At 33.4% G+C, this 72089-nt stretch overlaps 3 protein-coding genes and 1 pseudogene across 5 annotated transcripts in view; 2 read left to right on the top strand and 2 right to left on the bottom strand.

The window, feature by feature from the left end:
• Nucleotides 1-8163, bottom strand: part of LOC134283228 (transient receptor potential cation channel subfamily M member 2-like) — a 15384-nt gene extending 7221 nt beyond the window's left edge. Inside the window, exons 1-14 of one of the 3 annotated variants that reach the window (XM_062765676.1) lie at nt 8115-8133; nt 7570-7586; nt 6603-6673; nt 6247-6406; nt 5114-5307; nt 4205-4246; nt 3830-3956; nt 3499-3646; nt 3255-3366; nt 2646-2757; nt 1819-2099; nt 1477-1584; nt 1095-1160; nt 1-195 (exon numbers count right to left, since the gene is read on the bottom strand). The exon at nt 1-195 is cut by the window's left edge and continues 97 nt beyond it. In XM_062765676.1, coding sequence (XP_062621660.1) covers nt 1-195; nt 1095-1160; nt 1477-1584; nt 1819-2099; nt 2646-2757; nt 3255-3366; nt 3499-3646; nt 3830-3956; nt 4205-4246; nt 5114-5307; nt 6247-6406; nt 6603-6638 — 1581 coding nt within the window. In that variant the 5' untranslated portion in view covers nt 6639-6673; nt 7570-7586; nt 8115-8133. Of the gene's footprint in view, nt 196-1094; nt 1161-1476; nt 1585-1818; nt 2100-2645; nt 2758-3254; nt 3367-3498; nt 3647-3829; nt 3957-4204; nt 4247-5113; nt 5308-6246; nt 6407-6602; nt 6674-6790; nt 6854-7569; nt 7587-8114 lie in introns of those variants that run through there. The other 2 variants (XM_062765677.1, XM_062765678.1) reach the window with 2 other exon arrangements.
• A 16525-nt stretch (nt 8164-24688) lies between these two features.
• LOC134283215 (E3 ubiquitin-protein ligase TRIM45-like) lies at nt 24689-25588 on the top strand. Its single transcript, XM_062765663.1, has one exon. It carries the CDS (start codon nt 24689-24691, stop codon nt 25586-25588), a length of 900 nt encoding a protein of 299 aa, XP_062621647.1.
• Nucleotides 25589-42149: 16561 nt separating this feature from the next.
• LOC134283213 (uncharacterized) lies at nt 42150-47500 on the top strand. The gene is made up of 3 exons (XM_062765662.1): nt 42150-42294; nt 45333-45426; nt 46434-47500. The coding sequence occupies exons 1-3, from the start codon at nt 42286-42288 to the stop codon at nt 47111-47113; spliced, it is 783 nt and encodes a 260-aa protein (XP_062621646.1). The 5' UTR covers nt 42150-42285; the 3' UTR covers nt 47114-47500.
• Nucleotides 47501-49039: 1539 nt separating this feature from the next.
• Nucleotides 49040-58651, bottom strand: LOC134283214 (uncharacterized; annotated as a pseudogene).
• Nucleotides 58652-72089: the final 13438 nt, after the last annotated feature.

Genomic DNA, 72089 nt, shown 5'->3' with positions numbered 1-72089 from the left:
TAGTTCCCTGATTTCCTTATTTCTTTCAATTACTTCTTTTCTTATTTTTTCGATAATTTTGGTTTCCGTGTCAAAAACTATGACTCCTGTCAGTACTTTTTCTGCCTGACGATTTTCATTTTCTTTTTCCTGTATCTTTCTTGTCAATCGTCTATGAGTAAAACATAGTTCCTCGGCTTTCCTTTCCTCAATTTGCTAAAATTAAATTAAAGGAACCTCTAGAGGTTGATGAGGAAATGCTTAAATGTTAAATAAATTCTATGCTATAAATGTTATAAGGTCAAAAAGGGATATCAAATGGTTGCTTAAAGGCCGAGGTTTTCAACCGTACGGTTTTCCTAAGGTAAGTTTGGTGTGGGGTGGAGCTTAATCGAAGCGGCTGAGAAGCCCCGATGGAACAACGCTGGCTTGTGTATACTACCTATATACACAGGGTGTTACCTGAGCCCCTGAGTGTATTACCTGTCGTTTTCCTTTCCTTTTTTTTCAATTTGCTAAAAAAGCCTAAAGTTAATTCGATGGTCGGTACCTCTCCAGACAAGGTACACAAGATGTACACAACAGCAGCAAACTAAATGTCAACAAAAATTCTATGCTTAATTTCAATGTTACAGTGGTCAAAAAGGTAAATCAAGGAGGTGATTTCCTGTTTAATATGTATCAATTATAAAATCTATATTAAATTAACACTGCAAAATGATCCATGTTTTCATAAAAGCACATTTTTTGAATATATCTATATTTCGAGGGGAAAAATAAATAAATCACATGAAATAAGTATTTTTTGGAAAATAACCTGCAAGATCCATCATTTTTATTTAATTTTTCTTTAAATTATATGCTTAGATAGATACACTCATTTTGGGTGTATATAACTCTTCGGTTTGGAAAGTTAGTTTTCGTTTATACTTAATGAATGCAATCTATTGAATTAAATATTATATGGATACAACGAACAATATTCAAAATCCATAAAACTATTCAAACTAGGGGCAGAGCAACAAATGATTTCCAAAACATCAGAGGTGGGATAAGGTGCTATGGAAGAGATAATCTGACTCAATGATAAATTATTGAACTAAAGCTTCCGTCACCTTCAGGAGCCATTGGATGTGTAGACAGTCATCATTTTCAAAATGGCAGTCTTTACACGAAACCGTCTGAAAGGAGATTAATAAAAGTTATACAAATATCAACAATATTCTTTATATATGTAAAAACACTTAACTAATTACAATGTGGGTTGTGCAGTTTATGAAAATATATATTGACGACCTTTTAGGATGATTAAGTTAAACGAAAGAGCATATCAAATATTGACAATGATTAATCATTCCTTGAAAGAAAATATGTGCTCTTGTAATAAATGTATGGAATATGCTGGGTGTTTTGGTAACATAAAGATTTTGATTATTCCGTAAAAATATTTATACAGTGTGTTCATTTTTAAGTGTTGCTTTAAACCGTGTGTCCTACCTGTTCATACAGTTCTGATAAATTCCAGAGTCTAAACCGAACTCCCTGATCCAGGAGAACTCGTACGTAGTCACATCTATTGGCAATCAGGGCCTCAAAAAGCAGCATCTTTAATCAAGAATTTTTTTTGTAAATTCATTGAAGAGATAACTCCACCACTATATAATATATAAGAAGGTTTTTAACAGGTGAGTAAATCAAAATAAGTGACTGTTCTATTTTTAAACCATGAAAATATTTTGAACGGTGAATTTTATCAACATGTACTACATGTACTACTAAAGTCAAGAAACATACACAGAGCAAAAGATAATGTTTGAACGTTGAGTAAAATAAACTCACATGTCCGTATTCCTTTAACTTTCCTAACTCTTGCAAAAACTGGTACTCGAAATAAAAGTACAAGGGAAGGGATGTTGGAGATGAGAACTTAGTGTCTAAAACATAAGCCCTGGACTCTCTGTGTTGGGAGAACAGTTTCTCGATTTCCTCCCGTTCGGGCATCACTGCGTTACTTTTACGGAGCTGACCACCGAATACTGTCGTACCAATGTGTACAGACCCATTACTTCGTGGAAGATTCGATGACCTCTCTTTGTCCCTCTCTGGTTTCATGCTTGCATCTGTATCAGAATAAAATGCTTGCCTTTAATTGATGTTACTTTATTTGTCGTCATTATCGATTCTTTACTGTCATTACATAATGTTTAGATTGATTGTATTTTTCTTTAGATGTTCTGGCATCAGTTTTTGTATGATATTCATGGACGTCTACACATATAGGTGAGTCATGTGGCATTCTTCGGCGTCATGCATCGCTTACAAAATCGTTAAAATTTGACATCGTTACTTTTCAGCGTTTTTGCTTACTATTTGTCATAAAACAAAATTTTCAGACCAGTAGGAGTTACAGATAATGTTAACTTTTTGTATGAAAATTACAATATTTGGCAAAGGTGTACTGTCGCATATATGACTGCAGGGAATTTAAAAGATGCGCACTCGAATTAGATTTGGCCTCGCTGAACAGTATAAAAATAATCTGTTACGAAAGGAAATGGAACTTCTTGTTTGAAAAAAAAGAAGATTTCTGTCAATTTTTCATGTAATACCCCGGAAGTTCTACTTTGAACTAAACACCCGCCAGAAACACACATAATATACAGAACCTGTATTTTTGTTTCTGAGAATTTTCTCTGTTGCCCAACAGCTTACGACTGCTTCACCCACGATGTTAGACAGCATCAAAGGATCGTCAGCGTTAACATCAAAAACATCAACCTGCACAAAAAAGTTAATAGATTGTAACGTGTTTATCTGAACAACAGGTTTCTTTATAAGTGGTATCTGATTTCCCTTGTACTCTGAGTAAAATGATTGGACAATAAATTGTTTTGCTTAACTCTTTCTGAGAACAATGATATTGAATATATAATTAGAATACAATTAAAATACCAAAGGCTTTTCCAGATGCTACTTTTCAATATCCAAATGTGACAACGATATTCTGTATATATAATAAAGAAAACAATTCTCTCTAATAAGATATAATACCTCCTGACTCTCAAATTAATTCCCCAAATACTACTACCGCCGGTGCACTTATTCTATTCCTACCCTAGCCTTACAACAATTCCACCTCAGCTGCCAGCTGCACTGCCTTCTATACCCTTTGGACAATTTATTTCCAAGTGGTGTCAAGTTATTCTACTTCATGGATGTGTTCTATGATATTTTTTTAACCTAATATAATCTTAAAAGAATATCTAAAACCCCACCAAATCAGACGCCTTCACAATGTCTTCTAAATGTCTGGATAGTGACTGGAAAGTCTCCTCATCAAATTGGATCCCAAACAGAACACTGGCTTTCTTCCTAAGAAGTTCCTTGCTACAAGAAAGAAACAAATGAAGACAATTAACTCGGGGATATTTTTAGTGACATCTTCAAATAATGTTGAATTTAATGGGTTTTTTTTTTAAGAAAATAGCATCTCCAGGCTTTCATAAGAACAATACAAACTTTTCCATGTAATCCAAGATGAGATCTGCTGCTTTTCCAGATCCCTTAATTATGATGACTGGTATCTTCCTGTCCAGAGCCCCGGCTATGTGTTCTATCGTATGTATGTCGCCTTCAAGAGCCAGGATTACAATCGGGATAGGCAGTTCTAAATAAAAAAAATGTCAAAGGATATGCTGTAGGAATATTTACTTCAATTCACTGATTAGGACGTTTACCTTACGTCACCAAAGAACCATTAAAACAATTTTGTCAAGTCAATACACGTTTTATACTTGTACAGTTATATGAATGATTTTAATGCATTCAAATAAGAACTAAAGTAGTTTACTCAGGTCAATTGTTTGACTGAGAAAAGGAACTTCTTGCTTTGAAACATATTCCTCAAAATCGAGTAAGTAAGATGTTCTATCTGTAGTTTCAATGTTACATTCTGCTTCTATGGGTTCTGTGATGATCTATCAATAAAAGTATTAAAAGCTCATAAATCCACTCAGGCGATAAAAATCAGAAGGAGAGTTTGTTATTTTATAATTTGTTTATTTTTACATTTTCTTTGGTAAGCAGTTTAAGCACTAGTAAAGTAAACAGAAATATGTTTAACATTTAAAAAATTTTGATGCATCTATTTTTACTATTACTTATTTCATTTTCTAATGCCTTAATTGTTTGTGATTAAAATAAAACTATTGAACGTATCTTTTACCTCCTCTAAATCTTCTAATTTAACATCTCCAATCTGGTACATCTAAAATTTTCAATATCAATATATGAAAATTTTAGATTATCATTTAATTACAAATAATAATTGGCTTACACAATTACACAAATTGGCGGATGCGCGACATAAAAGTGTATATATTGTTTATTTGTGAACTATATTGTTCATTTATACGTACAATATTCTACAATTTGAGGATATGCATACATCATACAATTATTTACAATTATTTGTAGACATATGACATTTTAATTACTGACTTTATTTTCAGTATTTTGGACTCTGGTTATTAAGGCAAAGCTTAACTTTCTTTATTATAAAATATGTTTGATATTGTTCCTTGGAAAAAAATCGTCCAATTCTTTTTAAAAATTACCTTTTCATTTTTGGCAGCTGATTAGAATGCAAAATTCATCTAAAGTTTATCTCTCCTGTGTTGCAAATATTACAAAATCTTTAATCTATGAGTACAGACAAATTACTCCCGTTTTCTTTCAACTGGCAATATCATGCGCACATAATCATAACCTACTAATAATTAATACCTCTGTTCTTTTCTTTGCTACAAGTTTATCGACGACGTTTAAAATCATATTTAAAAAAAAAAAACTGATACAGTTTAAGTTTTGATGAGTTCTGAATCCTTACATATTTCTCCTGAATTCTCTGTTTTATGCTTCTCAGAAGTGATCTTTATTAATAAATGAAAATCTAAACATGATAAGTTATTCTTAGATCACAAGTATATCTGGACTGTTCATTTTAGATTTGAAATGCTAAAGTCTCTTAGGAAGTTAAAAAGTTGTTTCAAAATTTGAAGACTATGAAAAAATGTTTTTTCGTCTACACGACGATTCAGCTAGATAGGAAAGGTTGATCAGAAATAAACCTAGCCTTGTTTTTCTTTGGATGTGTTTTACGAGATGCAGTTTTCCCTGCCATACTTATCAGCTTCACACGTCTCTCGGGGTCCTGTATATGAACATCGTGACTTTTGGCGCGAAACTCCATATCGCCATACTTCCGGTACGCACTGCGTACAATGGAGGACACTCCGTAGTCATAGCCACGATAAAGGATCCACGTGTCTTTAAAAAAAGTCAAACATTGCATGTTTTTACTGACAAAAAGTCAAAAATAACATGTATCTTTTTTTAACTTTATTTAATTAGTAATGTTTTAATTAGGAAGTCGCAAACCGTCACCGTTGACATACCCTGTAAAAATGATATTAATTTTATTTGTGTTATACCCGAGGAGAAAGTATCAAAAGATGTTTAAATATATATATAGTATATACCCCCTCCACTTATGTTTACATTTAAATAGTATATACCCCCTCCACTTATGTTTACATATATATAGTATATACCCCCTCCACTTTTGTTTACATATATATAGTATATACCCCCTCCACGTATGTTTACATATATATAGTAAATATCCCCTCCACTTTTAGAAGATGTTTACATATATATATATATATATAGAGAGAGAGAGAGAGAGAGAGAGAGAGAGAGAGAGAGAGAGAGAGAGAGAGAGAGTATACATTGCATGTTTTCACAGGACAAAAAGTCAAATATTGCACTTTTAGCTATATATAGTAAATACCACTTTTAGACATATATATAGTCAAACATTGCATATATATGGTATTAACTGTTTACATATATAAGTATAAACATTGCATGGTTTTACTGACATATATATAGTATAACATTGCATGTATCTTTTTTAACTTATATATATATATAGTATATGTTTTATATATAAATAGGAAGTTTACATATATATAGTATATACCCCTCCAGTTATATTTACATACTCTATATATCCCCTAAAATATGATATCAATTTTGTTTGTTTTATACCAGTAGAGAAAGTACCAAAAGATGTTTACATATATATAATATAGACCCCCTCAACTTATGTTTACATATATATATAGTACATACCTCCTCCACATATATTTACGTATATATAGTATATAACCCCTCCCCTTATGTTTACATATATATAGTATATACCCCCTCCACTTTTAGCTGCTTCTATCAATGCTGTCTGGAACACCGACTTGGCCCACGGTCTGGGTACAAAACTATCAGAATCCCCAATGACAGAAAATACCATGGAAGGGGAGGATCTAACTTTCTCTTTGATTTCTATCCATACTTTCTCAACATCAGGCTTGAAAATTAAACAAAAGCAAAATGTAAGGTAATTAAATAAAGGTTTCAATTTCGCAATATTTAAACTATATTAAATTTCGTAGATAATTTTAAAGTTTTTGGAGATAAATCTTTTTTCTTTTAAGCACAAAAGTGAATACGTACACAACAAATAATAAAATTTTTACTAAAAGATGCTAAGTAAAATTACTAACCTTTGAAATAAGACCAACTGATTGCTTCACAGACATCTTAAACAACGAAAATTTTCGTCAATGCAAAAAATCTATATTAAAAAAAACTATATATAATATATGCATATATAATATAATATAATACAGAATATAACAAATATACTTTAAATCATATCCAAGAATGTATTGGCCAAAGGTATAAAAATAACCTTGCAGATCATCTAATTGGACATCATTTTCCATATCACTCATTCAGCTATTCTATGAATTGTAGATACGTATTCCTAAAGCAGAAAAGAAAGTAGATTATGATTTCATGCTTTCCTTACACTTCCTCTAAATTTTTATTTAGAGCAAGGTTTACAAAAACTTTATATTTAGTACAAAATAGTTAAACATAATTTCAGACTTCTTAATGCCTGGGTGTCGGAAGCAAATTAAAAGTGTGGTGGGGGGGGGGGCTTTTTAAAAGTGGGGGGCCACACCAACAAAAAAAGTAAATCCCAATCTTTAATGCCTATATAATGTCTATTTTTGATTTTTAAAAATTAAGAAATCAGATTGGAGAAATAGCCCCCCCCCCCCCCCGGTTTGTAATCCGTGATGCCTTTGTAGTGATTTTTTTTATTCAAAGAGCAATTTTGTCAGATCATACAGATTTAGGAAGGACATCTTTTTACATGTAATGGAGACTAAAAGTACTTTGAGCACTGAATTAACTAAATGGTGCAATATCGAAAGTTAATTGCAGACCGTCAAGAAAAGGTTGATTTCCCCGTTCAAACAAAGACTAACTTTTCCGTTCAATGAAATTAAGAAATCAGATTAGAGAAATAGCGTTCTGACAGCATTTTTTATAAATATAAATTTCTTTTTTATCCTACCATGATTTTTAAAGATAACATTTGTCAAGCTCAAAGATACATTGAGAAATAAAATAATAATATACAGAATTAAAGCAAAATTATCATCAACAAAGATAGCTTACTGTAATGCAGACACGATCTAGTAAAAAAAAAATATAACAAGACAAATGATTGATTGATTGATTGTATATTGTTTAACGTCCCTCTTGAGAATTTTTTCACTCATATGGAGACGTCTACAAGGCAAACGACGCAGAAAATTAAATTCCATCTATTTGAAATGAGGTAAAATACAGATTTCCTTTTTTTTTTCTTTTTTTTTTTGTTGTTGTTGTTATGTAAAACTATTTCCATCATTTTTTTTATTATTATTATTTTTAATTCAGTAAAGAAAATATGACAAAAATTAATTTACGAGTAATTGATTTTCAACAATAATGAGGTTTAAGATTCTAATTTTCCTCCAAGATATTTTTCTCCTTTTCATTTTTCTAACGCAATATTGTACATAACCCTCTGTAAGATAGTTGTATCATTATTGAAGATTTATATTAATCATACTAATTCGTATGGACAAAGAAAGTAATGAGAAATACTATAATAATTTAGAATGTTGCCTTTGGAAAATTTTTAACTTGTTTTTATTTGTACAAAGATTGATACTCACCAGAAGATGTCTCAGTATAAAACCAAATGCATAGGAAGATCAGTTTTAAATACACCATTCAATGCAACTCATTTTTGAGTTGAAAAAGGAGGCGGGATCTTATTTATACTCAAGATATTAGCTTTAACTATTGGTTTAAAAAAGTTTTATGAAAATTCCATCAATTGTCAGAGCCACAGTTTTTGACAACATATCTTCTGCATTTTGTACTTTATAATGTACGGTATTTCTATTTTCCTTTTTTGTTCATGTAAATTAATAGGATGAAAGAAATTGGTTCATCGAACTCTCTACTTTGAATGGATACACTGAATTTAATTTTACTTCATGGAAAAGGTTCATGGATGAGTTACCCTGTTTTGTTTTTCCTATTTAATATATCCCGATATGAAACATGAGTCAGACTGCGTTGTATTTCGAGTTTAAACTGACCGGGATATCAAATCAACTTATCATTTGAAGTAACTATTACTAATAATCATACCCGGAGCACTAAAATGAAAATGCTTGACGTTACCCGACGTCAAAAGCATTATACGAGTACATGTAACTTTTCTCAATATACTCACCGTTTAACTCAATACATTTCGTATATGTCGCCTAACCAGTCATAAATATTTACACAAAATGTTCAGGTTTCATACGTAAAATGATATTTAACAATGCCTGTCTCATATCTTGCAATCCTCTAACATTTATCCGCGTAAAAACGATTTTATTTACAGAAATAAGGTAAAGTTACGTTACGACATTTTTTACAGCGCTGCATATCGGAATGATGGTCTTCCTTCAAGCATGTCATCCAGTAAACTGTTCCTTTAGTACAAAAATATTAAATGCCACTTAAATACTAATATACGGCTTCTTTTATTATGTTTTCCCGATTGTTTACAAAATGCATTGGTCTCTGTAGGTGTTTATCCGATGTCTACGCCAAATTTTATCACTGCTCACTGCTCCACCTATTCCGTAAACGTCCCTTTTTTGAACACTTCCGATCCGTCTTAATATACAGAGGTCACAGGAAGGTCAGCCAATATGTCAATTTCCAAATTTTCTCATTTTGATGCAAATTTCAATCAATTTTACAGCACATTTTCTTTCAGAAAACATAGATCAACAAGCTCGCCAATCTACCAGAATTATATGTTTATTACACTAGTATCGGGAGCATCTTGTGTGTAAAAATCTCAGATAGGCAAACTTGTGGTCTATGTTTTCCGAAGTGAAAAGCAAAATTCTACCAGATTTGAGAAAATTCGCGAAAAAGTCCTATGTGACCTTCATGTATGGTTAGAATAAAAAAAAAGTGCTACTTTTATAACATGCAGCAATTTCACTATCACAGTTTTAACTATGTTATGATTTTAACGTCAAATAAGAGCCCATATTTAGCGATAACTATATATTGCCTTTTCTATTTTTAGTATCAATGGCAACACCGTACACTGAAATTAAACACCGAAAAATATGTATTTTACTGTAGTCTACTCGTGTGCCAAATTATACTGAAATCAGACCAAAACTGTAGAAGAAGTAGATTTTTAAAAGTATTTCATAGAAATTTCTTTTTTTTTAATAACCATGGCAACACCGGTCATTCAAATCAAAAACTGATACAAAGAATTGTGTATCTTAGTGAAGTCTACTTGTGCGCCAAGTAATATTTAAACCTGCAGAAGGAGTGGCATTCTGAAAAATAATACATCAATTCATAAAATGAATATACCGTATAAGTGGAAATTTTAGCGAGACGCAAATTTAGCGATTTGTCCTTAAAAATGGGTATTTTATTTTTAGCGAGATGTAATTTTAGCGATTTTAAAAAGTTATGTTAAGAAGCTATTGCAAATAAAGCGCAATTAATTTTTAGCGATATTCAATTTTAGCGATCTTGAAACCCTCGCTAATAATGCCAAAATTAAATCCTCTGCTTAAATTTCTGCTTATACGGTATGTTAATTAAATGCTGTTGAATTAATAAATAATTTCATTATCAAAATTAAATAATTTCATTATCAAAATTAAATAATTTCATTATCAAAATTAAATAATTTCATTATCAAAATTAAATAATTTCATTATCAAAATTAAATAATTTCATTATCAAAATTAAATAATTTCATTATTAAAATTTTGTCCCGTGGGGATACGGGTTGGAATAGGTCCTCAGTACCCCCTTGCTTGTCGTAAAAGGCGACTAAATGGGGCGGTCCTTCGGATGAGACCGTATAAACCGAGGCCCCGTGTCACAGCAGGTGTGACACGATAAAGATCCCTCCCTGCTCAAAGGCCCTGAGTGCCGAGCATAGGCCTAAATTCGCAGCCATTCACCGGCGATGGTGACGTCTCCATATCAGTGAAATATTCTGGAGAGGGACTTTAAACAGTATAGAATCAATCAATCATTATCAAAATTTCACAACCTCACTCAAATTTCAAGGGCTTAGGGTCTAAATTCAACACTTTTGATCTCAATATTCAATGTTGAAAAATGATCCCTGGTCATATTTTTATTCTGGTCAAAATTCTACGTTAGACCTATATATACATCGGTGTAAAATCACCTGAAATATGGCAAGATACTAAGAAATAAAACCTTGAAATATTTTCAGATAGACTTTTCTTTGATGAACAAATTTAAATACGGTGGTTTCAGTGAGATGTTGTTATTTTTTTAAAGTCTTTAAGCAGATGGACTTACCGGTATACAATCTATATACACAATTTTATATGTACTAGTCCAGGACAAACCTACTTAGAAATTTAATATTCAACAAAAAAGAAAAAAAATAATTCAGATCGAGGGTTTTTTTACATACAGTGTAACAAATCCCTGATATTTTGAAATTCATAAAATATGGATGTATTCTTTATAACAAAAGATTTGGCCTATAGGAGAAAACAACTTTTCAGAAAAAATCACATTTAAAAATCAAAATTCGTCAGTTGCTTTCTATCGTATATTTGTCTAAATTTTCTAAATTTTTTACGTGAATTTTGGCTTAGAGTCCTTCAGGGCAGACCTGACCGTACATAAAATTATGACATATTGATAGATTTTGATCTAAGGAATGACATAAAACAAGTTTTATAAAGGGTACCCCTGTCCAATAATCGAAATTCGCAAAGAACCTGAAAAAAATGGAAAAACCTATTTCCACTCAAACTGTGTCTGCCTGGAGAGATATTGATTTAGAGAAAATGAAACAAAATTTGCATGTCTTAATTTTGTACAAACTAAAGATACACTTAATTAACTTAAGTTTACTTTTAAGGAAATTTCTAAATATTTAGTTGGGGATTTGTCTCAGTGGTACTTATGGCCCCGTGCGGGAGATATACTGCAGAATAGACGCAGTTTATCTTGGGAAAATCTATGCATAAGTAGAACTGAAGAGATACTCGAGAAACAAAAATACATGCATGCAGTCTAAAGTTAGAGATCGGAATCGGGATATAGATAAGCTTTTTCTTAACACTGAAAGCAATGTCAGCACTATAGGCCAAAGTAGATATTCATCTAGAAGTGTTCCTTTATAAGAATATCCTTGATATTTTGGACTTTAAATCTTCAATTGCATGATTTTATTCAATATATGTGTTCTATATTCGACAAATAAAGTTTGCAGGAGATAAACATTTCATAAAGGAAATAGAGCTTAAACAGATTAAATTACATTTAACAATTATTTTTCTGAAGTATACACAAATTTCAAGGACCTTATTAAAGTCTGCTATTTAGATTACACAATTAGTCTCCAAAACACGAATCAATTTTGCATTCATAAATACTTCCTGATTGAATATATTAAAAAACTTAGGGATCTTACTGGTACAATCCAATACATGTAAGACATTGTCATAAGTACTATGGGTCTTTTATTTTCCTTGATAAAAATCTCGGTTAATCTAAATTCCTTTTCCTCCATTTTAGAGCAAAATTCAATTAACTGATATTTGAATCATTTTTTTGAAATGATTCAAAGACTTCGAGGGCCTAATCACATCTACATAAAAAAGTTACTTAAATTACATAACGACTTTCTTCAAAACAAGAATTAAAATGCCTCCCAGAACTGCATTAATAAAAACTTCCTGGTTTTGTTAATAACAAAAACTAAATAAGAATTTTACAGTTAGATAATGAGCATCATTTTTGACATCTGCACAATAGTGTTCTCTTATTTTGCTTTAATTAAAACTTTTCGTAGTTCAATCTTTCTCTTGCATTGCGTGTTAAGATCTCCTATGAAACTTTTTGTGTTTTGGATAAAAAAAATTCAAAAGAACATAACCTTGGTATTTGTACCAGTTAAATTCTAAATTAAAAGAAATGCTGTAGAATATTTTTCTTTTTCTTTCTAAAATAGAAATCTGTCAACCCAGGTGGTATATATCTTTGACATAGTTTATCTATCTATAAATCTTACATTACAATGATTCATTTAATATCGAATAACAATAAGACCTTTTCCCTCTTGCTCCACAAATATAAACATCCTGGATGCTTGCATTAAATATAACTGAATGAGGTCATTAGCCAATGCAATATAACTGAATGAGGTCATTAACGAATGAAATATACCTGAATGAGGTCATTAGCCAATGAAATATAACTGAATGAGTTCATTAGCCAATGAAATATAACTGAATTAGGTTATTGGCCAATGAAATATAACTGAATGAGGTTATTAGCCAATGAAATATAACTCAATATCAATCAATTGAAACAAAACAAACCAGGAGAGTAACAAACATGGACGATATAACATAACGTGGGACTGTTTACGCTAAAAGCATCAGCAAATACAATTTATCGTTGAGTCAAATGCTGACTGATGTTTTTCATACCAATTGTTTGTCCATCATTTTTACACTGAATTGACGACGAATTTTCCCGTTATTTCCTGATAATGACAATGAGCACACGGCGGGTGTGACCGGTCAGCAGGGATCCGGATGCTCACTCCTCCATGGCACTTGATCCCACCTCTGATGTTTCGGAGGTCCTTGTTTGCTCTGCTCATGTTTTGTATTGTTTTATGGACTTTGAGATTGAATACTGTTCGTTATATCCATATCCTTCTTTATATAAATTATTAAAACTACGAAAACCAGTTGCAAAATTTGGTAGCAGAAAACTATTAATTTAAACGTTTACACTTAAATGAATTTTACATGTACAATGTAATTAAACTAATTATTTAATTGATTCTGATCATCCTATTTTTCTTGTTTTGGGGGAAATTTTCATTTATTAATTAATTTTATATTTTATGGATTCTCTAAGTTGTTGTGCTATACTCAGATGACCGTTAAGGTCCTTGGACCCCTTGCTTGAATATTCGGAATGTATTTATTTTACCAAGTTAAAACTATTTTTTACAAAGTAAAATGTGCGGGCATTGTACATGAAGAATCATTTATGCATAAACGTTTGATTAATTACGCAAAGCCCTTCACGATGGGACCCTAAAGTTTTAAAACAAATTGTAAGAAGTAACACTATTTATCATTACTATATCGATTATATAGTTTAATAAAAGGCACTCTTGGTCACAATAACTAGGTACTTAATTTGTTTAATACCCAGGAGCAAAGAAGAAGATTTTCAAAGAAATAATGCACTCTCACTATATGATCTATATAGCCCCATCCTAACACCAGAACCCCTGACCCAGGGGCCATGATATTTACAGTTTTTGAAGAGGTACACTTTTCCACCCTAAGTATGTACTTCATAGTTTGTTTAATACCCAGTAGCAGAGTTGTTGTTTTTAGAAATAGTGTATTTTCACTATACAATCAATAGAGCTCCCCTTATTCACCAGAACCCATGACCCAGGGGCCATAAAATTCAAAATTTAAGAAGAGGTACTCTTGGTTATCATAACTACTGCGTACTTAGTTTTTGTAATACCGTAGAGCAGAGAGAAATATTTTCAAAGAATTATTTGTATTTTCACTACATAATCAATAAAGCCCCATCCTAAGACTAGAACTCCTGACCCAGGGGCCATAATATTTACAATTTTGAAAGAGGCACTCTTGGTGACCATAACTATGTACTAAATTTGTTTAATACCAAGGAGCAAAGAGGAATATTTTCAAAGAATATATTATAATGCACTTCCACTATATGATCTATACAGCCCCGCCCTAAGATCAGAATCCCTAACCCAGGGGACATGAAATTCAAAATTTTTGAAGAGGCACTTTTGGTCATCATAACTATGTATTTAGTTAATTTGTTTGATACCCATAAGCAGAGAGAAATATTTTCAAAGAATAAATAGACTTTCACTATTTAATAAAAATAGCCCCGCCCTAACACCAGAACCCCTTACTCAGGATCCATATTCACAATTTTGAAAGAGGCACTCTTGGTCACTATAACTATGTACTTAGTTAGTTTGTTTAATCCTTTCTCTACCGGCACATTTTAAGTGTTTTTGCAGACCTTTTTACATATCCTTATAAATTATTTTATGTCTTTTTATTCCTTGCAATATCCACGTACTATTTTTGTTAAAATTTGTGTTGATGAACCTTTAAATGGTTGCTAAGCAACAACAATATTCAATTTTTTGGCTTTATAGGTTTCTAATTATAGAGAGTTTTCCATGGTATCGTTTGTAAGATATAAGGTCAAAAATAATGTATAAAACATCCAACAAATAATTGTCTTAGGTGTTGACCCTGAAATTTCTGTTCTTAGGGGGTCAAGGTCATATCAGTACATAAATCTGCCTTAAATGTAAGTATATATCAAATTTGAAATGCTGCAATTTTTATGGACATATTGTCCAATAACTGACACATAAAATTGTAAACAACAAAATCAACAGAGATATCACAAAAGTGAATAGTTTTGTTTCATTTTTTTTTTAATCTTGGTTGTTATTCATAAAATATATCTCTGACTTAAGTAAACTGGAACAAAATTTCTAAGATGTGTTCTCAAGTATTTCAATCTTAATGACAAATACTATTAAAATCATATTAAGGTAAAAATGTATTGCAACCAGTATCATTTTTTAACTACACAATAGAGTACATATTTGTACTTATTTTGTCGTTTTCAAAAACTAAATCAAACACGTTTTGTCATCTAGAATACATTGTATAAGAAAACATTTACAATTTTTCTTTTCTTACAAGAATTATTTTACATTTTCAAGTTTATACTGGTCACTTCCTAAAAAAAACTTTTGTCATTTTATAAGCATATGAAACTAGAACTGTGCAATAGGGACAAATACCCCCGCTGGTTTTTTCAGAGAAGGTGCTAATTCACAAATACTTTATGGATCTAGAGGTGTTCACAATTTTCTTACAAAAATTTGCATTGAAATGTGATTGCTCATTATGTTTCTTAATGAATGAAACAAAGGTGCAACCAAATAAAACATCAATACTAATACATTGGATTTTTGAATTTTTGAATTTCAGCTAAAATTTGATAACAGTGACATCCATCTTTCAAAGTATAAATACATTTGCATGAGTGTTGAAAGTACATCAGCTAACTAATCCACTGAATATTTACATATATGTATTCATTGTCTGACAATTTTTTTTTCACAATACTACTGAACGGTGCCCTATAGTTTAGGGTTTAATGTTAGATATACTTAAGACTATAGAGAACCTTTTAACTTGTATTCTCTCTTTTTAGTAGTTTAAATTTTAATTACATGTATGCTTAGAAAATATCTACTGTGTGAATATTTGTCTTACAGGTTCAATATACAGTCAATCTCTCATAAGAACAAATCCCAATATCCAAGGCTTGCTTCAAACTTAAGGTAACTACACACTGTTAAAAAAACTTTGTTCCTTCCTAACAAAGTTTGGGATATCCTGGAATCACGATGTTTGTTTTTCTGCCTGTCTACTTGTCTGTAGTATTTTTGTCCAAAAATAATATACTTGTATCTTCTTAATTTTTGACCATCTCAATTAATATATACTGTTTGAACATCCCAAATTTAATTGTCAAAATAATAATAATAAAAAAGCTTTTTATGATTTTATTATGAAGCGTATCTTCAAATAATGTAATTGTCTTGAAATTACATAATAGGATTCCTCAAAACACCTAGTATAACATATATAACATTACTTTTTTTTGTATCATATCTGTGTCGATGAATTGGGCATACATTTGTTTGCTGATTATACCTGAGTAACTTTTACAACTTGTAGAATTTAAGAATTATTTTATCTTTACTTTTGAAATTTTTGTAGAGACCATTCTGTGCAACAAAGAAATTGAAAGAGGAAGAGGAGAACTAGTAGATATACACTTTGGGTACGTTACAGTTCAAAGAGGTTTTCAAAATGGTCATGGAAGATCAGAGGGAGGACAACTGAAAAAAATGAAAGATACAGAAGGAAAAAGAACCAGAAAAATATATGGAATAATCATGCATTGGGAGTATGTACACAATCTTGTCTGAATTTCCCTTGTAAAGATTTCCCATATTCTTATTTGTATGCTGGTATAATCAATAACATGATTTTATTATAAATTTACAATAGAGAATACATGACAAATGTTGTTCCTGAGATTTCAATTTTGCTTTGGACACTTTCATGTCATATGGTATTTTTATACAAGTACATGACCTAATTATGTTTTTTTCATTCTTAAATGTATACATGTTTAACTACTTAATCATCTTGCCGAAATCTTATAATTTGTACTCAATTTAGAATATATAAAATACATGTATCGACAAATGCTACTGACTTGTTTGTATACATTCTTGTTTAGAATGTATACTGTGAAAAATAAGGTTATTTCTCTTGATGAAGATAATTTTATCAAAAAAGTTGTGTAAGCATTGTAAAATATTTTAAAATATTATACCAATGAAGATAGATCATTGTATTGTAATGAATTTTCTTCTAAGGCAGAAATATCTGATTTTGAAATGTGTACAAGAAAGTAAAAAATACTGAAAGAGAACACACATAACTGTTTCATATGAATTACAAATGATACCCTTTTTCATATGATTCTCATATGTAAATGGCTTGGCACACACATAAACCATTCATATGCAAATCATATGAAGCATAAACTTATTCAGATTTAAAAAATGTCGGCCCTAAAAGTGTTCTTTTATTAGGGGATCCCTGATCTTGTGGAATTTAAATCGCATGAATTCATTCAATATATGTTTTCTTAATTTCACACATAAAGCTTGCAGGAGATAAATATTTCATAATTGAAATAGAGCTTTAACAAATTAACCGATACTGTAACAATTTTTATTTTCTAAAAATATACCCTAATTTCGAGGTCCTTATAAAATTTGTCTTCATAACAAGAATTAATACTGCATTCATAAATTCTTCCAGATGAAATATATTAACAAACTCAAGGTTCTTACTGGTATATGCACATACCACTCTTTGGCATTTGCACAATCGCACTTTTAATTTGCTGTAATTTCGGGTAATCTACATTTTTTTCTCCATTTTAAAGCAAAGATAAATTAACCGATATTTGAATAATTTTCTGAAAGGATACAAAAATTACGAGAGCCTATTCAAAGGTAGATATTAAAGATATTTAAATTACAAAATCTTTTCCAAAACAAGAATTAGAATGCTTCTCAGAACTGCATTAATAAAAACTTCCTGGTTTTGTGAATTTAAAAACTCAATTACTTTTTTACAGGTACGTAAAGAGCATCATTTTTGACATCTGCACAATATTGTTCTCTTATTCTGCTTTATTGATGTAATTCAACCTTTCTCTTGCATTCATAAGATCTGCCTTAAAACTATTTTTGTTTCGGATAAAAAAATCAAAAGAACAAAACCTTGGTGTTTGTATCATTAAAGTTTTAAATTAAAAGAAATGTATAGATTTTTTTTTCTTTCTGAAAAAAATTCTATAGACTTTGTCCAATATCTGTCAACCCTGGTGGTAAATATCCTTGACATATCATCAGTTTATCTATCTAATTATTATAGTACATTATTCATTTCGATATCGCATATCAATGGTCCTTTTTCCTCTTGCTTCAAATATAAACATCCTGGTTGCTTGCATGAAATTTAACTGAATGAGGTCATTAGTAAATGAAATATGGATGTAACAAACAGCAATCAATGTTATGAGTCCATCGAAAACAAAACAAACCAGGAGAGGAACAAACACGAACCTCTAAAACATCAGTGATGAGACCAGGTCCCACCCCACAGGCCCCAGGGGGCAGGGACTATGAAATCCACAATGTGTGTTCCCCTTCACCCATATATAGACGCTGTTTGCCCAAATTGGTTGAAATTGGTTGAGTGGTTTCATCGAAGAAGCTGAAAATGTTAAAATTTAACACGACAAACGACGGACGACGCACAGTGGACGAAAACGGTTAGCAAAAGGTCACCTGAGTCACTCAGTTGACCTAAGAATGCTTCTTTTGGTTTTTTAAAATATCATGATACTTTATACTATTTAGTAACTTACTTTCAAGGTAATAAGATTTGAACATTTTTTATAAATTTACCTTTCGTCTGCTGTTTTACTAACATAGTTCTAGAAATCATATTTAATTGTTGTGAGTATTAGAAAATAACAACAATGTAATGGTTTTAATCAAAATTAATTAACACATAAAGGTTCACCATGATCTTATTTTAAACCCATAATGGTAATCGATCGTTTTCATAATTTATTTATCCGTCAAACACCTGACAGTTTTCCGAAGGAAAGTGATACATTGTTAATACGCAGTATATCTGTCCAAACTTTCCACATTTAAAGCACAATCTGTTGAAAACACGGGACATAGGTAAGTAGTTTCATTTGAAAACTCAACTTCAGTTGTTATAAGCATTATTTATGTATTAACAATGTCCTAAAAGCGGATTTATTGTAAACAGATAAAAAGTATTTTATTTTCCACCTCTTGAAACTTCTTTTGATTTGTTGTATGTAATATGGTTCTTTATAATATTTATATCATACTGAAATTTGATATAAAGCTGCATATCTTTCAAATTTTATTCTCATTTTGTTACCCATAATGCTAAAATCTATTTGAAAAATTTGCAGTGTTCTGATTGAGTCTAAATTAAAATAAGATAGACATTGGAAGCTGTATTTACAAACGTTTCAAATTCAAATGAATATTTTTTTATGGCATCTGCTTTTTCCGATTAGCCCCAGCAAGTCAAATTCTTCAACATTTTAGTATTGAGTCGGGTTTCCAATGTAATTTCATATACTTAATTTAACATTAATTAAATGATTCTTGATATATTCTAAGTTTTGATTTATTAACAAAAAAAAACTTACCGATAGCATCTGCCTCATCCAGCTGGGCACAACACGTTTTAGAATGTGACAACTGCGAGGTCAGACCGGCCCAGTATCTATGTAAACCATGTCGAGGTCGACTCTGTGAAGATTGTAAATTAGAACATAAACAAAAAAGACTCACAAAAGGACACGTGATTGTATCCTTATCCGCCGACCATGGAACAAAGATTCTGTTTCCTTACTGTCCGGACCACAATGAAAACAGGTTGGAATGTTACTGCTCAGTCTGCGAAACTCCTGTGTGCACTAGGTGTATGACAGATGTACACAATGGACACACGGTACGGGAGTTAGAAACTGTTTACAACCAAATTAGAGAGGAGCTTCAGAGGGAAAGAGACGAGATTGAGAACATCTTCCTACCAGCTTATAACAAGCAGCTGTCTGAGGAGGAAGAAAGAAAGAACAATGTTTCCATGAGAGCGAGGGAAGTTGAAGACCAAATCGAGGCTCATTTGGCGGCCATAATAGAGAGAGTTACGAATACAAAGGAGAAAGTAGTTGGAAGTCTAAAAGATGATGAGAGAAAGGTACTGAAATTAATTGATGAATCGCTAGAACAGATTAGGAGAAAGGCCGAGAGTTTAAATCTTTTGCGTAAGGAATTGTGTGAAAAACTAAGTTCTGATCCAGACATAGAATATTTCACAAAGGAGGACACTGGGCATTTAGAAACATTGCGACACGTCAGTCCAACATATTCATACAGAATTGGGGACTTCCATCCAGGTCAAATAGAAAATATATTCCATGAAAAGGAATTTGGATCCGCGCCTTGCTTTGAGTACCAATCGCCATTACGTGATTTAATGAAACCGATCAGTAGAATTTGTAACAAAAGCTTCATTGAAAAACTCCTTAAAAGATCAGATCGTTAATTACTATGCATGCTGTTCTCGTACTTTTCGGACAAACTTTGTATAAGCTGCTAATATAGATAGGAGAGCCATCGCTGGTAATATTATGATACAAGGAAGTCAGCGAAAGTTTTAAATCGTTAATTATTAATATGTAGAGGACCCGCTGGAATTTATCCGTTCAACATGATGAAACTCGAGAACGCTTATCGTCGATAACTGCACAACGAAACAGGATATTGTGATTTAAGTATTCTGATGATAATCACACGAAATTCAGTGTTAGAATGGAATAATCAGAAAATTGGAGAAACCAATGTAGAATTTTTTTTAAATATATATGGAGCCGCCATAAGATGTCATACTGGGGCATCTGTGTTTCACAAACACATCTTGTTATTCGAGCAATCATTTAAATTGATAATTTCTTTCTTGTTTATTTATTTTAAAAAGTTTTCTGTTAGGTGAGCCTTCTTAATAATATTGTGAGTTATCCCCAGAAAACGTACATGTTTTCATTTATAACTGCATTAGACACTATTCTTGTTGAAATGGTCAGATCATTAAAAAAAATTATGCAAGGTAAGCTAAGATTTTTACGTTTTTGTATGTTTAAAAGTTTTATAAGATAGCATCCTCCTGGTAAATGATCTTTTCAACTTAAGCCAAACGCTGTTTTCAGTAATCAGATATAATAACGCTTGAATAATTTTGAATGAACTTCATTACAGTTGTAAAATCTTATATATTGCTCAAAGGAAATAACCGGCTTGTTTGAATATTTTTTATTTAATTACGTTCTCAGATTCACTTAAATAAATTTGGGAAAACTATTTTTACATTTGTTCTTCATGCAGATGCTTTTATTAATTTCATCAAGACAGAAAGACAAAAGAGTATTGTTTGTTTGTTTTGTTTTGTTTTGGAATTTTTTTTTTGAAGGGAAATGTGACCTCTGGCGGTTAGACTCAGATTAAGGTGTTCATTACTGCTAATCAATAAATCACGTGACTGTTCGTCACAATAGCGTAACCGATATTCTATGAGCCATATATTAGCTTCGTATCATACATGTATGTAAGGGAAATGAATATTTTTTTCCTCTAGATCATCAACTTCAGAATATGTTTTTCAGAATCCTAGAGAAATCTAGTAGAATGTCAGTTAATTTTCCTTCATGTAATTTATTCTATATAGAAAATTATACTTGTATTAATACCCATATGATTTTTTGATGGGCAGAATTAAATGCAATTCGAAAACATATCCCATTTCAATTACCACAATACAGAATTGAATCGTTTTATACAGGTTTTACCCAGAGGTTAGATCAAACCAGAATGATCAGGGTATTGGGTCAGCTGCTACATGGTACGAATTTACCCAGGAATCTGTGTTACTCCAATTTAATGCCCGACAGATGTGTGACATTTTATCAACAATTTTGAAGAGACACAATGCGTTTTTGATATTTTTAAAGTAGGTCTATACTCGCACAACGTCATTTACGAATAGTAAAACCGGAACCGCGCTTCCTTTTTCCGAGATGAGATTTTCTAACTATATTGGTTTGACTTTTACTATGCGTTTTAAATATCCGGTAACGATTTTGCTCGAAGTCGGTCGCGTCAACAAACAGTGAAACACATATTCTACAGTTTTAGGATAAATTAATTAAAAAGAGAAGGCTGGGAACAACTTTCGGTTGACAGAAATAATTTGGTAATAAAACGATATTTCTGTGCGTGATGCATGTTTTATATGCCGCGCCGAAAACACGGACCATATACATGTACATGCTACATCAGAACATGTATCAAACTATCGAGGCGACTATTGTCGGCGGCCAAGTTGAAGCTAATAGTGATAATTCGGAAGAAAAGTAATGACTACGATTTGACTTAGACAATTTATGGATTTTACTAATCAAACATTACAAAATTTACTTTGAATAATAATTATTGCATAAAACACATACCCCCTCCCCCAGCCTGCTTACCCACGAATCCCAATGCAAAATTTTCTTTTGAATAAGTATTTGACAAAAGTTGATTCACTTGCAGCACACTTCGTTACTTTCTGTAGCAAAATCATCCAGTTTCTTAGAATCAGTGAATTACTTTCATTTTCATCGTCTCCAATTTACAGACAAATGTGTTTTATTTATTTTTTTTTTTTGGAGTAAAATAAGATAAATTTTAGGGACAATAGGTTTTGGGTGTGTATAATTATTGTTTTAAATTATGTACAACCTTGTTAATACAAGTATACACTCAAACATTAACAGTATTACAGAAATATGTGGCAATATATTACTTCTGGAAGAAAGAAAATAGGGGGGTCCCTTTAGTGTAGAGCTCATACCACGAAAAGTAATGCGTAAACATATAATTTTTTTAAGCATATTATTTTTCTTAAATATAATTTAGTAAAAATAATGCAAATTTACGAAGTTTGAGTCCATAATTTTTTTTTAAATGACCGAGATTGTCCTGTGAAGCATATTTTCTCACATTAAATTTTGATACAATAGCCTAACAGAGTGCATCTATTTATAATAATTCATGCAAAACAATGATATTATATTGTTTACTAACATGTTTCTACTCTATTTTGGGTATTAAAGTTGAATATTTAGACTTAAATTAATTTATATACAGCAAAATCTAGGATAGGTAAAATTTCAGTATTTTACATTTCGGGGTATATACTCCGATAGGCTATAGTGGAAAAGTGAACATGTTGACATATAATTTTTCTTGTGACTATCCATTGCTGGGATGTATGTCTATCTTATAAAAGCAGATTTTTAAAGATTGAGCCCATTTAGTGCCGAGTATAGAACTACCTTAAATAATTTTTCCTTGCGTTTTGTTTCAAAAGTCCATTATATAATTACCTCCTGAAATGGATTTAAGATAGCTCTTAGAATTTACAAAAAGTGCTTTTAGGAAGAATATATTGTATAAAGATAGGCATATTGAGATTATTTAATTCATTTTCATCATGGGGCACCTGTCTTAATTCTGCAGGAAAAATGTTCAAAGACAATGGACCATGCGCAAACAGAGACACTGTTTTTTACTTCCATATGGAAAATTAATGGAAATAATAAATTTAATTACTTATTCTTGGTCTAAAATAATAATAATCTATTAAAAATTGTGTAATTAATTGAAAATATTACTAAATTATAATTTTTTAATCTCACTTCTAAAGGCAGATCACTCCAACAGCATATAACTACCCTACAATTAGTTCTTTAGTATGCCGTATTTAGAACTTCCTTAATCACCTGCATATTTGGTAAGATCATCTTGCTATTTCCTCTCCTTCTTTGCTTTAGCAAAAAATTGAAAGTAATTTTGAAGATTTTTTTTTATTTATAGACAAAACTATAATGTACCTGGAAATAAGTATGAAACCCTTCACTGGAGTATAAGAAAGAATTCCCTGAAAGGTGTAACACAATAAACAATCAATGCCGGAACAAGGAATCTTGGAGTAGGGGAGAGAACAGTATATCCGGGGTCGGATAGGGGAAGCTGTATTTTCTGTGGCAATCCTAGCTGCAGAAAAATATAGCTCTTTGCTCCAAAAAATTCGGACGCCGCTTTGTTGTTAATTTCTTTATGCTTTTCTCCAATGGATAGGTTGTCCTGGAAATATCAACAGTTTATCGTTTATCTCAATTAATTGATAAAAGATTAAATTTCCATCCTCGTTTTACAAAACTCGGTATCAAATGTCCAAGGAATGTCGATAAATATCATATTTATCTTCTAATTTAGAAATTACAAACCGTACACACCAAACCCTTCCCTTTATTGTCGTTGGAACACGGGCCAGAGGTAATTAGTGTCAGTGGAACAATCAACTTTACGTGTTTTTATATTATATATTAAACAATGTCCTAAAATGGGGTTTAATCTAAACCGAAAAAAATGTTTTATATTTTCAACATCTTGAAAGTACTTTTGATTTGTTGTATACAATGTGGTTCTTTATAACTTTAAAATTGCATTGAAATTTGATAGAAAATCTGCATATCTATAACATTTTATTCTCATCTTGTAAACCATAATGCTCAATTCTACTTGTAAAATTAACATTGTTTTAATTAAGTCTTCCTTTAAATGAGATAAACATTGGACATTGGAAGCTGTATTAAAGCATTTATTTATTTTAAAACAAATGTTTCAAATTGAAATAAATATTTCTATGGCATGTGCTTTATCCAATTAGGCATAGCAAGTTAAATTCTTCAAAATTTGAGTATTGAGTCGGGTTTCAAATGAAAATTTATTTAATTAATAACCATTCAATAATTCTTATATATTCTAAGTTTTAATTTTTAAAAAAAAAACGTACAGATGGCATCTGCTTCACCTAGTTGGGCACAGCACGTTTTAGAGTGTGACAACTGCGAGGTCAGACCGGCCCAGTATCTATGTAAACCATGTCAAGGTCGTCTCTGTGAAGATTGTAAATTAGAATATAAACAAAGAAGACTCACCAAAGATCACGTGACGGTATCCTTATCTACCGACCATGGAACAAAGATTCTATTTCCGTACTGTCCGGACCACAATGAAAACAGGTTGGAATGTTACTGCTCAGTCTGCGAAACTCCTGTGTGTACTAAGTGTATGACAAATCTACACAATGGACACACGGTACGGGGGATAGAACAGGTTTACAACGAAATTAGAGAGGTGCTTCAGGGGAAAAGAGAAGAAATAGAGAACATTATCCTACCAGCTTATAACAAGCAGGTGTTTGAAGAGAAAGAAAGGAAGAACAATGTTTCCATGAGAGCGAGGGAAGTTGAAGACCAAATCGAGGCTCATTCGGCGGCCATCATAGAAATAGTTACGCATACAAAGGAAAAAGTAGTAGGAAAACTAAGAGATGATGAGAGAAAGGTTCTGAAATTAATTGATGAATCGGAAGAACAGTTAAGTAGGAAGATCGAGAGTTTGAATCTTTTTCATAGGGAATTGTGTGAAAAATTAAGTTCTGATCCCGATATGGAATATTTCACAAAGGAAGACACTGGGCAATTAGAAGTGCTTAGACAAATCAGTCCGACATATTCATACAGTATTGAGGACTTCCATCCAGGACAAATAGAAAATATATTTCATGAAAAAGAATTTGGATCCGCACCTTGCTTTGAATACCAGTCACCATTACGTGATTTAATGAAACCGATCAGTAGAATTTGTAACAAAAGCTTTATTGAAAAACTCCTTAAAAACTCAAACCGTTAGTTTCTTTGTGTGCTAATATCAAACTCTTCGGTCATACTCCTTCAATCCATCTGATGATGATTTTTATACACAAGTTAAGCCGCTGATATAGATAGGCGAGCTAATGCTTTGGATATGATACAAAGAAGTCTGTGAATTTTTTAAATCGTTAATTATTAATATGAAGACGATCTGCTGGGATAAATTCGTTAAACATGATGAAACTCGAGTACGCTTATCATCGATAACTGCACAACGAAACAGGATATTATGATTCAAGTGTTATGATGACTGAAATTCAGTGTAAGAATGGAAGATTCAGAAAATTGAGGTAACCGATGTAGAAACATTTTTAAAAAATCTATGGCACTGCCATAAGATGTCAAACTGGAGTATTCTTGTTTACTCCTTCAATCATTTAAATTCATTATCTATTTCTTGTTTATTTATTTTAAGCAAGTACTGCTAGGTGAGCCTTCTCAATAATACTGTGATTTATACTCAGAAAACGTACATTTGCATTTATATGTACATTAGACACTACTCTTGTTGAAGTGGGAAGATCATTTAAAATAATATAAGCTACGATTTACGTGCTTTTGTATGTTTGATTCAAAGTTTTATAGGACAGAATGTACCTGGTTAATGATTTTTGCAACGTATGTCAACGATATGTTTTCAGTTATAAGATATAATAATCACATTTGAAAAATTTTGTATGAACTTCATTCCAATTGTAAAATCTGATATATTACTAAAATAAATTGAAATAAACAGCTTGTGTAAATATTATTTATTTTAGGACAGATGATACAAACAAGAAATGGATGCCTGAATATGTATATATTTCTGCGCCTATTTCAGTTGCAAATGATACAGCTAATAAATTTTAAATATTAAGAAATCGTAAACCTTCTATGATAATCAAAAATGTACCTTTCTGCAGCCATCCTTAAAAATCTATACAAATATTTTTCACTTTCAATTCATTTTCAGTGTACTTTTGAATGAAAAATTAAAAACAACGCGGATAAACTAGTTCATTTTGCTAATTGAAACATGACTAAGGTAATTTCTTTTGATTTTTATGACAAAAGTTTGTTTGTATCATCTGTCCTAAATTACTTTCTCAGATTCGCTTAAATCTATTGAATGAAACTATTTACATTTGTTCCTCATGCAGATGCTTTTATTAAAGCCTAGTTCTCTTTAAATTATGTCATGGAATGTGCATTGAAATAATTTTTGTTCGAGGAATATATATAGATTCAAAGATTTTTGTGATTAAACTTGTTGAAATATGGTAATTTTTTATTGTTCAAAAAATAATTTCAACAGGGACGGAAAGCCAAAAGAGCGTTAGTTTTTTAAAGGGGAATGTGTCATTTACTGCTATTCAATAACTCACGTAACTGTACGTCACGATAGCAAAACCGATTTTCTATGAGTCTAATATTATTTCGTATCATATTTTAGGTATATGAACCTTTTTCCTCCAGATCTCCAACTTCAGTATGTTTTTCAGAATCCTAGAGAAATCGAGTAGCTTGTCAGTTTAATTTCCTTTCTGTCATTTTTTCTCTAAAACATCTGCTTGCATTAATACTGATATGATATTTTGTTAAATGGAGTAAATTTGACACGTCTGGTACATTTTGTACAGAATAATATAACATTGCCTTTAACTCTTTACAACTTACAGAATTGCTATGCAACATACATTGAATCCTTGCGCCATAGAAATATTACTTTACCATTTCCACGCAAGCACTTTATACCAGGGTACAAATTTCTCTAAAGTTTAGCGTAAATAATATTCTGAAATAATATTTTAATTAGAAAATAACTTTTCTTATTTATAAGATTCAAGCAAGTATAAAATAGTTGGAATTCTGCAATAAATTGAAGATTAAATGAACTTTTTAAAGTGCGTGAAAATGCGTGATTGCGGGGAAACGGTAAATGCGTGATTTTGCGTTAGAAAAAGGAAATGGTATATGCGTTAAAATGCGTGACTGCGGGATAGGGTGTTAAAATATTCATAAAAATTTGAAAACATAATTATTCATTTTCAATTAACAGAATACAATAGTGAATCGTTTTAGATAGGGGTCAAAGAGAGGTTAGAACTAACCAGGAAGATCAGGGTATTGAATACTTGATAAGAATGTTATCAAGTTTTTCTTATGAACAGCTTTAAAAATATTTTTATATATTCATCAGCATGTACATGTACCTTATATATGGAATGTACGTTTGGATTTGTGATTATGGATGTTTAAATCAAGGCTTTTACATCTCCAACGGTATAACAGGTGACCTAAATATAGTTAATAATGAGGACATTAGATCATTAATCATACCCCACACAAAAAGGTGCTTAAGGTCAAGATCTAGTAAATAACTTGAGACTACTATTTTGATGCTAGATCCATTATGATGTCATAATCGATTTCAACTTTCTTTTTCCCGTACTTTACGGCTTTAGCAGAATTATGCAGAAAATAGGGTATTTTCATGACATTCAGTTTGAAATCATATGAAAAGTAAACCGGATACATATATTTAATTTCATATTAATTTAAAAAAGAGGCCATGACCAAACTAATTACCGTTTTCTGAGAGACTGTAGGCAATCTGGGTACATTTCCTTTATCGAATATGAGAAAAACTCCCACATTCATGACTGGTTTTCTTAATTTTTCATTGAAAATGACAGTTTAAAATACAGTTTTTCATCTTGTTAACCTACAAATTATGCCCTGGAACACGTTATTTGACCAAGCTAAAGTTGTAAAGCATCAATAAAGGAATTTATTTCTCAAGTATGATAAATCTGTAGGCACCTTTCATTTACTAGATCTTGACCTTAAGGTATAATGTCAGTCAGTCAGAAAGTCCGGCAGTCCTGTTTTTTAGTCAGCAGAACTCCTGCACCGAATTTGTCAAACTTTGAAGATATTTAGGACACAATGTGTAGATGTGCATATTACCAGGAATTTCCGATTCTGCACTTTTCAACCTATATTGTTGGTCATATCTTGAAAACAGAGATGAACAGTTTGTCAACGCTACTCCTCAAAAACCGCTGCACAGAATGTTTTCAAACTTTGCAGATATTTAGGACACAATGTGAAGTTGTCCATATAACCAGCAAATTCCGATTCTTGTATTTTTTCCAGGAATTTCCACTTTTCAACTTAGAGTTTTGGCCATATCTTGAACATAGAGATGCAGTTGTCAGTGCAACTCCTCAAAAACCACTGCACAGAATTTTGTGAAACTTTGCAGAAATTTAGGACACTATGTGTAGATGTGTATATTTCCAGAAATTCCGATTCCTTTATTTTTTCCAGGAATTTCAGAACTTTGAGTGTTTCGGGAGCGTGTGGTATGAGAGCTTGCTCACTTTTTCTTTGATTTTAAAGGCCCTAAATATAGAAATCTGATTTTTCAACTGGCGTCAGAATTTCATAAATATTATGAACTCTGTAGAAGATTACGCCAGGTGATCAGTCAAAAGGATCTATCCTTTTGTATTTAATAATCCAGACGAAGGATATGGAGATAATGAACAGTATTCAATGCCAAAGTCCATAAATCAATACAAATTAGGAGCAGAGCAAACATGGATCTCCGTTACATCAGAGGTGAGATCATGTGCCATGGAGGAGTGAGCATGCCCTGCTGACCGGTCACACCTCCGTATGCTCCTTATCATGATTGAGAAATAACGAAAACTCCGTCGTCAATTCAATGTATAAAAATGGACTAACAATTAGTATGAAAAACGTCAGTCAAAATTTGTCTTAATGATAAATTGTATTTGCTGACAAGGTCATCGACCGCATCGACCATAGAACTTACGAAATGATGACTTTAAACGAAACTCCTGATATTCTTTTGTTTGATCAAATTGCTTGTCAATAATTAACCTCCTTTTAAAAATTGTTCAAACGTAGAGCATGCTCTTGAGTATCGAATCAACTGAGATATATACACTCCGTATGCAGGTGATGAAAATATAAAGCTGCATAAGTAAGGGAAATTGACGATAGAAAAGTTACAGTCATCACGTTTATCATATAGCTTGGTTGTTAGATTACCATAACCATCTTTTTCAAGTAGAACATCCAAGTATGAAACAGATGTGTCACACTCTGTAGTATCTTTTATTTCAAGCTCTCCAGGATATATCGTATAGACGTAGGAATGGAAATTACCATTGTTAATTGACAATACGTCGTCGAAATATAGAAATGTCGAGTTAAAGGCCACAGCAGGTGTTTTCTTCTTTTCATGCATAAGATTTTGCACAAACTCTACTTCATATAAATATAAAAATAGGTCTGCTGATAGCGGAGCGCAATTGGTACCCATGGGAATTCCAACAGATTGTTGGAAGACTTGGTCTCCAAAAACCACATAGATATTGTCAATCAGAAACTCAAGCACCTTTTTTATTTCAACTTCAGAATACCTGGGTGTGCAATCAGAATGTGTTTAAACAAAATAATTTTGCAAATGACCAATGAACAGATAAGTAAACTAATGAGTTCCATTTTTATTGAAAAAGGAGCTTTCAATGATATCAAAAAGCCTGGACTTTAATTTATCGTGGGAAATGGTTGTGTGCAAAGTTGAAAAGTCATAAGTTTTTAGGCTGTTGATTTTGGTTCTTTGGAATTTTTGAAGTATCCACATCTGATTCACACCACTTCTTGAATATACGGTTGCACAGTACTCTTGAAGTTTTTCCTTCACTACTGTCAATATCTTACGCAGCACAGTTAAGGTTACACATGGAAATATCGGCGATTGTTTTAGATAAAAAATACATACTTTATTCGGATGGGCGATTCTTTTTAGGAATTCACTGATATAAAAAATGTAATGTAGTTTAAATCTAAATGTTTGGGACATTTAGATTTTTTATTTAGACTTGTCATGCGATGTCGACGTCACATGACTTTGGCAATTATACTTGCAGTTTAGAGGTCATCTATAAATTTCAATATTGCAAGGGCATAGCCAAGTTAAAAATCTTAGTTTATTTTATAATCCTTTTCAACACTATATGTAGTTTGTGAAAAGTGCTGCGAACCTATATAGATTCCCTTTTTTAATTGGTAAAATTTAATTTGTTGGACGGCAGGTTGAATATTTTGCTGGTCAACTACATTAATTATAGCTGTAATTAATTTCATTCCAAGATTTCAAGAGTTTCGCAGCACTTTTCAAATATCTTAATGCTTCTTGAGTTTATGTGTAAAATTTTGAAAAGATACATTGAGGGTATGCCCTTGCAATAAATCGATTTATTAGGGCAATTCCATTACTTTTTCAATGAATCTGCATACAAACACAGGACAGTATCGCTCATCTGGAGAATGCACGTACAGTTTATAAATAAAATACTAAAATGGACATCGCATCTAAGTTAACGGCTTTTTATTTTACTGCAAATAAAATTTTATTTGAGAACAAAAGACATTTTTCATTGTACAAAATGTGACTTGATCAGCCTCTCACCGTGTACAAACTGCGTCATTTTAAAAGATACTAATCAACCTTAATAAGAAGTTTTAAATTTTATTTGTGTAAAAACTAAGAATATAAGCAATGCTGTCATCTTCCAAATTTTAAATTAACCGCGATGGGAGTGGGGGGGGGGGGTCTTGGGGGTTAAGTGGATTAAGATTGAATGATTTAAGTTAGGTAAAACGCAGATGTAAAACAATCCATCACAAAGGATGGAAATTGATATAGATTTCTGTCCACTCGTCGATGATAAAAGGAGACATTACGTCTTAGAGATATTAACAGTCTATCCTTTATCTGAACTGATAAAAAAAAAGATTGACTTCCCTCGTTGTACAATGAATGGCGTTTAATTTCATATCATATCAATGTCTTCTAATTTAGAAATTACAAACCATTCACGGCAGACCATTGTTTAGTATTGACGTTTCCTTTATTAATATCAATTGCTTCCTTTATAACTCTCAATTTTAATGATAAAAATGAATTCCCTCTCTCCTTTTACATATATTAAAGGTCCAGGAAGTGTCGTTTAATATTATATTTATCTTCTAATACATAAATAACAAACCATACCCTTATTTTTTTCGTCGTTTTCCCTTAATAATATCATATCAATTGCTTGCTACATAAACTGTCGATGACCAAGAAAATATCTTTTTATTAAACATTTCTCGGCCGAGTTTATTATTATTTCCTCAACAATTACCTGTGCTGTTTAGGTGATTAAAAAGAATTATGGTACTTATTAAGGGTAAGAGACATAATTACATTTCATTTTTATTTTCATTTAGGCATTCATCTTTAATTTATTCTTTTACAGGACATTTTAGATGACATTTATATCATAAGTAAACTATAAACTTATCTGAAGAGGGGAAAAAGACAGAATACATTTTAAACATGTTATAGGTAATGTAAAAAAAAAAAATAAAGGAGAGAAAAATACACTTAACTTCGAAACGCAGAAAATAAAACACACATGTTTATCTTAAATTATTATACAATAAAAGATAACCAGAAAAACAGTTGGATTATCTGTTTGCAATTTTGTGCTAGCATAGCCTACATCCAAGAAATATTTGGATAAATCATCACTGGAAAGTCACCGCAAGGATTTGTGGTTTAGAGAGGTTTACTATTATGGAAAGCCAACGGGTTCAAAATTCCAACTCTGTAATTCTTAATATGTACACATGTAAACCTGAATTTGTTAATTGCAAATTTTAATTTCATAATCTGTCTATTGTTTTTCACAATTTGTTAGATGTAAATATCCATGCGTAATTTATTAAGTTTAAAATGTAAATGCAAGTTTTGCCGATGCTCTCGTGTAATTCGTAAACTTACGATTTGTCAATCTGTGAAATGTAAATTGCACTTGCGTGATTTGTTTTGCATTATGCTAACACCTATTAAGACGAAAGGGGGCGCTATACGGGTTGCAGGTTAATTTGTAGCTTAACAATTCAATCATTTCTCCAATGCGTCCAGCAATGCACCAGACCTGCATGGGGATCATTGGTGCGACTGTGCCAGTATAGACAAGATTGGCGGGAGGTTTATTGCTGCCCTACACACCAAAGGACGATGATGATGATGAATGTGACCTTAATAATTAATAAATTAATTTCATGTCTTTTTTAAAGTCTGTTTGTAAATAAAAGCTAGATGCTGTCACCATACAGTAATACCCGCATTAAGGTGATTAACTCTAAATACACACTCCTTTATATTGCACTTTCCAAGGAAAATATCAAAAATATTCTGTAATTACCACAGTACATGTATTCATCATGCTTAAAATGTGTATTCATTGTGAACTTTCAACAGGTATAAATATTTTTGACCTTGACCCTAGAGTTTCATTCACTTTAAAAAAAACTTAAACCTTGGCAATAACTTTTAAACAAGAAGTACTGGGTATTTCTCTCTTATTTCACATGTATATTCCTTGAGACAAGACTTTCCTTTTGATACCAACAATTTTGACCCTTTGACCTTGGAGTTTGACTTACATTTGAGAAATTTCATCTTTTGCTTAAAGCTGCATCACAAACACATCTTGTCTTTGTTATTTTTAAGGGGCTGTGTCTCCATATGAGTGAAACAAACAAACAAATTACTATAAAAAACACAGTATACATGTACATGTTTTATATTCAACAGATATACTTCTGGTCATATCTCGTAAGTTCTCCCCTGAAATCGGATATGATGATAATTTTTTTTAAAATAATTATGATTGAAGTTGGAAAGGTTAATAGTGTATTTTAAAATTGACAAAGCTCTGTGGTTGAATTAGTTATACCAGTTTAGCTTTATTTTGCTACCTAAAGCACCTTGATTAACTATTTTCAATCAAATGCATGAAGAAAAAAGCTTTGCAGAAACTGTTACCCTTTCCAAATACTTTTGAATCATAGCTTTTTGACTCCTTTAACTTTCCTGGTTTCTGTGTAAAATTTAGGAGGAGTTCAGGTAAGACGGGGCTTTTTGCATAAAAAACATTAATTTCGACCCCCAAGGCAAAATAAATTCCGAAACCTTACTGCACAAAAACATGACACCACCAACCATCTCCCAAAAGATTATTAGGCTACTGAGTAAAATATAGGATGAGTTCAGGGAAGACGGGGATTTTTACTTAAAAAATGTTATTTTTTTCAACCCCAATTTGACCCCAACATGCCACCACCAACCATCTCTTTAAAGTTTATTAGGCTACCGAGTAAAATGTAGAAGTTCAGAGAAGACAGGGCTTTTTGCACAAAAAATGTCATTTTTTTACCACCATTTGACCCCCCGGGGCAAAATCAAAATTCACTTTAATTAACTTTAGTGGACATAATTGCATGAAGCTACCCCGTCATTTTGAAAATATACATATATTGACAGACCCATTCATATCTTTGTAAAGTACGTATAGTTTATATATATCGTTAAATTAAAAATTAATTAAATTTATATAATTAAGCATTAAATTCATATTTTGGGATGTCTTCGGTCCTATAACACACCTGGCCGTGCTGACAAATTGAATACCGCGCGTTAGCTTATATTTACATTCTTTTTTCCTCTTCATTATTGTTTATTTCGGTAATCTTTGATGTGAATTTTGCGCGCTTCAAAACTGGTGTGCTTTATAGACGTAAGAGCCGTTTGTGACGTCGTAAAATTAAATGAAGCAAACGATTATTGCGAGGAAAAAAAAGTGACAAATTAATTTTAAATGCACAATTGTTCTATTTTTCACGTCTATTCAACAGGGTTAAATTTTTAAAATTAAATTGTGCCAAACAATGTACATTTTGGTGTTCATAAAGTATTAAAAATGAATATAGTTCCTACTGTATATTCTAACGCGCGGTGACAAGGTTTAGCGTGTGTTACAGAGATTTGAACGTCATGGATTTCTATATGGATTTCATAAAGAAAATAACACTGAATATAAATATAATAATTTTAATTTTAATTAATTTAATTAAATGATTAAAAATTATTTGGAGGTGATCATATCAGTTTTGTTGGGTTATATATATTTTATTCCATGCATCCTCATAAAACTAAATGAAATTCAGAAAAAGGGCTTACGTACCTTGGGCCCAACAATCACACAAAAACAGAACACGTGAAAAAATCTTGTCCTCATGCATGTAGCAACGTTCTTGAAAGGGGAACCCAGAAAGATAATTGAAACTTGGGGAGGGTTTGGTATATGGTTTTCCTTCTTCACAAGACAATTCGATCCATAGTTACGATGGGTTTTGATACTAAATTACAGTAAAACATATGCGAGGAAAAGCGAGAAGGGGGACCCCCATTCGATACCACGTGCCCGGTCTTTACGCCTTTTGGGTTCTTTTCCCTCGGCACCTCTCCGTGCTCTGATTTAGAGGGGATGGGTGGGAATCGGGTTATTATATGCATGTACTGAAGCACATGACCCCCACCCCTACCCCCCCCCCCCAAAAAAAAAACACTTACACAAAATAGTTTTTTTTGCCTTATTTAATGCCGACAAATTTTTGGTTTGGAATATGTTGACTGGGGTGCACCTCGCCCCCTTTGGTAAAAAAAAGAAATTTCCGAGATCTGCACCTGCCCTCTGTATACACGAGCAAAGATTTGTGTGTTTAGATCCCTGATATTTCCCGTATAAAACTTAAATCTCATTTGTCCACAGCTTAAGAGACCACTTCAAAGCATGATATGCATGCATGTCACAAAACTCAGTAGGTTAAGGATCTATTTTAGCTTTGGGGCGAAATGACATGCCACCCTTATAGCGCCCTTTTTCGTTTTAATATGCAACCTTGCATAATTTACAAATCAGAATAAAATAAAATTTTATTCGGAGTTTATATCTCTCAGATCATTCCCTACAGAAAAGTCAGTTCTACGTATAAACAGTTGTAAACAAGGTAGGATATTGACTAACAAGTTGAGGAAGCCAAATACAAATTTTTCGTTTAAAGTCATCATTTCGTAAGTTCTATGGTCAATACAATGACCTTATCATCAAATATTTTTCATGAAGTCAAATGCTGACTGACTGTTATCATACTGATTGTTTGACAAGTATTTACACACTGAGTTATCCATGGATATTATTTTTTTCCAAGAACATGACAGGGAACATAGGGCGGCTAAGGAAGATTAAGGAGGAATGTCACACCAACTTTTTATTTTATAGATCTCTGTGTCAACCTTTTTAAACAATGGTTTCAGCATTGAAAGGCCAACATTAGCTCTTAATTATTTTGTATGAATTTTTTTGTATTTTTTCAAAGAAAACGAATAAAATTATTTACATCCAAATTAGATTCTTTCTTGTAAAAATTTTGCTGTAAATTAATGCATTACATGAATACCTAATAAAATATGTAAAGAAAGTCTGGTTAGACTTTTTATTTTTTTTTTATAAAAAATTATTTATGAAAATAAAACACATAATTTGTAAATATTTTTGAAACTTGTGGTTAAAATCTTCTTAAGAACAGCCACAACTTGGGAGAACATGTTCATTAATCATATTTATAAAAGTAATTGAAACGAAATAGCCAAATTTTAGCGAAATTATTTTTTTTTAATTTTGGCCAATCCCGATCAAAATTAAACCGATCCCGATCATAATTGTACAATTATTGGAAATAAATAACATTTTCCAAAGAACACTAGTCTGATTAGGTGTTATAAGGGTTAAAACATTATAGAAACTGACAATAAAATAGATTTCTTCATTGTAAATACATTAAGAGGCAATAAATTAGCATTTTATTCATTTTGTGTTAATTTTGATCGGGATCAGTTTAAATTCAATCGGGTTAGGTCCAAATATTAAAAAAATTAATTTTTCTCAAATTTCTCAATTTCGTTTCAATTTGTTTTAAAAATATGATTGACAAACATGTCGTCCTTAGTTGTGACTAGTTTAATGGTGTTTTTAACCATAGGTTTAAAAAATATTCACAAATACTGTGTTTAATTTTCATAAAAAAATTTTATATAAAAAATTAAAAAGTCTAACCAGGCTTTCTTTACATATGTTATAAGATAATCATATGATGCATTCATTTACAGCAAACTTTTAACGCGAAAACAACTTATTTGGATACAAATATTTTTTTTTCATTTTCTTTGAAAAAATACAAAAAAATTCATATAAATTAATTAAGAGCTAATACCGGCCTTTCAATGCTGAAACCACTGTTTATAAAGGATGACTCAAAGATCTATAAAATAAAAAATTGGTGTGGCATTCTACCTTAATCCTCCTTGGCACCTGATCCTGGTCCATCTTTGCATCGCTCCTATTTTTTTATATTTAACGGACTTTTGAGCTCGAATTCTGTTTGCTTGCTCCACTTTATCCAATCAAAAGACATTTTACAAACAGGATTAAATTAGCAAAACATATTTATATTTCTATATCTATATGTTTATGATTTTTCATTTTCATTATACAGGGAAGGGTGAAGTTTTGAAAACGTGTTTCATCGTTTTGGTGAACTGCTTTCAAATTAGTGCCCATTATGAGGAAACAACCAAGATATCCACCACGACGACCCAGAGTTTAAACGATGCCTCTGAAGTGTTTGCCTCTAATTTATCACTATTGTCACAAATAGATAGTAAAGAATCCACAGAGCACCTCCGAGAAACGCCTCAAGATTTCAACGTCACAGAAACACTTGATCAATGTCTGAAAAACTCTTCCAACATTCTGGATTGCATTCACTTATTTGACATCGAAATGCTCAAGGTGATTTTTCACTAGATTCTATCATTCAAAACATGTGTTCTTCAATCTCTCCTGGTGCGCCTATTGATCAGGAAGTTTCTACCGACACCACGGCTTCCAACACAAAGGAAAACTCTTCCAATAGAGAGGAAGAGAACTCACTTATACTGCAGTGCTTTACCACGACCCTCTCCGCCTTTGGAATATTGTGTAATTTATCAACCATTGTAGTCATTTTGCAGAATGTTAAGCTTAGGAAACCATTCTTCACGAGTATTATAAGCTTAGCTGTTGCCGATATATTTTATCAAGTAAATTTTCTTCTCAATGAATTTCTTGAAATTCCTCAAAATATCTGTGAATCTTTCAAGCTTCAAAGCATATTTCACATTGCGACATATGCTACAAAAATGTTTTCCTCTTTGAATGCCGTGGTTCTTCTATCAATTAGGTACGCTTTGTTTGTTCACCCAATCAAAAGTCGTGTCTACCTCACAAATCGTAAAGTATGCGTCATATCCGGTCTCTGTTTGATTCTAAGTATCGCCTACAGTTTCCGTGTTGTAAAAGTTATATGGTCTCTTTCTGTCACTCATTTACATTTCTTATATATCGTCGATGACGGACTTCTTCTCTTTTTTGTCATCGTTCTGAACATCTATTTTGTCGTCAATCGCTGCAAAACTATAAAATCATCCCTGGCTGCAAAGAATGTGAAGAAACGAATGATATTGATGGTTTTTATAATTCTTCTTCTGAGAACCGTCAACTCGTTGTTTTCGATTGTTCAAAGTATCCAAACAGATGGAATAAGATCGCACCCTTTAATTATTTATAAGAATGTCGATAAAGTTTTCATACTTAAGCATGCAAGTAAGGTGATACAGATTTTTGTTCACTCCGTGAATCCATTTGTTTACTTTTTCAGCTCTGGTAATGTTTTAAAACTATTCCTTCCATGTATACGGTGTCATAATGAATGATACAGAAGATTTCAGCGATTTTTAATAGCATTATTCGCTAATTTATTATTATTTGACAGTTTAAACAGTTACAAATTGAGAGTATAGAAAACAAGAACCTTTAAAACATCAGAGGTGGGATCAGGTGCCATTGAGGAGTAAGTACGTTCTACCAACCTTGTAATAATCGGGTTATGAAGGGAAAATCCGTATAATACAGTGCGTAAATAATCACTTAACTATGGCATCCGGATAGGGCCATGCAGTTCACCATCGAGCATCATTGTACCATTGCATCATCGTCATCGTGCTATCGGACTATTGGCTCATCGCTTTCGCATAAACGCTTCATCGTCATCGCAATATCGACTCAAACCCCTATGGAGCGATAATGCGTCTGGGAACTGCGTGGCCCTATCCGGATTCCATACCTAACAGTTAGTATGAAAATTTTCCTTAAGCATTGAACATATCGGTAATTACAGTTATATTTGCTTACAAGATCATTGCAGTGACCATATATCTTATATTTGAATAATATTGTAAAAACGAACCTATTCATATAAATTACTTTTAATTCATGAATTTGTTTCTCTAAACTTGTCTTCTTTAAGACATTGTACATGTATGTACATATAGAGCATGCTCATGAATATTCAAAGAGCCGAGAGACATTTGTCATACATTCAGATACATAACAAGTTCACAGTCTAATTAACTCATGGTAATTGTGTGATCTCCAACTGTCTGTCGCATTTAATGTCCAAACTGTGTATAATAAAATTTTACCGATGTAATAATAATTTTTTTTATCCCAAACGTATGTCCATAGTCCTATATGTAGAAGGTTTAAACTCACTGGTCGGGTTAGGTATTTAAATATCTCGTGCTGGTCAGTTTGGGCATGACAGGCACCAGAGAAGGACGAGTTGTTCCTTTGCCAGTTTATTACACTACTTTGATTCGAGTTATCTTCAGTTTATATACCAGATATCCTTCTCACATCAGAGATCTTAGTTAGAATGTAGCAGAAGTAGAGATCTTTAGTTATAAACAGTCGGAAGGACAAGACGAGGCTTTTCACACTACCCTTAAAATTCGCCACACGTGAGGCCGGGAAGGAAGTGCCGCCATTACGGGCCACAGCGCCATTCTGAATAAAGGAACCAGTCTTATAACATAGACTTTTAATTTAAATCTTTATTTCAAGACACGAAATATTGAAAAAAAAGTATTGATGTAATAAATGTTGTAAATATATTTTTAAAATCTTTTCCTCATTTCTGACCAAAGATCTTTGACATATTTCTAGGTATCGGGCATGTACTATTCATGACCAAATATTGTTTTCGCGCCAAATCTCACTAAATGTTGTGTGGTCTTTCATAATCAATGTTATTCATATATACAGTATAACACTTCAAACGTTATTGTAATTCTTACATATTCTATGCATAGATTATACAGCCCTGGCATCACTATTGTTGATTCTTAGTTTCAAGATTTTTTTTGTGTTTAAATTGTAGTATGTTTATCGTGGCGTGTATTTTATCATTCATAGTTATAATTCTTTCCAAGTCAATAACATATGTAACAATTCATATAAAAACATTTTTTCTCTTTCGGTAAATTTACGCTTATAACCTGAAACATAAATTACAACTAAAATTGTTACACCTTCTTCTTCATTTTCATATTTAGATTTCATTTTTAGTGTCCTTGATATAATTTGTAAATAATTCGAATAAACCACTGGCATCTATGGTAAATTTTGTTGGTATGCACCAGCTGGTCACAAAAGTGAAAAACCGATAACTCCATTTTCTTTGAATTCTTTACAATGCTAGTGAAGGTTTTTAATTATATATTAATCTGCATCTGTCAGAATCAGCTGTATATAAGGTTTTCTGGTTATTCAAAACGTACCTTTCATGTGACGAGGAAATCTGGATTTTCCTTTCTCATAGCTAATGTTCCGAACGACACGGACGATGAAGCCCGAAAATCCAGGCACTTCTGAGACAAGGTGATACAAAAAAAAAAATCAAAATATTGCCTAGATGCGAGTAATTTAATCGAAATATTTACAAATCGGTGACACTTAAAATAAAAAAGGAAACATGAAAGAAAGAGAAAACATGTATCAACTTAATTGCTGTATGCATATCCCATTTTTATTCTGCTTTACATAAATTATAACACAAAATGCCTGCAAGGTGAGACGGATGATGATACAAGAGTTGCACGCCTTCTCTCTTCATAGGCGTCGGAACCGGGGGGGGGGGGGGGGGGCTAAGGGGGGCTTAGCCCCCTACTTTTTTTCCAAATATATACTCAGTGCAGACATTGAACATATCTACGTAGGTTTAGCCCCCCCCCCCCACTTTCCACAAATACGGTTTAGCATAGGTTTAAAATGGGGAGAGTGGTGGTGTTTGAAAAAAAATTATACTGAAGTTCGAAAATACCCTTAACCCCCCCCCCCCCACGAAGGTATAATATTTTTTTTTACACTTAGCCCCCCCCCCCCCCCACTTTCAATTTGCTTCCGACGCCAATGCTCTTTTTATGTATCAGTCGAAAAACAATAACATTCAAGGGGAATGTCCGGTGGGGATGTCAATCTTATTTGGACAGCTTAGTCGAAAAGTCGGAGGCTTTAGTCGAACGACAGTCGAATATTCGTTGAAATTTTAATTATTTTTAAAAAATTTCCTGTCAATTTCAGTATTTTTCATTTATAACTAGTTGTACAAAATTTAACCAAGGCTATCATCAATATATAACGAATTTCTGAATTGTAAACATTCACGTTGTACAATAATTACATACACATAATTCCAATGGATTTTATTTACTTCACATTTTATCTAAATACAGGATATTAAACGCTCGATCGCGTTTGTCCTTTCTTTTTATAACGATGGTTCAGGTACCCGACAATTGAAGCCATTTGTATGTGTCTTGTCAGTAACCTGCGACTTGTAAACAATGAAAGCGTGTCTCTTGTAAAAACATACTTAACAGAGAGAGAGAGAGAGCTTGCAATAAATTTTAATTATGAGATTTTGTGCAATCAATACAATCTTAAAATGAATGTATAGGGGACCAAGGAAATTAGTTCAATATATCCGTACTTCAATATAAGCGAAATCTACTGAAGTGAGGTCGCCATTTTTAAAACTTCAATCCCGATGTAAAATTAAGAAGAACAAACCCGAACAAATTAATTTGGTAATCTTTTATCTATTGAACAGTTTACATTGAATACTAGAGCCCTTGAAGGTATAATTTAAAAAAAAATCAGTTAGTTTTGTTTGTTTCTTTTTTAGGCATTCACTGTCAATAAACAGTTCAATTTCTTCAAGGTTTGCAAAAATTTTGTCATTTACTTTGGGGTGTTTTTCTGCGCATGTTTTAAGTTTATTAACATAACTCTGGGCCTGTTTATCAGTGACACCGTCTCCCTCGGAGATCTCTACACTTTCTTCGTCACTTAGAGCTGTTTTGTTCGCGGTGTCTCCACGATAATTTCGTCTGTAATTTCCTCCCTGGAAATAATTCCTTTGTCTTTGTTCATGTATTCTACAATCAGTAATTCGGAACCCCTTTTTTCAGAAGTTCACTTAGTTCTGAAAGCGGTATGTCGTCTGTGAAGTCGTCATCGTCGTCTTCGTTGTCCGATGTCTGTTGATTATTCGTTTGTGATTTAAAGAAGCTGGTCTTTTAGAAGCGATTTTCAACACATTGATACGATATCATGCGCCATGATTTACAGAACCATTTAATGGCATTTTTGTCCCCCGCTTTCGCGAAAGCGAGGGGACATTATGAGCGAATTCGATCATCGACTTTAGTTACTATGGTTCGACTAAACCGTGATCGAACTCACTATAGTCAGCGGATGTTACATCATTTTGGCCACTAAAGGCAGACCTACGTGTTTACTGTGGTTTTAATGGCTGCCAAAAATGTCGGAGGTGAAATATAGCTATTCATTTTTACATAGTATCTGTTAAAACCTTATTTTGCAACAAAACTGAAATATTAATGCAACATAGATTGTCAATATTTACTACACACAAACTTGTAATACAGACAGTGTAATATTTTCGATTCTGCTTGTGCATTGAAGTTTATGTATTAGTTTAGGGGAATGTTTTAACATTGAAATTTAACTTTTATGTCATTAAGTGTTCTAAATTTGTGTTTAAAAAGACATACTTAATTAAGTCACATGTACTGACCTGACCTAAGTTTTGTTAAGATGGCAATATCTTAGCAAGCTTCCAGTGTTTAAATTTTAAAATAATACTTTTAGCTCTTCTTAAACATAGTAAAAGATAAAATACTCTCTATGTTACAACCACCTGATAGCTAAAGTATAGTCTAGAGTACAGTACAGGCCACGAGTTTTCCGCAACGCTCGGTGGAAAAAACACCGTGTGAAACGCTCTGTGTTACACCGTGTACACGGTGTAGCACGGTGTGTGTGGATTTGAAATATACAGGTAGGCACACCGTGCCGCACCGTGTATAGAAAAATCTCAGGTAATGTCCTCGGTGTCGCACCGTGTCCAGTAAATTTCCCTCCGTGTTGCACCGAGTGTCCAGAAAATTCTCCTCCAAGCTGCACCGTGTAAATAGTATTACAGACAAAATCGTTTGTTTCTGATAAAAATGTAATAAATTTTGATGATAATCTATAACTTTGGTTTATGAATATATAATAATTGTTTTTATTCAACCAGATATTGGACTCTGAATGGCACGCATGATATTGAGATATCGGTAAAAAAAAAAATGAATGATTTTCATTTGAATTAACTGTATAGAAATTTTTATTTTAGTAAAATTATTCATTCACGTTACAAAATAAAAATCATGAATTTTATTTTAAATGAATATTAATTTAATCTCATGAGTTCATGTGACAAAGGAAGACGAAAGGGCGTCGAGCTGCATTCGTGTCACACACACTGTATGTAGTATAAAATCCGAGCTGTATTTATGTTCATGGTTTTAACATGTACAGTACTATAGTTTACGATCCAAGCATTATTATGTATATTCCTTATTAAAATACATGTATTTTATTCATCTTAGAATATTATTCTGAATGTGGATGCGAAAATCGTCAGCAGAAACACGAAATTAATGCAATAATTTCAAAGCGTATTTCTCGTAACAGCAAAAATTATTTTCATAGAGTAGTGTTCACTACCACGTTATGTTTTTAAAATCCTTTCAGTGTAAGTAATTATTAAAAAAAAAAATCTTTATTCTAATAAGAGAGAGAGAGAGAGAGAGAGAGAGACTCATACAACCCCCTTCTAACATAGTCTGTAATTTTATTATTTTTTTGTTGTTGATTCTTCGTTTTATTTAAGTTACGGAGGTCACAATTAATCATTCTATAATTCTATTTAATTGCCACAAATTTTGTTCAAATTCAACCTCTTACTACAATTAAATTCGTTCTCTGTATATGCTGTACGCACAAAATCCTCGTGCATCACCTGTCCTATGACGCTAGGTGACCTTGAAAGTCTGTTTACGCGGAAAGAATTTCTCTTGTGATTTGAAACAATCTGATGGTCAGTTCCGAGTTCACACCTGTTTAAAAAAGATATTGGGTCTCTGCCGGTGGGCCAGGGGCGCCGTATGTTTATCACACCTTTCCAACTTCTTTAGCTCTGACCACGGCAAGTGTATAACACACTCAACTGATAACATGCGAAAATCATGTTCCAGGTTTCACTACAACAATGATTATAAACTTACATGATCTTTGTTAATTTATTTATCCTATTTCAGACACAAATAAGCATGTATCTCGTAGATTAAGATTTAAAAAAATTTAACATAAATTTGCACACTTCTGGACAAGTTTTAACCAGCAGATTCGTATCGCTTTCTAGAAGGGGGGGGGGCATTTTTAAAAATCGCTCTATATCTATGTTTTCTCAAATTTTTTTTTTTTTGTTTCATTTTTCAATCGACATATTTCAGAATGAAGTAATATTCGTACAGAAATTAGTGCATTTCATTTGCCAAAAATTCGGCTGGTGATTTTTGGATTCAGCGTGTAAGTTGATCACTTTTTTAAATGAAGAAATTTATCAGATTATCATCTCTGTCTGTTCAGTAGATGCTGATGTTCGAGTTTACCGCATTTAATATTTATCTCCATATTTTACATAATTACAGATTTTCAATGTTAGTCACGGCAATAATCCTTATCTGAACCTGTCCAATGAATCGCCGAGTATCTGTACAATTATCAAAGAGCAGAATTAATGTGCGAGTCTGATTCGTATTTATATTTTAAATTCTTACAAAATATTAATTCACTTAGTATAATCACGCATCTGATATATACTGTACGTATGAATGCATACGTAGGGAAAAACAATCTTGTATCAACAATTTAATTGAACACGATTAAAATCAAAATCGAAAGTAGAGACAATCAAGTAAATCATTTATGAAAGTGTGTTTCCTCTTAGTGTTATATAATAATAGTCTATTGAACTTTTTATGACTAATATAATTAGGATTTAACTTGAAACGTAATTGTACAATTTTTTTTTTGCTGGACACGAGTACGTTGTTATTAAATTTAAGGCATCTTATAAGTTTAAAAATCTGTATGCGATATGTTACCAATATTAATTAATGGAAAAGTACAATAAATATTTCAAAAGAAAGTTGATTTAATTTAATTAGATAAGGGCAATGAAAATGTTTAAAATATTTATCAGCAGAACTGTGACACACCGTGTTACACGGTGCACAGAAACGCCGACTTCAAAGACGCCGACAAGGTTCGAGCTCCACGCTAAAGCGTGGACTTGCGGTCCACGGGGCCCCGTGTTTTTTGCGGAAAACTCGTGGCCTGTACTGTATATGTCTTTCTTTCTTTTTATTTAAAACTGTAAGAAAATAAGGACAAATTAGACACTTGCTTGGATTTGTATGATTTTAAAAGCTTTATAAACATTTTGTCATTTTGCAGATGAAATCAATTGTTATCGAGAAGAAGGATGGACAAAAATACAAGTTGACAGTTCCGCGAGATGTTATAAATATTCTGCAGTCAAAGCAAACAGGTAAATACAGATAGAAGTTGCGTGTCAGTCACTTTGACATATCCATGGTATTCGAGATATCTATGTTCGAAATACCGAAGTTCAACTTTAATTACCTATTACCATACATGTACAGTTGAACTTAGGTATCACTCTTCAGATATTTCAAAAACCATGGAATTGTCAAAGTAATTTTAAAGTCCCAACTACTTATTCCTTGGGTATTTTACCTTGGATACATGTATCTCAAATCCTTGGATATCTTGAAGTATTTTCTCGGTCCCTTCAAGTTCGAGATAACGAGGTTGGACTGTATATACCTTGTCATTGAAGATCTCAGCAAAAGAATAAATATTAATTCTTTTATATTTTGGGGGGTTTAATTGTTTAACGGGGTCTGTGATTTCTTTCTTAATATTCATGTCTCATACATTGCAAACAGATATATGACTAATAGATTATATTACAAGGAAGTATTTTAAAATTTTAGGTATTAAAAAGAGATAGAGGGAACTAAACTACAAAGCCCCTTCTAAATCACTAAAATTTTACTCTAGTTCACTTAATTTATTTGATACCTTATTTTCATTAAAAAGATATTTACTAGACAATATTTTCAAATCGTGGACTGGTTACTAATCTGTATGATCTTTAGGAATACTAATTACATGTATGTGAGAATTATCTTTTTACGAGCAAATTTTCCTGTGTAATTACACAAAAATAAAGTTCTCAGAACTAAAAAGTGATTTACAGTAATGTGATCTATCTTAGGGCCTTGGAACTCAACCCAATTTTTCATTGTCTGATCCAAAGTTCTGCATACATGTAATCAATGTTTCTTTCATTAATGTTCCTCAAAGATGCACTGTCAACTATAAATGTGACGTCATTGTGAACGTAGTGAAACTTCTCAATAATTAAGTGCATCTTAAATAGAATATTTAGCAACTGCTGCTTAGATTGTATAGTGGGTTAAGTAGTAAATGATGCTGAATACTGAATTTTCTATATGATTTTTGTAGCAGATCCATCAGTTAAAGACATGATTACCAAAAGTTTGTTGAATAGTGTACAAAGTAAATCATCAAGTCAACCCTCCATGACTACCTCTTCCCAGACTAATTCTTCGTCACTAAGAAATTTAAGTGCAGTACCAAAGCAATCTACTACCTCATCTGATGCCTTCTGTTCAGAGCAGGATACCCCTTTGCCCTCACAGAGAAGAGTATTACAGTCAATACAGTGTCGCAACACTTCTCCATCCATGGCCATCACTACTAGTCAGACTACATGTAGCACATCAACGTCACAGGAGCCTGAAGGTACCTCTCAGTCCTCTGTCCACACTTGGAAAGAAAACGAAGAGGATGTGCTCGTTTCACTAAGGCATGATCATGAAATGCACAACAAATTCTTAAAATCCAAAAATCACAACCAGTTATGGATGGACATAAGCACTGAAATAAATAGACAATTAGAATGTCACATAACACCAACCCAGGCCGCTAATAAATATAATAGTTTAAAGAAGAGATGGAAAGAGGTAAGAGACAGTGGGACAGGCACAGAAAGGAAACATTTCAGACAGAAGGAGGCATTCGATGTCATGTTTGGCACAAAGGCCAGCACAGAACCAGCTTTCATAGTTGATACACTGAAAGAAGGTGAAAATTCAAAATGCATCAATGAAAAAAAAATGTTCTGAAAAAGGGAAGGAAAGAATTCAAAGACCTGTGAAGAGAAAATCCCAAGAGTTGATGGATGTTCTGAAAAATCAACACACAGAATTCCAAGAAAAAATTCAAGAATTCCACGGGGAATAAATGCAACGTATGGACCGAATGTTAGATTTATATGAAAGAGAAATGGAGTACAAAATGTCAAAACATGACAAACAATGAAGCAAAATCTAATGGATATATCAAATTCAAATGTTAATAACTATTATGACAATTTTTTTCTTTATTTTCTTGTCAAATTACAAGGTAATTATGGGTATCATTGTACCTATGTCTGACATGTAACATTAATTTTCTCATTTGGCCAAAGTTTTCCATTTTAATCCTTCTCTCAGGAGGAAGTATGTGAATTATATGCTATTAAATGTATAAATACTTTTATTTAAATTTGGAATAGACAGTCTTGAGGAACAAGTTTCTAAACACAAATAAATAAGTTAAAATTTTTGTTTTACTTTTGTTCCAGAATGTATAAAAGGAGGGTAAAAAAATATTGGTTCGTTCGTCTGTTAAAAATCCTCACCAGCTAGCATCTTGTGACGCATTTTGGCTTAAGCCAAGAAGCTTCAGAGTTTACAGTAGCCAGAAGTCTCTGTCGAGACTGTAGCTCTACTGGTTTGTACTAATAACAAAGGATGAGAAAAGAAGCCATTGCCCTCAGACCAAAACTGTAGGAGTAGCGTTTTAAGGAAATTTCACAGACATTTCTATTTTTAGTAACAATGGCAACACTGTTCATCAAAATCAAAAACCAATGCTTTATTTTATATATCTTAGTGTAGTCTACTTGTGTGCCAAATTATATAGAAATCAGACCAAATCTGTAAGAGGAGTAGCGTTTAAAAGGAATTTCACAGAAAATTCTATTTTTAGTAACCATGGCAACACCATTCATCGAAATCAAAATCCGATGCACTGTTCTTTGTATCTTAGTGTAGACTACTTGTGTGCCACATTATATTGGAATCAGACCAAAACTGTAGGAGGAGTAGCGTTTTAAAGGAATTTCACAGAAAATTCTATTTTTAGTAACCATGGCAAAACCATTCATCGGAATCAAAATTTGATGCACTATTTTATGTATCTTTGTGCAGTCTACTTGTGTGCCGAGTTATATTAAAATCAGACCAAAACTGTAGGAGGAGTAGCGTTTTGAAAAATTGTTTACAGACAGACGGACAGACAGACAGCTAGACGGACGGGCGACGGACACCTTACTATCGCATAAGTTCTTCTGGTCTCTGACCAATAGAGCTAAAAAAAGACCCCTTGGTTTTCAAAGTATTTAAAATGATTCATTCATTTTAATATTTATTTATTCATTTGGTATATTATAAATGTTGGTACAATACATTTTTTGGCAAGCTAATATTTTAATAATTTCAGGAAAATGATTCAAAACTGTGATGACTTGATAATGACAACATCTCGGTACTTGACTAATATACATGTGTATATGTGAGTACTTGTATATACAGTTGAACTTCAGTATCTCCAACACTGATATCTCAAATGGCATGGATATTTCAAAGTGATTTGGAAGTCAAAACCTCGTAATCTCTGAGTATTTTACCGTTGATATATTGAATCTTCAGATATCTCTATTTTTTCAGTCCCATTGAGTTCTAGATCACAAGGTTTAACTGTGGTACTAAAATGCAAAATAATGGCGATTATGTCTGCAGTTTTTTCACTACACGGGAAAAGACAGCCATAGTTGATTAAAAATTAAAAACAAATGTATGAACTTGAACATGAAAGAGGTTGTTAAACATTATGCTGATACATATGCTCCAGTGCAAATCCAAATGTAGATGTGTGTATAATATTGAAGAAATTAAGTTTTTAAACCAGCATTTGTATTGATATTGATTATCTTGAAGACTTTCAACACCTGTGTTAAATACATTTATTTCATGGTTCATAAGTATGGTTATTGGTCAAATAATAACCCCCTGAGAAGAAAAAGAACATTTGGAAAGTTTACTTCTATACACAGTTCCGCACACTTCATTGTTTAAATTGTGTTGAAAAAATTAATAACCATTTCATGATCTTTTTCTCCGGTTTTAATTAAAAACTCCACTGTTGGAAAAAAGCACAGACTATATTTTAATATAGGTTATTCATAAATATAAATAATATTAAACTGACCATGTCATCAGAGCATACAAATGTAGCATATATATACACATTTGTAGTTGCAGTGTAATTGAAATTTAAAATGAAATAAGCATTTGATTATGAAATTTGAACTGTGGAATGTTCACAAGCTGCAAACGTCTGATTATGAAATTTAAACTACGGAATGTTCACAAGGTATAAACGTCTGATTATGAAATTTGAACTATGGAATGTTCACAAGGTATAAACGTCTGATTATGAAATTTGAACTATGGAATGTTCACAAGGTGTAAACGTCTGATTATGAAATTCAAACTATGGAATGTTCACAAGCTGTAAACGTCTGATTATGCCCTCCTGTCCATTCTGATAGATGTTCATATTTTGATTTGGGTCGTCATCTGGATCTTGATGTTTGTAATCATCAATATTATCTGCATTATCTATGCACAGGTTGTGTAAAATGCATACAGCATGAATTACATTGCAGATATTTTCGATGTTGTGAAGTGGAATTTCCTGGATCCTTCTAAATCTTCCTTTCATATGACCAAATGCCCTCTCAACAGTCTGGCGCACTAATGATAGTCGTTTATTAAATCTTACTTGCTGCCAAGTTACCAAAATTTTTGAATGGAACAATAAGCCAGTTTCTAAGAGGATAAGCACTGTCCGCTAAAATATGGTGACCCTGAAGGACAGATTCCCCTGCTTCGGCTGCTCTATATAAAGATGAATTGCGCAGGACTCGAGCATCATGGACGCAGCCTGGCCACCCGGTATATATGTTTGTAAATCTCATTTCATGGTCAACCACAGCCTAAAACCAAGATTTAAAACTGAAATGCTGGTAAAGACACTGGGAGATCCATTCATAAACTGAGAAATTTTATTAAATATTACCCTTCAATAATTGAAATTAATTTAATCATTATTTTAATTTTTTTTTAAAAAAGTATTCACCTGTAGTTGTAATGATAGGTAACCCTTCCTGTTGTAATAATCCCGATCACCTTTCAGAGCAGAAGAGAGACGTACATGGGTAACCCAATTATACCAGGTAGTCTACACACCTGCTGTACATCATTTGCAATGTCCCGCTGTCTGTTCGCAGAAGGCCAAACTATAACCTGAAAAGATGACGAGATGAATGTATCGTTCCTAGTAACTTAAAGTGAATAAAGTGCATGCATGTCTTCTCATTTTCAAATGTATATGAAGAGATGAAGATAGATACCAAAAAAAACTTCACATCCTTATACATTGTATCTATAAACGATCAATACATGTTCATAAAATTACAACAGACTGAAGTGAGATGCGATTTGCACTAAAATTCATAGTACTGTGGTTTCATCAATTTTCGTTGGCATCAATTTTTGTGGATTTTGCTTTAGACGTTTTAGAGGATACGTAATTTCGTGGACCAAGACATTGCCTATGCAAATCAATAACATATTTCTTAATTCAATTGAACAATCTGCTCAACAACGAAATCCTGGAAAATTGGTGCACAACGAATATTGATGAAACCACACTGACAGTATCTTTCAAGGTACTTACCCTTACACTAAGATGCCCTATTATTGCACTGATCACCCTGAATATAGTTTCATGGACTGTTGACTTGGAAAGTCCAAAGATGTGAGCAACTTCCCTCATTGATGACAAGTTGGCAAGGTACCACAAAGTCAACAAAAGTTGCCTATCTTGAGTTATTGCTTCATATCTGAAATAAAAACATGCATCCACTTTAACATCTGAATGATGATCAACTTCGTCATTTCTTTACTGCATGTTAGAAAAAAAAATTGTAAAACTTCTATGGTGTATAACACTGGTCCAGCCGAAAGACTATATCTACATATATATATTTAATATTATATCTAACCTACCCAAAATAGCTATTTTTACCTACTTTCTGCTTTACTTGCATTTTGTGGCCATACGCAGGAATGGGGCAATATTGTGAGCACATAATTTCTTGATCGTTGATACAGTCACACTGATGATGGATATAACAAAAATATGGCAAAAAAACGATTACTTCGAATATTATAAGTTTTGCATAGAAACTAATGTAAAATTGCCGATACATGAAGTAATAATATTTGGTCTTAAAGTTATATCATTTATTTAGTGTTACTGTATTTCAAAAAAATATGTTATTTACCATTTTGTGCCGTTCGGTCTTTTGGCCACAAAATGCAGATAATACAAAAAGTGGGTAAAAATAGCTACTCTGGGTAGGTTTACAATGGTCTTTACTTAACCAGTCCCCCAATTCCGCAAGATCCTTGCGCTAATTGGACTATGTTATAACAACTACATCACTCAACTGAAATGGATTAAATCTGCACACTCTTCAACTAATATTTGGGTTAGTCTTCACTCTTGCACCCACCTGAGAGATTAGGGTTAGTCCTTGAACTAGTATACAACTGATTAGGGTTAGTCTCGCATCCATCCAAGAAATTCGGGTAAGTCCTCGCACATTATTCAACTGATTAGGGTTAGTTTAGCATCTGCCCAGGAGATTTCATCCAAACGTCTTAGTCCTTGCATCCCATCCGATGGATTAGGTTTAGTGACTCGTTCTTTTAGATAAGTTTAGAAAGTTAGTTGTTTCTGTAATTTTTCCAAGATCATAATTCAGTTTCAAAGGCATTTCGTTCTGTATATAAAAGCAACTCTCTGTCCTAGCACTTCAGTCTTGTCAGATAAGTATGCCTTTGGATCATACCTTCCAGTACCTCCCAACTTTAAAGTCTGGTAAACCTCCTGTAAGACTATTTCAAACAAGTTCCTACTTATTCGGAAGTGAGCAGAGAAATCGTCTATGTTTTCTGGAATTTCAAAGTTTGGATACACATCCTGCATGTAACTGGTTATTTTTGGCACCGAATCTCTGGACTGAATCAAGGCCAAACTAACAGTCTTGGCTTGGAGCATTGCAAATTCCTGTGCGTAAATGACATGATTTCCTTGGATGATATTGAAAAACGTTAAAAATTTGTTACAACCGCCATGACAGGAACTACGGTTTGACTAATGCACGTTTGATCAGAAACGAAAGCAACTCATCTTCCGGTAATAGACTATAGTCGACGATCGAACTCGCTCTGCATCTCATTCGTCTGTCTGTCAGTCTGTCTGTCTGTCCGTCCGTCACAAAAACTTTAACCTTGCCCATAACTTTTGATCTAGTGGAGCTATGACTTTCATATTTCATATGTGTATTCATTGTGACAACACCATTCTTTGGGCACCACCAAATTTGACCTTGACCTTGGAATTTGACCCACTTTTACACAATTTTTTTTAATTTTTACTTTAGCAATAATTTTTGAACAGTAGATACTAGGGCTTTTATATTTCACAAATATATTTTTTGTGGCAAGACCTTTCATGGGATACCAACAACTTTGACCTTTTGATCTTGACCTTGAAGATTTCAGTACTTATGAAAAAACTTTAACCTTGGCCATAACTTTAAAACGGTAAGGGCAAGGACTTTCATACTTCACATATGTAATCCTTGTAAGAAGTCCGTTCATGGGATAACTAGAACCTTGACCTTCTGACCTTGAATAAATATAACCTTGAAAAAAATAACCTTGTCCATAACTTTTGAAGGGTTAGGGCTAGGGCTTTCATACTTCAAATATTAAATCCTTGTGACAATTCCTTTCATTGGATATCAAGCACTTACACCTTTGACCTTGACCTACTTTTTAAAAAATTTAACCTTGGACATAACTTTTGAATAGTAAGGACTAGGGCTTTCATACTTTGCATACGTAATCCTTGTGAGAAGACATTTCATTAGATACCAAGAACTTTGACCCTTTTACCTTGACCTTGGAGTTTGACCTACTTTTTAAAATTTGGGTACCAATATATTTGATATGAAATTAAGTAAAGATCTTCGCTTTGTTGCCATACGGGGTTAGAAGTGTTTCAAAAACGCATTTTGTTCCTTTTAACTTTTGATTGAGAAGAGCTAGGGTTCATATGCCTTGGCTTTCACGATTGACCTTTTTTTTTTAATCAGCTTTGGTGATTATTTCTAAATGGCATATAATATGGCATTCATATTTGACATCTCACCCACAAAGACACCGAAAGCGGGGGACCACAATTCTTTGAATTTGCTTGTTAATGTTAATATTGAAGTCTGAATTTTCATCTAAGCATTTGACTTTTTCAGAAATGAGAAGTTTTCTGTAATAAAGTTTTAGTGTGTTGATTATGCCTTAGTCCATCGGCTGGAGTAAAGAAGTAGCGGTCGGGGGGGGGGGATATCAAAGTGATGGATTGCAGATTTTTCAATTTTAGTTTAAGTATGTGCTGGACAATTATCAATAAATAAAAGAATTATCGACGTTCCTTTCTGATATTTTTTGAATATTTCACTATTCACCCATGCACGTGAATTTGCGTAATAATTAACAGAGAGACTTTCCACAATTTTTAAACACCGGGGGTTTTGAAATTTGCCAATGACTAGGGGGTTTAAGTTTTTCCGAACCATCCATATTTGCTCCGACAAACACTAAAATTCTTTCTTTACTTCGTTTACTTTGCTGGCTCACTTATAAAATAAACCTGTCTCGTCGGTATTGAATATATCTTGAGATTCATAAATAGCTATTAAATTGGGCAATTTGTTTTTTATCCAGTCGTCGGTTACATTTCGATCAACTCTTTCACTTTCATCAGAAATTGCTTGGTACGTAATTCCACGTCGTTTTTTGAATCGATCTATAAATCCAGATGAATATTCGAAATCCGAGACACCCAACTTTTTAGCAATTCTTAGGAATTTTCAGCAATAATTTCGCCGAAAATGGCTATATTTGATGATCTTGTGTTTGTGAACCATTTAAAAAGACGATCTTCAGCCTCCATATGATTGACCGATCTCATTTTTTTACGTTTGGGGGAAAAGTCACCCGATTCAAACGCTTCAATCACTATCCATCCCTGTTTATAAATCATTGTTAGTGTGCTTGGATTAATTCCAAACACCTTCGCTATTTCAGATTAAGGCTTGGTCTTTTTATCTATGGCCATAATAAGTTCGTATTTAGTATCCAAAGATAAAGGGTTTTTTTCTGTGGTGTTCCCTTTCTCTACATGTAATTAATACGTCCGTTTACATGAAAACAAATGATTCAACTGTGAATAAAATTAATTTGGTAAAACAGTATAAAAACACAAAGGCTGAAAACTTATCACACCTTTGTATATCAAGCGGCCAGTCATAATTAATTACTGTCACCAACCGAACGACAGCCGCCAGGGATTACTTCAATATAACCGTTATGTTATCTCAATATCCTTCTCATGAAAACAACTCATTACCACCTGTGGGGACCGATCAGTGACTTCAATATAAGTAAAATTTCAATATAGCCGATTTCAATATAACCGTTATTTTAATTCAAAGAGAATGAGAAGTTAAAACGGGGGATTTATTTCTTATTTCAAATTAAGCGGAATTTCAAAATAAGCGAGTTCAATATAAGTGGAGTAATCTGCATTAATCACTTTTACACCATCAAATTTCCAATGAATGAACATCCATTATTCTGCCAGATTAGCAGTAAAGTTTCCTAGCTTCTTCTAAGCCATATTCTTCCATTATGCCTTTCCATGCTGTTTCCAGAGAATCTGCTATTTCTGGAATATTATTTGCAGCATATCATTATTCAAGGTGCTATGGACAGAAGAGAATTCTGGCTTTGGCACACCTGTAGGCTTTACAGGGTCTCTCCTTTTACAGAAGTCACCGCAATTTTCATCGTTTCCAAACACATGATAAACTGAGTTTTTAATGTCATGAGTAAGTTTCTTTACTGTTTCTTTTCTATTACCTTCAGAGGACCTAATACGTATCGCACACCTGACCCATTTTGTCAGCCTTACTATCGTATTTTTTAGCGAGGCTACCTTTACCTTTGAAGTGTGATTTTTCTTCGACCAACTTTTCAAGATTAGATCTTAGACACTTACACGCACCGTTACAGACCACTGTTATTGCAGGAATCTCCTGGTGAAAATCACTCCTGGCAATGGGTAATTGTTTCTCTTGTTTGTAATCTTCATGTCCTCCAGCAACAAACCCCTCCAGGAATCACCAATGGTAGTCTCTAAGGAACTAAACAAATCTGAACGCATTCCTGGTACACCCATTATTGATAACAATTTATCAAGTGACTATGACCCACCGCCTATTAATGTCATGAGGTTGAGAGTCAGAGTGAATTGAACTAGTTTTGAGGTCTACGTCTTCACCACAACATTTGCTTTTGAAACTTAACGTGCTTGCCAGACCCTTCTTACATTGTTCGGAGAGAAAGTATGGAGTTTCCAGATAAATTCAATGCTGCCGGTGAAAAACATTTTATTGAAGGAGATACAATTGCTGTTTCAAAGGAAGCAAAATTATTAATGCTGATGATGCGATATCCATCAGGTTTTGCTAGTTTTTTGGCAAAAATGGAGAACCTTATACCATCCTCATTTCCCTGAGGAATGCGGAGTGGACGTGGTTTTGCCATTAGTCTTTTAACGTTGATTCTTCCAGTTTTTCCAGGGAAAGAGGGAAACTTTTTGACAATTTTTTGAATTGAGAACGGTTCTTAAGAATCATTACTGTTGTTGATACATGTATAACCTTTTTCTCCACAACGCCCTTCAGCTTCCTCCTCCGATAATTCCATGAATGAAATGCTCTCTTTTAACATTATCAGTAGTCCACAAAATAAAATGTCCCTGTTTCATGACATAACCACAGTACACAATGTGGCAGGTATGTCATCTAAAATGCTTTTTCTGTAAACACTTGAATAAAATGCCACTCAAATTCACTATGTTCACTCAAAATCAATTCAAATGTACTGGTTACACATTCTTTACTTAATTAATAATTATGCACTTAAGGACAGATTTTTTTCTTTGGGGGAGACTAAATATCACGTCACAAGCTTAGAAAATAGGATAATTCCTAGAATTTTTTCTCCTAAGAACTGGAAAATGAAACAGACTTTGAAAAGATTGGCAATATTTCAATAAAATTACAAATATGGACATAACACACTCAGTAAAGTTTACAGATGAAAACAAATTTTAGAATATGTTACATTGGGGCTAAAAGTGTAATATAAACTCTAGAAAAGTATAGCAAGCAAAAATGTTTTACTTGAAATTCTTCTCTCAATGGATAAACGCTTTCCACAGTTTTTGTTAAATTTTTGTTAGAAATGTCCTAATCAGACTTCCACCACGATGAAGTACATGGTTGTTTAAAAAGTGAATGATGGTAGAAAAAGTATCTTTGCATTATGATGTGCAATTTCGGCTATTGAGAGCTGATAGCCCACGTCAGCAGATCAACCAGGGACTCAATTCTGAGGTACTGCAACTTTGCCTAAAAACCTGTGTTCAGACTTGGGAGAAATAATCAAAAACTATCAACTTCTATATTCTCCAATCAGGAAACAAACAACAGCCTTTCGTAACACATCACAGGAGTAAATCTCCTGTTTCAATTTCAACAATAATGCAGAAAGTGTCTCAGAACAAACTGAGTTCCCCCACTTTGTCCTATTTGCCAAGAACAAGACCACAAATGCAATTGAGTCTGTACCCTCTGAACTGAAATCCAATCAAGCTCTTTTAGATCTTTGCAAGCAAGCAGGGAAAAAAGTCATCCAGGCCGCACAAGTCTAAGAAATACGGATTGTGATGTAGTCACACAAAAAAAGTTTAAGTATTAAGTTTATTGCTGGAAGATCATAAAAAGGAAATATTACGGTACTTGTTGGATGGGTCTAAGTTTGGATTAAACACAGGCATTCTATTTAATGCCAATTTAACTTTTTGTTATAGAGAATGCAGCCAGTGAAAAAGTAGAAAATTTTTTTGGAAAAAAAATAAAATGAAGTTGACACAAATAAAGTCAGGGGACTCTTTTCACAATATTGATATTTCATTTTAAGCACTCTACTTGGTTTGGTTCCTAAAGAGAAGCCTGGGGAGTACAGGGTAGTTAATCACCTCCCCTCTTCTGTAAGATCATCAATTAATGATGGAATTGATAGAGAATCTTCAGCAGTATCGTATCAAACTATTGATGTATTCAAGATCAAAAGTCCATAATGCAATACATAAAACAATACAAAATAGAGGTGGGATTAGTTGCATTCCCTGCCAATAAGTCACAACCGCCGTGTGCTCCTTGTCACATCGGGAAAAAAATGAAAATAACAATCAGAATGGGTCTTTCGCCTTAACACTTAAAGAGTTCGAGAAATTTACTTACCCAATACTTCCCTCGGTGATGTATTCTTTCATTTTCGTCTTTCATTGTGAGTTTCTTCTTTTGTTGATTTTTTATATTTAAACTTGTCTCTTTTCACTGGAAGAAGTTTTATCATTCTCTGGAATGTAAAATATCTGCATTGCCTGGTTTGATTTCTAAGTTTATGTTTTATCAACATTTTTTTCTGAAATAGAATGTATACATAATGTAGATTTATTTAAACAATTTTAAGGTGTAGTTAAATCAATATCAATCCAAAAAATAAAATATTTATCAATTTTGTTACATTCAAATTTAATAACGATTATATGAAAATAAACTAATTGATTATATAATACAACTAGACTTGGTTAGAGTTCTTTTGAAAACTTCAAGTTTTTCTCTAACTCTCTAAGCAAAAACAATTAACGTGAAATCTTTTTCTTGATTGTCACTGCTCCTACCAATGTAAAGACTCTATCTCCTCACATCATGACGCTCTTAGGGAGGGTCTTCTTTTGATTAAGACTTTCTTCTACTAAATTTGCAAAATAATACATATTATTATATACAGGTATTAATCAATTTAAAATAGAACCGACACTGCATACAATGCCCCATTAAATAGTGTTCGGTTTTCATTAAGTGTTACGAGTGCATGGGAAAAATCATAGTTTTCTTTGAATTAATTATTGAAAAAATTTCGTATTGATAAAATATATTTAATTCATATCTTAAGTCTTTCATATTAAAAGTAAATGAACTTTGGGAAATTCTAGTAGAAAATAGACTATAAAGAAGTAGATGTGTATTGCAAACAACGCGAACGAGCATGAGTCAATTCATGTATTTATAGCAAATGTTAACAACTAAATCGGTTCGTCATCTGTAATACATCTGATAAAAAAAATACCCACTTACCTCTTTCTTTTTCATCAAAACGGACGCCATCTTTTTCTCGTTTATTGTGGTTCTGCTTCCACATCTTTTCCCTTTTTTTCTGACGCCTCTGTCTTGGGCTCTTTTCATTGGAAGAAGTTTTAGCATTCTCTGGAATGTTGAGTTGTATCATTGGTAATTGATCTTGAACTCTTTTCTAAAATATGTGCATTGATGAATAGCATATCCTTTAGAATTTAAATTTGGTATAATTTGAAGGAAAATAAAATCATCTAAAGAAAATATGATATCATATATATTATAATTAATGACTTCTGGCATGATGCTTTAATCAATTTTTGCTTTTAAAGGGTGACAAATAGAATGTTTATTCTTCTTTATTATTTAAGACTTCATCAAAAACAACATTTAGTGCCTCCAAGACGGAGAACACCCAGAAAGTATAAAAATCGATTGGACAGGGTAAATCCTTCATTAAATATTCTATTTAAATACATACTCAGATACAATAATTTGCTTGTAACATTTATATTTAAACAAACATTGTTTTGGAAATTATATTCAAATGTAAATTCCTAAAACCTATGAGAATCTGTAACTTATATTAATCATTTACATCCATCTACATTTTTAAATGAGTGTTTAATCAACCAAGAACTAAATCTGATTAACATTTCTAAAGGAAAATAAATTTATCTATGAAATAAATGCTATTTTATTTATTACAATGAATGACATCTGACTTGCTGCTTGAATCTGTTTTGCTTTTAAATGGGTGACAAATAAGTGACATAATAAAATAATTTTAAGAACAAGAGGCCCATGGGCCACATCGCTCACCTGAGCACTAAGGGTAGGAAAAAGTAGAAAATGGCTTTTTATTGTAAAGTTTAAATCCAAAAGTAGTCCCATGACCAATCATGGATTTGCTATTATTAGAAAATGATTTTTAAAGAATTTACCTATATATATCTTTAAAAACTTTGGTCGGCCATTTTGGCCCCGCCCTACCCCTGGTGGTCATGATTTGAACAAATTTGAATCTACACTACTTGAGCATGCTTCCATATAAATATGAGGAATTATGGCTTTGTCATTCTTGAGAAGAAGATTTTAAAAGAATTTTCCTACATATTTCTATGTAAAACTTGGTCGGCCATTTTGGCCCCGCCTTACCCCTGAGGGTCTTGATTTGAACAAACTTGAATCTACACTACCTAAGCATGCTTCCATATAAATATGAGGAATTATGGCTTTGTCATTCTTGAGAAGAAGATTTTAAAAGAATTTTCCTACATATTTCTATGTAAAACTTTAGTCGGCCATTTTGGCCCCGCCTTACCCCCGGGGGTCATGATTTGAATAAACCTGAATCTACACTACATGAGCATGCTTCCATATAAATATGAGGAATTATGGCTTTGTCATTCTTGAGAAGAAGATTTTTAAAGAATTTTCCTATATATTTCTATGTAAAACTTTCGGTCGACAATTTTGACCCCGCCCTACCCCCGGGGGTCTTGATTTGAACAAACTTGAATCTACACTACCTTAGGATGTTTCCCCATAAGTTTCATCTTTCCTGGCAAAGTGGTTCTTGAGAAGAAGATTTTTAAAATATGCCACCAAATTTTCATTAATTCCCAATTATCTCCCCTTGAATGAGGGCGTGGTCCTTCATTTGTACAAACTTGAATCCCCTTCACCTGAGGATACTTTGTGGCAAGTTTGGTTGAAATTGTTCCAGCGGTTCTTGAGAAGAAGTCGAAAATGTGAAAAGTTTAAAGACAGACAGACAGACGGAGAGACGGACGCCGGAAAAAATGTGATCAGAAAAGCTCATTTGAGCCTTCGGCTCAGGTGAGCTAAAAAGTAATAGAACAAATATTTTTTCCATGCTAAATAATCAATTCTCTTTGATGCAAAGAAGGATGTGGAGATAACGAACAATATCCAATCTCATAGTCCATAAAACAAGACAAAACATGAGCAAAACACCAGAGGTGGGATCAGTTGCCATGGAGGAGTGAGCATCCCCTGCGAGGATTCTTCTTTAGGGCATTCGAAACTATATTATGTAGCTCCAAGACGACTATACTTGGTTTGTTTCCATCTATAAAAATTTTACTTACACAATATAACGCACATTCAGCAATTACACGAAAGACAGGACAATGTTAATCCTTGCATTAAATATTCTTTTAAAATGCATAAAATAATTTGTTACATGGATATTGAAATAAAGTTGTACTTGTTATGAACATTATAATAGATTGTGTTTTTTTTTCTGTACAGTGTACACAAAAAATTGACATGTTTTTGTTTTCAATTATTTCGTAGCACACATATACATGATATACATTTACAGAGAACATTTATAAAATTGAAAAAAATGTGTAGAGAAATTTTCTCTAGTCTTCGATTCTATTTTTTGGTCGAACAATGTTCAGTATCTCAGACTTTTTTCCCTTTAGCTTAAGAAAGTCTTCAATCAAACTTTATTTATATTGCTGATTAAAAAAGATTATGTTGCATTAACATAATGGATATCCGATTACTTATCTACAGTCGGTTATGTTTTCTGACCATTTTTGCATTGGTAGCTTTATTTTTCTTTATTATTATTATAGTTTTTAAATTACCATTTACAACAGAAAAATAAATAGAAAAACGTATGAGAGGTTCTAACTAACTTAATTTTTGAAAATAAGCAGATTTTTCATATTCAAACGAAAAGCTGGTCACACGCAATGGCTATGTTTACTTTATTAGGTCTTTGTACATACCTGTTTCCCGTTAACAGCATATTCGGACATCCTCCCTCTGATGATACTCTATGAGAGTTCTGTGACCAGCTGTGGCAACCTCCCATGAATGTTCAGCATCTACAAAAGTTGGGATTTCAGTTCCATCTTTCGCAGGTAAAAACAATCGTTAGCGTATATACTGAAAGGAAAAAGAAACGCAGGGTAAACGTTTGAGGTGGACTAAATTTATTTTTCTTTTGAGTATTTAAATTTGTCTAATTATTCATGATTTATTTAATTTCGTATGACTATACCCCTAAAAGTTAAAATTGAAAAACTCTCATTATCTTTATAGTCTCTCCCGCACATATGTCATGAGCCTTATTTATCCTTTGCATGGAATTCACCAGAGTCTTTACCTTTCAAACTTTGCCTATATTGGGCATGGGTAAACATGCAAGAAATAAGTCATACGATGCGCGCATGTGTCAACGAGAGGAGCACAGCAATAAGTTGACTGGCTCAAATTGTTTTTCTTTCTTTTTCGTGTGAATGTAATGATTTTTTTAGTCAACTGTATATAAAAGTTCTCCTACTAAAAAACAGCCAAGCTGTTTAGGAGAATCTTCTTCTTCTCCTGCAATAAAGCAGCCAAGCTGCTCAGGAGAACCTACCAACCTACGAGATTCGTTCGAAGAACGCCTCTTAGAAAAGCTGCTTTCAGCGCAATCTAAGCAGTTCCACGATATGCAAGAGTTTGTAATGGCTGAATTAAACGCTACTAATGAGCGTTTAGATGAACTCTTGTCTGACGAGATTGATGGGGAACCACCAGAAAAGACGAAGAAAGTGTCTGAAGATTCTTTTGGAGAAACAGCAAAACCGTCCGAAAATTCCATCTTGGAAAAGTTATCTAAACAATTTGACGGTAAGGATAAGTTTGGATTGCCGATCGGAGATGAGCTTGCGAAAATTTTGAAAGATATGTTTTCTGGAGACAAAACTAAAGCAAATGAAGAGAAGAAACGAGAAGAAAATTATGAAAAATTCAAACTACCTCAAAATTGTGAAATTTTGTTGGTACCGAAAGTCAATAAGGAAATATGTCGATCATTACCGGCATCTGCAAGGAATTCGGATCTTGACATACAAAAGCCGCAAAAACTTATCGCACATGCCATAGTTCCGATAATTCGAGTCGTCGACAATCTCATTAAAACGGACCCTCATGGAGATAATGCTGGAACAAATAAGACCGTTAATCGGCTCATGGAGGCCATATCTATGATAGCCATGGCTAATGATGAGATAAATCATGTGCGCAGAAATTGCATTAAGCCATCTCTGAATGTGGAATACCGATCTTTTTGTTCATCACAAAATGCCGTTACCGATAATTTATTCGGTGACAATATCACTGATCAGCTTAAAAGCATTCAAGAAGCAAATAAAGTCGGCAAGAAAGTAAGTGAAGATCGCACAAGATCTGGCTTTTTTCATGGAAATCGGAAGCCTTTTTTAGGCTCAAGAAATTCCTGGACGATTTGATCCAGGAAAAGAGAAAGGGAGAAGAATGTTCGCGGAACCTTCCGCCCCTACCGAAGGAACCTGAGCAAAGACAGTCGTCGGCAATAAGTCAGGTTGTGGAAAATTCACAAAAGTCACCATTTACTTACCAATTGCTGGTAGATTACAGCATTTTTTGTCAAATTGGAAGCAAGTAACTAATGACAAAGTTATTTTAGATATTGTGTCTGGATACAAATTAGAAATTTCAGCGTTACCTTTACAAAATTCTGTTAGAGAAACATTTGTGAATAGTACACAGGCAATGTATTTGGATTGTGAAATACAAAAATTGAAGGACAAGGTGTAATTCGAGAAGCTGTTTTCCGTAACGATTTATTTCAACAGTATTTCTTACTTCTAAAGCTGACAAAACATTTAGAATGATTCTTAATTTGAAGGAACTGAATAAATTTATTGTATATAAACATTTTAAAGTGGAAAGTTTTAATAAAGCACTTTGTATGGTTACCCCAAATTGTTATATGGGTACGATTGACTTAAAAGACGCTTATTATACTGTTCCAATTTGCAACGCAGATAGAAAATCCATGCGGTTCATTTGGAAAGGGCAGCTTTGGGAATTCACCTGTTTAGCTATGGGATTAAGTTCAGCACCCCGTGTTTTCACTAAACTATTGAAACCTATTTTGTCTGATCTTTGTTCAAGAGGTCATCAATCAGTGATGTATATAGATGATTGTTACGTATAAGCTGAATCTTTTGATATGTGCTTGGAAAATATAAATGAGACTGTTGAAATCTTAGAAAACTTAATTTTGTCATCAACCGGGAAAAATCTGTCATGATCCCAGCAAGAACTGTCATTTTTCTCGGATTTATCATCTGTTCAGAAACTATGACTATCAATTAAGATTCCGCATAAAAGGATAGAGAAGCTCAAAGTTAAAATAGATACGATTTTGAGAAAACGAAGTAATTCCATTCCAGAAGTGTCAGAATTGCTAGGCATGTTAAATTCTAATGTCCTTGCTTGTCCCTTAGGATCCTTGTATTGCAAGCACATCGAAATTGAAAAGATTCATGCATAAAAAACAAATAAAGGAAATTTTGATGCGGTCATGTGCATATCAGATAGTTCTGTTAGTGATCTGAAGTGGTGGTATGAAAACAAAGAATGTATGGAATCACCCATTCGAAGAGATTCACCTTCTCTGGAAATGTTTACCGATGCTTCTCTTACTGTTGGCTGGGGAGCAGTTCTGGGTGATATACGGACTGGGGGACCCTGGTCGCAGATTGACAGCTCTAATTATCCTCACATTAATTATTTTGAACTGTTTGCCGTCTATTTAGCTCTCCGGTCCTTCAATAATAAAATTAGAGATAAGCATGTGAAACTGCACATTGATAATTCCACGGCCGTAGCTTTCATAAATCATTTTGGATCAACTCGGTCCGTGATTTGTAACCCATTAACAAGGGACATTTGGCTTTTGGCTTATCGTTATAATGTGTTCCTTACCGCTGTCCATATCAAGGGCTCATTAATGCTGTAGCCGATTTGGAAAATTGTTTTTGAAGATAACCAGTATCTTTTCTCGACCAGTTGTCGACTTATTTGCATCTCGAGTGAATAACTAATTACATATCATGGCATCCTGATCCGAGTGCTAGTGCTACTGATGCTTTCACATGTACCTGGAAGTTGTATTCATGTGTGTATATTTTTTCTCTTTTTAGTTTAATCCAGCGAATTCTAAAAAAGGTTGTGGAAGAACAAGTATCAGCTGCAATTATTATTGTTCCAGATTGGCCAACAGCGAGTTGGTATCCATTCCTGATGAAACTGTGTGTCGATGCACCTCTTATTCTTCCTCAGTCCCGGGACATATTGGTATTACCTCATCGTCCTCAAGAATTTCACAAATTATACCCAAAGCTGCGTCTTCTGGCATGTCACATATCTGGAAAATGTATCAATCCAAAGGTATTCCAGAGAAAGCAATTCCGGTTCTTATGAACTCATGGAGAGTGTCAACTAAAAAACAGTATGATTCGCATATGAAAAAGTGGCTAAAATTTCTAAATCGCAAATCTATCCATGTAACTGATACTTTTTCAGTAACAGTTGTCTTGGATTTTCTTCCGGAACTTTTTGATAAAGGATATTCATTTAGTACGAAAAATTCCGCCAGGAGTTTTTATTAGTTGTTAATTACCACCTGTTAATGATGTGGCTATTGGTTCTGATCCGTTAATTGACGTTTCATGAGAGGAGTCTTTATCGACCGTCCTAATTTACTGCTGTATACAGAGACTTGGGATGTGAGCACGGTCTTATCGTTTATTCGCAGTATGGGGGAAAATGACTTTTATCAGTGTTTGATTTGACATTGAAACTTGTCATGTTATTAGCGTTAATAGCACAAACTTTTTCACTTTTAGATTTAGATAATATGCATGTTTATGAAGATTGAATTGTGTTTTGTGTAAATAATCTTGTAAAACAATCTAAGCCATCTTATCATATAAAATCAATTACAGTGTTAGTGTAATATTCATAATCTTAATCCAGATTTATTTTATTTACAGTACCAAGTTTACTATCAACTTTCATTTGTAACCAGTTTACAGAACCAGTTAATAAATGGCTGCAGATGTTACCAAGACTTTTTGTGCTTGACATATCCAGAACATCCTCCCTCCCCTATCACGCATAACATTACATGGTGTCAGATGGAGCACATAAGACCACCACCGGAATTGGATTTTTCATCATCAGAAGGAAATCTCCCCGAGCGATGGAGGAAATGGGAACAAACCATGCTGTTATATCTAAATATAGCCATGCACGGGCGGGACGAAAAGGATCTTTGCAGTGCATTCCTCTACATAATCGGGCAAGATGGGCGTGAAATTTTCAACACGATGACAATTCCGGATGACGACAAGGATAAGATAGAGCCCTTGTTTAAGAAATTCAAGGAATACTGTGCACCCGGGAAAACATAACAGTATGGAGACACAGATTCCACACACGGCAACAAGGTAAAACAGAGACAATCGATCAGTATGTTACAGATTTGCGTGTGATAGCTAAAAACTGTAAATTTGGAGCTTTAGAGGAGGATATGTTGCGCGATCGTATTGTTTGTGGCGTAAACTCTGAGAAAGTGAAAGAGAGGCTACTTCGTGACAACAAACTGACATTAGAGAGCGCACTGAGTGTTTGCAGAGCAAATGAGGAGTCTGCTATTCACCTTAAAGACTTGCACAGCGAGGAAGCTCCCGCAGCTGCAGTGTTCAAGAAATCAAAGGACCGAAACCATCACAGGCAGTCAGCTAACAGAAACAACAGAAAGAAACAAAGCACAAAACCGGTAAGCTCACATGAACAAAAAAGTAAAATGAAAACATGTGGAAAGTGTGGGACTAGTCATGATGTTAGAAAATGTCCAGCGTACGGGAAAAGCTGCCTGAAGTGCAACAAGCCGAATCACTTTGCGAAAATGTGCAGAACTAAAAATGTGAATACTGTTGAGCATGATGAAGTACCGACAGGTGAAGAATTCTTTATAGACGCAGTGAACAAAACCCCAAGTACTGTTGTCAAGGATGAGGCATATGTGAATCTCGAGTTCAACAAAATGACTGTAAAACTGAAGATTGACACAGGCTCACAAGTGAACATTATATCTAGAGATGTGTTGAGTAAACTACCAGTGAAAAAACAGATCACGAAAACCTCAGTGAAGTTGACAAGTTATACTGGCAACCACATACCTATTATCGGAAAGTGTTTTCTTAGACACAAGAATCACAACTTGGAGTTCTATGTGACTAAAACAGACACTATACCATTGCTTGGACTCAAATCTTGTGTAGATCTGGGACTGGTAAAGCTCACAATGGCGACTCAGAAAAAGGAAGAGGACGCGGAACTATACGACGAGTTATCAGTTTTCCAAGGTTTAGGGTGTTTGCGGGAACCGTACCACATACAGATTGATTCTACAGTGAAACCAGTTGTACACCCACCTAGAACATTTCCAGCAGCACTTAGAGATGATTTGAAAGCAACATTAGATGGAATGGAGTCCCAGGGCGTCATTGGAAAAGTGGACGAGCCAACGGAATGGGTTAGTTCCATCGTTTGTGCAGGAAAGTCCAATGATAAATTAAGGATATGTCTGGACCCACGGGATTTGAATAAGGCAATCAAGCGAGAGTACTATCAACTACCCACGATTGAGGAGATCACTACTCGTCTTGCAGGTGCCAAAGTTTTCAGCAAACTGGACGCCAACAGTGGTTATTGGCAGATACCACTTGACTCGGAAAGCCAAAAACTAACAACATTTAACACACCTTTTGGTCGTTATTGTTTCCGAAGGATGCCATTTGGAATAAAAAGTGCTCAAGAACTTTTCCAGAAGCGCATCTCACAACATTTCAGCCACATTCCTGGAGTGGAAGTGGACATAGATGATATTTAAGTCTGGGGAACTTCCAGAGAGGAACACGACCAGAGATTAAGAACAGTGCTAGAAAAGTGTAAAGAGATAAACTTAACTCTTAACAGTGACAAATGTGTATTTCGAAGTTCTGAAGTCACATACATTTGACACATTTTATCATGTGAAGGTGTCAAACCAGATCCCAGGAAGATAGAAGCCATCACTAAGATGCCCCCACCAGAGGACAAAAAGGGAGTCGAACGACTATTGGGAACCATTAACTATCTGGCGAAGTTCATACCCAATATGTCGAGGATAACACAACCCATCAGAACACTTTTAAGGAAGGATGTGACATTTCACTGGGACCATGAGCAGGAGAGTTCATTCAAGGAAATCAAGAGAGTTTTATCTGAAACACCTGTTCTTACATTTTTTGATGTCAAGAAACCAGTGATTGTAAGTGTAGATGCGTCAAAGTCAGGATTAGGAGCTGTTGTTCTACAAAGTGACAAGCCTATGGCATATGCATCGAGGGCGCTTACAGATGCTGAAACAAGATATGCACAGATTGAAAAAGAACTCCTTGCGGTGACATTCGGGTTGGAACGGTTTCATCAGTACACATATGGTGTTGACGTCACAGTGGAAAATGATCACAAACCACTCGAATCAATACTGAAAAAACCTCTTTCACAAGCACCGCCAAGACTTCAAAGACTTCTACTTAGATTACAGAAGTACACGTTTACATTCAAATACAAGCCTGGCAAATAACTAGTAGTTGCAGATACACTATCACGAGCATGCCTTCCAGTCAACAGACAGGAATCTCAAACTTTGACTCAAGAGTTGGATACCTTTGTTCATTCTGTGTTCTTACAAAGTGTGCCTATGTCAAGGAACATTCTCGAGGACATCCGCAGGTCAACTAAAGGTGACGATGACCTTAAAAGAGTGAGAGAGTGCATTCAGAATGAATGGCCTCAGTACAAGGAGTTTACAGCAAATAAGACATAACAGACATTCTGGAAGGTCAGAGATACTCTTACTGTGGTAGATGGACTGATTCTCAAGGGAGAAAGAATAGTGATTCCGAGAGATATACAGCCGGAAATCTTGCGACAATTACACACAGGACACATGGGCATGGAGAAAACCAAACGTCGAGCTAGAAACATAGTATACTGGCCCAATATGAATAGAGAATTGACAATATGACTCTACAGTGCAACACGTGCATGGATTTCAGAAACCAAAATCCTAAGGAACCTCTTGTCTCAAAAATCATACCTGAAAGACCATGGCAAGTTGTAGGAACAGATTTATTCAGTCTACACAACAGTGACTACTTGGTTGTTACCGACTACTACTCAAGATATTTTGAAGTTGCAAAACTACCTAACACCAGAAGTAGTACTGTAATTGACAGACTCAAGTCCATGTTTGCGAGACATGGCATTCCATATGAAGTCAAGAGTGACAATGGACCTCAGTATATTTAACAGGAATTCAGACAATTTGCTAAGGATTGGAACTTTCAGCATACTACCTCTAGTCCTTACCATCAACAAGCTAACGGACTTGCAGAGAGGACAGTTCAAACGGTAAAACGACTACTTGAGAAATCGAGAGTTGACGGAAGTGACCCTTATTTGGCTATACTGGAATACAGGAACACACCAACGGATACAGAATCACCAGCTAAGTTATTGATGAGCAGAGAGTTGCGATTCATATTACCTGTTACCAAAAAACAACTTAGACCAAAAACAGTGAAACCCAAAGACGTCAACAGGGATCGAAAGGAAACGCAAAGGAGACAACAATATTATTTCAATCGCTCAGCTCGAGATCAAACAAAGATTTCTATGGGACAAGCTGTTCGATTCAGACACAAAGATGAATGGAAACCGGGTTATGTGATGAAGAACGAAAACCGATCATACTGGATGACCACACCAGAAGGGGAATACCGCAGAAACCGGAAGGACATTCTTATTTCAAAGGAGAAAAACTTCAAACCAAAACCAGCAATTCCCATTGATGATGAGCCAAACAGTTCACAGGAATCCGATACAGCAGTAGACTCTCAGAGTGCTATCGTTTCGGAACCGCAATCTCCACGTAATCCTACTGGAAGTTATCGTACCCGATCTGGACGAGAAGTACGAAAGCCCAAACGTTTTGAGGAATAGATTCAAGGATGTGTCAGTGATGAATGATTTGTGCAAATAACTTTTGTGTTTGTAAACTGGGGCAGAATAATCCCCATTATTTCTAGTCATTTTATTTGACTGGGCAGTCTACCCAAGTCATCATTTGTTAACAAGTTTAAAGTTGCTATGATGTGTAGACCAATTACTTTATAAGAATTATAACAAAGACATTGACTGAACTTTAAATTTTATTACATCAAAATTTTGTAAAAGGAAAAGTTGTAATATTCATAATCTTATTCCGGATTTATTTTATTTTGTACCAAGTTTACTTTTACTATCAACTTTCATTTGTAACCAGTTTACAGAACCAGTTAATAAATGGCTGCACATGTTACCAAGACTTTTTGTGCTTGACATATCCAGAACATCCTCCCTCCCCTATCACGCATAACATTACAGTTAGCTTTTCCGGATAAGATGCTTTGTGTTGTGTCATGTATTAAAGTGTATACAACAAAAACGGGAAAATATAGAGGTAATGGAAATAGAAAACTTCTTTTGACGACCCAAAGGCCGTTTCGAGAGGCATCGAAGGACAGCATTTCTCGCTGGATAAGAACATTGTTATCTAAATCTGGCATTGATACCAGCAAGTTTTCTGGACATAGCACTCGCGCTGCTGCAAGCGCCGCCGCACGTTCTTCAGGGATTTCAGTTGACAATATCTTATCACATGTTGGATGGTCTAATGAGAATAATTTGCAAAATTTTATGACAAAATTTTTACATAAGGATAAAAATTTTCAGTCTGCAATTTTGTCTTCAACATGTAGCTTAGATGATATGATTATTTAATAAAGTTTTGACAGTTATAGGAATTCTTCTACTTTGTATAATTCCTATTTTCAATGTGAATATTTGCTTTAAACATCTCACGTGATACCCAATGACTTGGTGGTGAAGGAGAATTAGAAAATTAAAGGAGACTTACCTGTAAGGTCAACTTTAATTAAAATTCTCCGAAATACCAAGGAACGTTGGGTATTACGTGCCCACCCTTGATCTCCCTCCCATGGGAACTAGGGAGATAAATTTATAATAACAGATAAAAATTTAGCATCTGTAAAATTGCTTATTATCAAGAATATTCACATATTGAATTAAATACTGATCTGGGAGTAGGCTTGCATATCTCACGTAATACCCAACGTTCCTTGGTGTTTCGGAGAATTTTAATTAAAGTTCACCTTACAGGTAAGTCTCCTTTAATTTTCTAATTCTATTTCCCTGTATATTCACAATGTTGACTGTTCAACGCCGCCATTTGATAGGCTAATTGATCTCCTTTGTTTTTGTTTGTTGTCTTAAAAGGTCTTATAGCAGACAAGGCCCTATGATCAGAAAAGAAACTTACCAAATCTTTGTATTTACTAAAAATATTTTATCTATGTAAGAAGGAAAGTACATATTCACTCGTGCTTACTGCCATATGCATATTACATAACATTTGTGTAGAGTGGAGCAATATCGCTGGGATCGCAGACACGATTTACTGATATAGAGAACATTACACTAAAAGTCTGATTTAAGGTCATGGTTTTATTTCATGACTGGAACGACTTTGAGGACCAAGTGATACATTTCAGGCTAATTTTAACCTTGCTCAAGGTGAAATCCGATGCTTCAGTATAAGTGGGGAAGGAGTGGAAAATTCACTTAAAAATCAAGACCTACAGTACTGCATAACGTCTTTCAAACCAGTGGTGATAATACGACAGATAGGGGGGAATGACATTTGTAGTGTATCAACTGTGGTTTGTAATATTTCTGAGCTAATGGAAACCATGGGAAAGTTGAACTGCGTATTAAAAATTGATCAGACATATTTGTTTGTATACTAAAGATTTATCAGACATGTATTTGTCTGTATTTATAATTCTCAGACATGTATTTGTGTGTATATCGAAAATTTATGACATGTATTTGTCTGAACACTGAACCATACTTCTAAGTGTTCACCTAACATTTTTGACGTTTTAAAGAACAAATACTAACAATAAATAATTTCTCTAATTCTCGGTTAATGATTTATATATAAGTTCGATGATGCGTAAATTTCATGTAAATATCTCGTCAGAATTTTAAGCAAAGTGTCAAGGTAATGATGTACCCTCAAAATGAAAATTCACACACAAAAAAATCTCCACTGAATAAGACCCACTACTCGCTCTAATTACTACAAGACAATCTTTATTGTTTGATACCATGTACCCCTGAATAGGAGATTGACCCATCTTCTGCCACACCTACATGTACTGCATAGATCTTTCCAAACCATTGAAATTGTAAAGAAAGGGGTGCTTCGACATTCCTTTTAAAATCCCAAGTGTGTTCAATGGGATTCAGATCCGGGAATTTGACAGTGTATCGTCACACAAATGCCTTTTGGTCAATATCCTTGGGTGATTAGCACGTAAGTGCGCCGCTTTAAGGATAATTCAGACTGCTTGGCTGATATAAGATAAGGCTGCCACGAGCAGTAATATCAAGTACAACTAAGAACTAAAATATTATAAAGTGAGTAAAACGAGGTGCAAAGATGGTCCAGATATCAATATTCCAACGGCTCTACATTCTATCTCAATGGTCATTTTGCCCATGTTTTGTGTTTTTAGTGAAACCATTTTTTAAAATTTGATAATGATCACAAAAAG

The sequence above is a fragment of the Saccostrea cucullata genome, unplaced genomic scaffold (assembly GCF_032062105.1).
Source record: "Saccostrea cucullata isolate Sc308-1 unplaced genomic scaffold, CSIRO_AGI_Scuc_v1 ctg870, whole genome shotgun sequence".
Lineage (NCBI taxonomy): Eukaryota > Metazoa > Mollusca > Bivalvia > Ostreida > Ostreidae > Saccostrea > Saccostrea cuccullata.
The sequence above is the reverse complement of the archived record's forward strand: the minus strand, read 5'-3'. Positions and strand labels throughout refer to the sequence as shown.

Excerpts from the sequence above, each read along its gene's own strand:
- LOC134283215 (XM_062765663.1), top strand. The coding sequence starts at position 24,689 with ATGGCATCTGCTTCACCTAGTTGGGCACAGCACGTTTTAGAGTGTGAC.
- LOC134283213 (XM_062765662.1), top strand. Across the intron at positions 45,427-46,433 it reads TCTGCAGTCAAAGCAAACAG|ATCCATCAGTTAAAGACATG; the intron begins GTAAATACAGAT and ends TTTTTGTAGCAG.